At 38.0% G+C, this 72,089-nt stretch overlaps 2 protein-coding genes across 3 annotated transcripts; one reads left to right on the top strand and one right to left on the bottom strand.

Moving 5' to 3' along the window:
* The first annotated feature begins 1,232 nt into the window (after positions 1-1,232).
* ZRSR2 (zinc finger CCCH-type, RNA binding motif and serine/arginine rich 2) lies at positions 1,233-23,487 on the top strand. The gene is made up of 12 exons (XM_080909687.1): positions 1,233-1,505; positions 1,854-1,933; positions 3,367-3,448; positions 5,237-5,345; positions 6,068-6,154; positions 9,486-9,524; positions 10,229-10,347; positions 16,185-16,398; positions 20,042-20,097; positions 20,624-20,683; positions 20,772-20,881; positions 22,846-23,487. The coding sequence occupies exons 1-12, from the start codon at positions 1,465-1,467 to the stop codon at positions 23,355-23,357; spliced, it is 1,509 nt and encodes a 502-aa protein (XP_080765813.1). The 5' UTR covers positions 1,233-1,464; the 3' UTR covers positions 23,358-23,487.
* Positions 23,488-27,381: 3,894 nt separating this feature from the next.
* On the bottom strand, positions 27,382-50,884 carry AP1S2 (adaptor related protein complex 1 subunit sigma 2). Of its 2 annotated transcripts, none has more exons than XM_080909778.1 (6): positions 50,763-50,884; positions 48,547-48,725; positions 43,493-43,601; positions 42,627-42,764; positions 39,433-39,527; positions 27,382-28,639 (listed from the first exon to the last, which is right to left on the bottom strand). In XM_080909778.1, the coding sequence occupies exons 2-5, from the start codon at positions 48,723-48,725 to the stop codon at positions 39,483-39,485; spliced, it is 471 nt and encodes a 156-aa protein (XP_080765904.1). In that variant the 5' UTR covers positions 50,763-50,884; the 3' UTR covers positions 27,382-28,639; positions 39,433-39,482. The 2 variants fall into 2 exon arrangements, with proteins under 2 accessions (XP_080765904.1, XP_080765903.1); XM_080909777.1 differs by lacking the exon at positions 50,763-50,884 and adding an exon at positions 50,590-50,744.
* Positions 50,885-72,089: the final 21,205 nt, after the last annotated feature.

The raw sequence follows: 72,089 nt of genomic DNA on the forward strand, positions 1-72,089 counted from the left end.
TGCTAATCTAATCCTTTACATTACAAAGTACACTTTACCCATAATACAGATACCCCTGGAGGCTGCTATTGTTTGCCATTTTCTTATTGCATATGCATATATTTTCTTTCTTTCTTTTTATTAGATACTCTGCATTTACATTTGAGATCTTATCCCCCCTCCCACCCCATCTCCCTCCACATGTCTTCAAGACTCCCTCCTAATCACCCTTTCACCCCGTTGCCTTGGCATTCCTCTACATTGGGAAAACGTGTACTTTCTGAACCAAAGGCCTCTTTTCACACTGATGCCAGACACTGCTATCTTCAGCTATATACGCAACTGGATCAATAGGTCTCTCAAAGTGCGCACAAAGGTTGGTGTTTTACTCCATGGGATTTTTGGAGGGTTTGGTTGGTTGATAATATTGTTCTTTCCATGAGGTTGCAAGCCCTTTCAGCTCCTTCAGTCCTTTCTTTAGCAACTTCATTGGGATCCCCATGTTCAGTCTGATGGAAGCATGCTCAGCTGTATCTATATGGCTCTGGCAGAGCCTCTGAGGAGGCATCTCTATCTGGTTCCTGCCAGTAAGTACTTGGATTTGGTGGCTCGCATATGTATGTATTTTTAAAGATTTATTTTATGTATGTTCATAGCGAGCTTGCAGCACAGGATCCCCTGGAACTGGAGTTACAGATGGTTGTGAACTGTCTGGTGGGTGCTGGAAACCAAACTCGTATGTTCTACAATAGCAGTAAAGTGCTCTTAACAGCTGAGCCTTCTTCTCCAGCCCACCTCCCCATTGCACAAAGGCATGGGGTAGTAGCAGCCAATCTCTAGATAACCTCGCCTTGAACTTTTAGTCGAGTACAAAAATTCCCGGCTTCCCAGCACATTTGAGTTTCACCTCCAGGCGCCTCAGCTTGTTTCTTCTCTTTCCTTTCCTTCCAAGCACAACTCCAGCACAGGCGGAACTAATCCCCTTCACCCGCACTTTATGTGGATCCCTCTCTGCTTCTCAGGAGTAAGGGAGCACCATGGTAACAAACCTGCCTCCTTTGGAACTAGAGCCAGCCAGCTTTACAAGGAGGAGGCGGAGTCTTAAACTGTGTCTGGGGCGTTGATGGGTGGAGCCGCGGAAAGAGGCGGGACCTGGAGGCATCTCCGAGGGATTTAGATTGGCAGATTGAGGGGGTGGAGCTAGGCCTTTAACGCCTTGAATTCTGGGCAAGGGCTGTTGCTAAGGCGGCCTGGAGGCCCTAAGGAGCCAAGGCCTAAGTTTCCAGTGGTGGGGAGAGCTCTGGAGGTGGCTTTGGTGAGGAGGTATTTTCTCCGGCCACGGCGCCTGGCTGACTAGCGGCGGGAAGAACTCCCCCCCCCACTTCCGTCTAGGGCCTGTCCTGCTGGCTGCGCTGAGTGGGCGACCGAGCACCTGGGCGGCTGCTTCCGCTTAGACCTTGCTGCGGGAGAGAAAGCGACGGCAGAATGGAGGCGGCGGGGCCTACCGCGGTTCCACAGAAACTGAGGTATAGGAGATGATGAGTTGAGGCGATCAGGGCCTCCGCTGCACGCGTGGGGACGAATAGTAATCCGCTGTCCCTGGCTGTCCCGGGCTGCCGGAGTTGTTCGGGGAGGCCGGAGGGGGACAGAAGGAGGATTGGGGGACAAAGCAACCGGAGGCTGGATGGTAGCGCGGGTAGCTCGCCTCCAACCTTCACCTCCGAACGCTGTCCTAGGTAGGCCCGAGCCTGAGGGTGGCGATCGCTCACGTGTGTGTGTGTGTGTGTGTGTGTGTGTGTGTGTGTGTGTGTGTGTTTATCGCTCACTGTGGTTGTGTGTATGTGTGTCTGTTTGCTTGCTTTTCAATCTTCCAGTCGTAAGAAGTACTTGGCTCTCCGGAAGAAGGAGAAACGGAAGAAACGACGGCAGGAGCTCGCACGTCTGAGAGATGCAGGTAGTAAAAGGCCTTCCTTGTTCTGGATTTGAAATTGCCCCCTCTGTACCTCCCCCGCCCCCAATATGGCCTCAAACAGGCTGGGACCCTCGGAACACCATCTTTCCCTTGATGGGTGTCGCCTCAGGAATCCACAAATACTCCAAGGGAGCAGAGACCACAGATTCCAGCTGAAATTACAGAGTGAAAGCTTGGCTTAGTGTCACACCCTCGATGAAAGTTTGGCTTAGTGTCACACCCTCGAGGATACGAGGCTTCTCCAGTAGTAATTCTGTTTTCTCAGAAGTTGGCCAACCACAAGGGTTGGTGAACCCAAGCTCATCCCAGAGGCTTAGACCCTCAGGGTTTTCTTTCTCCCAGGTGGGGCTGAGGATTACTCTTTGGACTTTGTTCCTCCTGCCTCTGCCTTCGAAGTGTTCGGGTGACAGAGATGGGTGACCATGCTGGGTTGTATTTGATCATTTCATGCATGCTAGGCAAACACACCCCCCAGCCCAAGCAACTGCTCCCTCTATTTCCTGCCAGAACTCGAAGTATAAAGCCCATCTGAGCAGCCAACCACCATACTTTTTGACCCTCACATGACAGAACCCGATATTTTATGTGTTAGATTTATAAATTTAGTAGATGTGTAAAATTAGATGTTTATAAAACAATCAGGCACTTATAAATACAGTATGTCATGAGTATTGTTGTTACCATTGTTTAAAAGAAGGGAAAAAAAAAACCTAACGGGAGGGTAGAGGGATGGTTAAGAACACTGGCTTAGCCAGTGCTGTGGTAGTGTATGCCTTTTATACCAGCACTCAGGAAGGAGAGTCAGGGGGATCAGAGTTCAGGGCCAAAGCCCAGCCCCTATGTGGTAGCTTACAATTACTTTTCTTTCTTTCTTTCTCTCTCTCTCTCTTTTGTTAGCTTTTTATACAAGTTTATATATTCAACCCTCAATCCACAAACCCTCTACACAACAAGATTACATCAAAAGACAAAGATACAAACTGCCCTTCTATATGAGATACTAGACCTATAAAATCCTTAATGTTCATAGCTATTTAACGCCAATAAATATCACCTGGGTCTAGTTAGTTCTTGGGAACCTCCATCTTGCCATGACCTCCACCCTCCGTCCTCTCTACTTTTCTTTTTAAGGTTTTTTGTTTTTTTTTTGTTTTTTTTGTTTTTTTTTTTTTTTTTTTTTTTTTGAGAATCAATAGTCCTGGCTGTCCTGGAATTTACTGTATAGACCAAGCTGGCCTCAAATTCAGAGATCTGTTTGCTTCTGCCTCCTGAGTGCTGGGACTAAAGGCTTTACTACCATGCCTTAAATTTAGGTGTTTACCATAATTGTAAAGGTTAACTATTTATATATTTTTAGTGGATAATTGACCAAGGATTTTGAGACTTAATTTAATAAAACATTTGAATTTCTACAGAATTGTCACAGAAAGAGGAGGAAGAAGATCCTCTTGCTGAAGAAAAACAATTAGAAGAAGAAAGGTTGTTGGAGCAAGAGAGGTGAGTACTAACTGAAGCACTTATCTATTATTTTATTGTAAAATTATTTGTCTTTACCAACTAGTAGAGGCTTTTCATATAAAATCTTATAAAAATGGGTTTTAGAAAATAACCTATTATAAACTAAATCCCTACTGACAGGCTAAAGTTAGGTGTCTTTTATTTTTTAGACAAATCCAGACTAGTCTCCAACTCAGGATCTTCCTGCCTTAGCCTACCAAAAGCTGGAATCACTGGCATGTGCCATTGTACCTATTTTGTTGTTTTTTTTTTTTTTTTTAAAGTGGAAGTATTTTTTATTGCTTTTGCTGATTGGTAAATAAACATATTTTAATGTTGACATAAAGACCTAATTCTAATGACACTATAGCATATGTTGTATGGATATAGCATAATTATTTACAATTTTTAGTCTTCTGTAGTTCACCAGAGTGGGGACAATATGTTGATGAGAGCTGCTCCGGCTGTGGCAGCAGGAATGATCTAGAAGTAGCTGCTCCAATTATGTCTGTAGTCGGGGAGCAGGTGCTGAGCTTCATTTTTCCCTTTCTCCTTACTATTCAGTCAAGAACCCCAGTTCAGAGATGGAGGTTCATTTAGAGTAACCTCAGTTAATACTCCTGGAACCTCCCTCAATACATATGACCAGAGCACTGTTTCCTAGGTGTTTAAAAATCTACTCAAATGAAGATTTTAAATGAGAATCTTGTACTTTTGAATGTCTGGGATTAATTGATTTAAGGTAACATTACCTTCGGGGGAGGGAGAGGAGTTGTTGTTTATATGTTTGTTTTAGGCAAAGGTCTTGTTTTATAAGTTCAAATTAGCCTAGAACTTGTAATTCTATCTCAGCTTTTCAACTGCTAGGACTATTGGCATGTACTACCTAACTAGTTTGTGCATTTTAAAAGTCAGTTTTATGATTCTGGCTCTAAAAAATAAATGTGGCATCTTTATAACATTTGAGTTTCTATTCAGTTGAGTCAAGGGATACCTGTGATTTGCCTTCAAATATTTAAACCTCTGGGAAAAAGTTATGTTGTGAGTTGTGAGCATGACTTTAAGACAAAAGTTTTAAGAGAGCACTTATTTTGCTGTTTCAGCTTATCCAAGTGTGGTTCCCAGCACCCACATGGTGACTCAGAATCATCTGCAACTCTATCTATTCCATCTTTTCACCTCTTTTTTGCCACCAGGCATGCACATGATACCCATGCCTACCTGCTGGCAAATGTTCATCCACATACAAATAAAGCAAAGGTTTTAAGACAAGATGAAATGGAGTCATAAAAGTAAATTAGGAAATATACATTCAGCCAATGTACATCCCAGCACTGTGGAGGCAGAGGCAGGTGGATCCCTGTGAGTCCAACATAGTCTACAGAGAGAGCTTCAGGACAGCCAGGGCTACAAGAGAAACCCTGTGTCAAAACAAAAAAAGAGGATGAGGAGGAAGTAATGTTTGTAGGAAAAGAAGGCATATGCTAGGAATAATGCTATGTGAATGTAAAAATTCACATAAATGCTGTTTTGACATGTTTTCCTGAGATGAAAATCACTGATACTTTCTTACAGAAAGAAAAAGTGCAAATGTGTGTGAAAGCTTGAAGTAGTAATTGGAACTTATTTCTGTCCAGGAAGATAGTTGCTTTTCCAAGAGCCACACTCCCATCTTCACTGCTTTATAGAAAATATGTTTATATTTCTATGCCGTATATTGGTTTCATTTTCCCTACATTCTAGATTAATTCCCATTTGTTTTTCCTGACTGTGTCATTATATTAACAGGCAAAGATTACATGAAGAATGGTTGCTGAGGGAAGAGAAGGCACAAGAAGAATTCAGGGCAAAGAAGAAAAAAGAAGAGGCAGCTCGAAAACGGAAGGAAGAATTAGAGGTAGGGCATTAAGTATGTAGTTCACTGAATAAGTGCTTAGCTGAACGAAGTCTCTTTAAGAGCTGTTTGTCAGGAGAAATGATTGATGGCTCAGAGGTCAAGTGCACTGGTTGCTCTTCTAAACAACTTGGATTTGAGTCCCAGCACCCCATGGTGGCTCACAACCATCCATAACTCTAGTTTAAGGGTTTCTAATGCCGTTTTCGGGCCTTTAAGGCACCAGGCATGCATATGGTACACACATATAGATATAGGTAAAACATCAGTATATATCAAATAAAATAAGATTATTTAATAATAAAAATAACAGGTGTTTGTTATGGGGTTGGAAAGATGGCTCAGTAATTAAGAACACATGCTGCTTTTTCAGAGAACCTGGCTTCTGTTCCCAGAACCCACACATGAGCTTCAGTATGTTCTCACACACATATGCACATACATTTCACAGGGATATTCACACAGATAAAATCTCTTTTAAAAAGTTGTCTTTCTTGGATATAGAGCTCAGTTACACAGCTTTGCCAGACATGTGCAAGGTCTTGGATTCCTTCCTCAGCGTGTGTAAACAAAAAGAGCTACATCTGTTAATATAAAAAAATAGAAACTGATATTGTCTCTTTTGTCCATGAACAATGTTTCTAAAGCTTTTCAAATATGTACTCTGTACGCCATGTGTTTTTAAGAATGAGTAAAAAAAAAAACCTTCTCTTTTTCCTTTAAAGAGAAAGTTAAAGGCAGAATGGGAAGAACAACAGAGAAAGGAGCGAGAGGAAGAGGAGCAGAAACAACAAGAGAAGAGAGAAAGAGAGGTGACTTCTGTTGTAGGAGGATAGAGCCCTGAGTATCTTCTTAGTGTGCAAGTGTGCATGTAAAGGGTTTTTGGATTCAGCAGTGGGCGTATCAGGGCTTGCGTTTGCTTTTATTTTTGCTCATGCTCTGTTAATTTGGAAGGAGTCAGTTTTTGTTAGAAGCACTACACTAGTTTCTGAATGGTTCTCTGAGTTGTACAATGAAGATATTTTTACCTTACTGTTTATATTAGAGATGGGTGAACATTTTCCTTAAGGGATGGGACATATTTTGGGCTATGATGTCTGTATGGCTTCTGTGGACATCCAACTCTGCCAGTGTACCCTAAAGCAGACATAGATAGTATGTCTGAATGATGTGTCTGTGTTCTAGTAAAACATTTCTGTAAACCAGGCAGCTGGCCCTGCTTTACACTCTGTACCACCCTATAGCATGTGTTACCTTCCTATGGTTCTGTTGTATATGTGGTATATGTGTTGAGTTTATCACAGAATAGTATCCACACTTACTTAATTCATAAGAGACTTAATAGCTAATGAATATAGCTATTAATAGCAAGAATTAGTTTAACTAACATTAAGGAATTAAATTATTTTGTTATTAAATTCTGGTATCCTATCTCTTTCTGTTGTCAGAGCAAATGGCAGTCATTTAAGAAATTCTTTGAGAAACCTGTGCCCACTTTAGGGCACATGCTACTGTCCTTTCCTTACATGTTTCTCTCTCTATCTCTTAATGCTTATACTTAAATCTTTGTTAAAACCTTTCCTTAATAATCCCCACCATTGCTTAAAAAAAGAAATTCTGTAATGTATATGTATATCTCGTGTACATTTTCTGGGATTCTTTTTAAAAGATTGGTTTGTTTTGCTGCTGGTTCTCAACAGTGTATTTATTTCAAATATAACACACACAGTTCATCTTGCCTTGGCTGATTCATGAGGGTACTTATTCCCTTTACTACACTAAATTTGAATGGCATGACATTTCATAGTCACTCATCTTATAATGACAAGAGATGTATGTGTTGACCTTCTAATAATGGAAAGATGGTAGCAGTCTCCACAATAGTGTTGTGTCTCAGATGGCAGTTCCAATGCACATTTTTTGGCACCATTGTTTGAGCACTGCCTTCCAGATGAGGCACTATCCAGATGAGGGCATTAGGGTCAAAAATTTGTCTGGAATGTTGTACTTTACAGAGATGAATCAATTCCTATTTTAACAGTAGAATATTCAACTTTCAGGGATCAGGTAAAAGCTAAGGCTTCTAAAAGCATTTGGTATAAAGGGAATTTGGACAGAGACAAAAATAGCAGTGAAATGCACACAGTAAGGCAAAGTGGGTAAAATGAAATCCATTCTAGGCATATATAAAGGAATACAAAATTGTGTGTTTTATTTACATGCTTGGACAGAGACAAAACAGCAGTGAAATGTACAGTCTCAGCTCTCCTTGAGTGACTTTTCTGGATGGGAGCAGATCATACAATAGGATGTTAGGCTTATAAAGAAATAAAAGGAGAGTTCTGTGAGGAAGTGATGTTTGAGATATTTAGCACCTGAGTGTAGAGATATTGGGAGGAAGGGCCCTGATGGCACCCGAAACTTGGGGACAAGAGTGTGGGGAGCATTAGGGAAGATCAGAAGGGGCATATTATAGTTGAAAATAGATTTTTCTCTTAGATGATACATCCTGATCACAATTTCCTGTCTGTCTACTCCTCCCAGTTACCACCCACCTCCCTTTTCCCAGATCTACTCTGCCTCTGTTTCCTGTTCAGAAAAGAGCAGGTCTCCAAGAGCCAAAAGCCAAACAGAAAAACCAAAGAGAAACAAACAAGATACGATAAATTGAAAGCCCCCATATTGAGGCTGAACAAGGCAACCAAATAGAAAAAGAGTCTCAAGAACAGACAGAAGATTCAGAGATACACCCATCCCCACTCTTAGGAGTCTGACAAGAACACCAAGCTAACAACTATAACATATATGTAGAGGACATGATGTAGACTCACGGAGGCCCTGTGCTTGCCTCTTCAGTTTCTGTGAGCCCAGGTTGAGGTTGTGCACAATAGTAGGATTTGCTGAAGGAGACAGAGGCAGGAAGATTGCAAGCCTCTTAGATTTAAAGGTTTTTACCATACTCTGATGGGAGTTTTTGAACAAGGAGTGACTTCAACCTGTTAGTAATGTTACTTCCAACAGACTATCCTAATTTTTCTACAATGAACAGGGGCCAGAGAGGAAATTGGATGACTGATTATAATATGGGTGATAATGGTATTTACATGAGGTCAGACCCTCAAACAGGTAAGCAACACCGTTAACTAGACTCTAGCTGGCAAATTCTATGGAAGGAAGAATGGAAGGGGAGCTGAAGCTATGTTTTAAGGTGTTTTGGGGGTTTTTGTTTGTTTGATTGTTTTAAACAAAGAAAATGACAGCACCAGTTACTGAGGATATTTAGGTTGGGTGATGGGGGTGAGTAGATAGAGGAGAGCGAGAGTTCTGTCTTGTGAGTGGGGTATAGCTTAGTGGTAAAAGTAGAACCTTTAGTTTGGTCTCTAACTTCTAACCAAAACTAAACTCAAAAGAACATTAAGCTACAATAACTTTTGGTGTTTTGTTCAATTTTGCTTTGTTTTGTTTTTGAGACAGGGTTTCTCTGTGTAGCCTTGGCTGTCTTGGAACCTATTTTGTAGATCAGGCTGGCATCAAACTCAGAAAGATCCACCTGTTTCTGCCTCCCAAGTACTGGGATTAAAGGTGTGTGCCACCACAGCCAGCTGCTACAATGACATTTATGTTGCCAGAACGAGACAGACTTACCAAGTAAGCAGCTAAACACAGTCATATGTATGGTTTTGAGGTGCTAAGGAACTTAACTTTGTATGTATTTAAAGTCACCTAGTTAGAGATTTATTGTTGCCTTGTTAGACTTCTATATAATTTTTCCTAAATCCTAATTCTGTCCCGTCAGCTGTCATGTTTTTGCTTCTGTCAAATATTTGTGATGTTTAGTCTAACTTAAAAATATAGTTATTACTACGTTGAAAACCAGAATATAGTATTTATGTACAAATATGTTGCTGAAGCTATTATAACTTAGACATTTGCAATGTGCTCTATTCAAATTTCGTATTTGAATAAAAATTCTAAGCTATATATCTTTTTAGGAGATATATGCCTAGAAAGGAAATCAGAATCAGAAGCCTTTTGTATGTGTGTTCATGTGTGTTGTCATATATGAGATTAATAACTAGAGAAACCAGACATGATTTATCTGACATCTGGTTTTCATTAGTCCTATGTTTACACCACTTATAGGAAGCTGTGCAGAAGATGCTGGATCAGGCTGAAAATGAGGTATTTTCAAAACCTTTCATTAAGACTTCGAGATAGCTATGTTCTAATTATCCTAGACTTTGCGGGGGTTGGGGGGTGGTGAAGCAGGAGAATGACCACAAGTTTGTGGCCAGCCTGGGCTACAATAGACTGTTGCTTTAAAAGAAAAGACTTTGAGATCAAGTGATATTTCATTAGAAACAGTAGTTTAAATAATATGATTTTTGTGGTAGGTGGTTTTGATTATTTCTGGATACCCAGAACCACTTTTATAACCCTTCAGTTATATATAACAACAGAAGACAATTGATGTGTTATTGAATCACCTCATGGGCTATACTTGTATCCAGTACTTAAAATGTATGTAAGTGACATCACATACTGCTGGTCCCAATGGTTGGCTTACCTACCTTCTTTCTGTTGGCTCCCTAAATCCATAGACCCTTTTCAGAATAGATGGGTTGAAGAAGACCTTCGTGACTATATCTGGTAACATTAGGTGACCCTCTCCCCAAATGAAGACAACAAATGACTGGGAGCCAAGAGAGAAATACAGCTCATGTTTCTGAACAATTGCCTATAGAGTCTTGATTCCTTATTATGATTTAACTACGCATGTCTATTTAGGAAACCATTTGTATTCTGATTAAAATATTTGACTACTTGGAGAAACTGTCTTTCATGGACTTTTACTTCACCAGTAAAGTCATGGTTGTTTTTAACAGTTGGAAAATGGTGGCACCTGGCAGAACCCAGAACCGCCCATGGATATAAGAGTACTGGAGAAAGATCGAGCCAACTGTCCATTCTACAGTAAAACAGGAGCTTGCAGATTTGGAGATAGGTAATGGATTTTGCTTTGTGTGAAAATGAAATTATGGAAAGTGTTGGGATTTTGGAAGAGGCATAGACTAGTCTGATATGTTCACCATCAGGTATGTGGTACTCCCTTGCCCTGCTTACTAAATGGGCTTCACCGAGTGAACCCTTTGCATTCCACAGCCTTAGGAAGACTTTTTTTTATTCATTGGAAACATTTTTTATATAATATATTCTAGTTATGGTCTCCCTTTTCCAAAATCCTCCTAGATCTTCTTCCAGCTTTCACCCACCAGAATCCACACCCTTTTTTTTCTTTCTCATTAGAAAATGAGCAAGCATCTAAAAAAAAATAAAAATAAAACAGAATAGGATAAAATAAACAGAAAAATACACACACACACACACACACACACACACACACACACACACACATACACAGATAGACACATTCCCACATATAGAAATTCCATGAGAACACAAAATCAGAAATGTGTGTATGCATACATATACATGCATACACACATATGTATATATATACATATGTATTTATATATTATTTATTAACAATAATATATAAAAATATTTATATATATTTATATGCAAAAGACATGTATGGGTCAAAAGACCAAAACCCAAACCAATCAACCAACCAACCAACCATAAAGCAATGTCTGAAGTATTATGAAACAAAAAGCAAAACAAAAATCCTGTCAAAATGCCTTTGAGTTTGTTTGGTGTTGGCCATCTACTGCTGGGCATGGGGCCTGTCCTTAAGTGTGGTTTGTAGGCCCAGTGATACTTTAGGAGGACCATTTGCTTGTTTGTTTCTTTCATGCTCACATGAGTCCCAGAAGGATAACTTGGATAGGGGAGATTACATGTTAGAAATGATTAGGATATCCAGAAGTATTTTTTCAAGAGTAAACCTGTCCCCTAAGTATTCTTTTCCAATTTGGCATGGGTATAGGGATGTTTATGAAAGATGGTGTTGTAGCAAGAAGAGGAATAGGCTCTTAATTCTCTGCTGTCAGTATGTTCAGACTTAGGAATCAGCTCCTTGGGCTTTGCGGCAGTGAGAAAGTTTACTTAAACTCTTTACATCTTAACTTCTTCATCAATGAAACGAAGATGATACGTAATCCCACCTTTTTGAGGTTACTTGGCTGACCTGAGCATAATGAAGACACAGGGCTGGGTGCATGGCTCTTGAGTTTTCATCACTTTTATTGTTCATTATTTTTGTTGTTACTGTGGTCATTTTTTGATATGGTCATGTGTCCTGCCCTCCAACTTCTTTTTTTAAAGGTAAGATACATAGTCATAGTATTGATGTCTTCAGTCATTTAGCAAATCGTTGAAACCTACTATATGTCAGGTAATGATGATGTTTTATACTATGACTTTATGTATAAATCAAAGTAAGCAAATGCTTCCTAACAGTAAGCATCTGTCAGAGGCATAGTCTAATTACTATTTATTCACTCTGTAGAAAAGAAGTTATTATCTGAATCTCTGTTTTTCTTTTTCTTTCCTTTCTTTTTCTTTGTTTTCTTTCTTTTTCTCTTACTGTGTAGTGGGCTTGAAACTTGTAGACATCTATCTCCTCTGCCTCCCAGATGCTGAGATTAAAGTGTGTGCTACCATACCCAGTAATCATTTGGTTTCTTGAGACAGTCTCATGGAGCCCAGGCTGACTTTGAACTCTCTATGTAGCCAATGCAGGGTTTGGACTACTGATCCTCTTGCTGCCACATCACAAGTGCTGAGATTACAGTTGTGTGCCACCATGCACAGCTTATTTTTTATTTCTCAATAGTAATAGCTTTAGGCTGGAGAGATGGCTTGGCAGTTAAGAGCATGTGCTGCTTTTCCCAAGGGCCTAGGTTTAGTTCCCAGCCTCCAGATCAGGCAGCTCAAGGGGATCTGACACTTGTTTGACTTCTACAGGACTGTATACTCCACAATACACACAAATACACATAATTGATAAAATCTTTTTTAAGAATTAAAAGACAATAATAGTTCCCAGCCCTGATTACATAGTGGAATTATGTAAAAAGGAAAAAGGCTAAACAAAATCATGTCTCACCTCAGATTGAGTAAATCAGAATTGTAGAGACATGTGAGAGTTTTGAGATGCTCTCAGGTATTTCTAATGTGCTTTAGGATTGATGTATAATCATTAATATCTTGTGGATTTGATGGCTAGAATTGTGGATTGCCTGCTTATCTGTGACTTGGAATCTGGTAAAGAAGTAGAAAGGCCTGGGGAACTGAGAGAAAGGAGGCTACCTTCCTTTTCATACCTTGAGAAACATTTTCTCAAAAAAAAATTCAATCTGTAGAAGAAATAATAAAACATAGCTTAAGAGCCAGTGAGATGTCTCTGTGGGTAAAGGTGCTTGCTGCAGAGCCCGATTACTTGACTTTGATCCCTGGAGCTCCGTGGTGAAAGGAGAGAACTGACTCCCCCTAGTGATCCTCTGACTTTCACATTTGTGCCATGGCATGGTACATCCACACTCAAAATAAATATTGATCTGTACAAAACACCTTCCTCCAAAGAAAGATGGTGGATAGATGGCCAAATGAGCCCCAATTGTGGTTCACATTTGCATGGGCAGTTGAACCAAATTGCCTTTAAGGTTTTTCAGCTGCTTTTATTTATGTTATATTTCTAACACTTCCTTGAAATTTAAGATCTGTAGAAGCCAGATTTAGGGTTTTCCTGACAGCTATGAGAAGAGTATAGGTATATTAGTTTTATGAAAACTGGACCTTGTGAAAAATTGAGTGGCCTTTCAGGCTCTCAGACACCATTTCTGACAGTCATTCAAAAAAAAGACAGTAATCAAATTACTTATTCTTGTCATAGGCATATGAAATTTTGCCATCACAAACTTCAAAGTGTGAGATAGTAATGAGTTGGGACATAATATTGTATGAACTTAGAAGTTCTGAAAGCCAAAGCAGTCTTTTCAGACAAATACACTGTTTTGCTTCCCTTTTTCAGAGAGGCCAGATCACTTAACTTCAAGTGACACAGCTGGAGAGAAATATTTCCTTAACCTAAGCGGTTTTTTTGGATGCTTGCTTTTGTTAAACTTTTTGGTTGTAGTTTTTTTTTTTTTTTTTTTTTTTTATTCTTTGGTAATTTCATACACGTCTGTAATATATTTTGATCATACTAACCTCTATTACTCTCTTACCCCTCAGGATTCCTTCTTTCCAGTACATCCTCCTTCTCTTTTAATGTCTTTTCTTTTTTTTTAAATAAACCACTGAGTTTAATGAGTGTTGCTTTGTATGTGTACAAGTGTGAGGCTATTTACTAGATTATTGGCAACTTACTCATGACGACATCCCTAAACTCACCTCTACCCAGCAGTTGCTGACTGCCAGTGACAAGGTCTTTAAGTACCTTTCCCCTATCCATGCTAGGATGTTGATGGGCTTGATTGTATTGCTGTGAAGAGACACCATGACCAAGTAACTCTTAAAAAAGAAAGTATTTAATTGGTGCTAGCTTACAGTTTCAAAGTGTTTAGTCCATAATCATCATGGTGGGAAGCAAATAGACATGGTGATGGAACTTTAGCTGAGCACTTAATATCTTGATCCAGAGACCACAGGCTTTTGAAACCTCAAAGCCCATCCCCAGAGACATATCTCCCCCTATGAGGCCACACCTTCCTAATAATTCCCTAAACAATTTACTAACTAGGCACTATGCATTCAAACTGCCCCATATTGCAAAGGTAACATAGTTGCTTTGAGTTCCTGAATGCAACGACCATGTTGTGTCTAGAAAAACAGTGTTTCACAACATTCAATTCCATTCATCAGCTCTTATGTTTTGCTTTCTGTGATGCTCTCTGGGCTTTGGAGCAGTATAGAGATAAGCATTCAACAGGCACTTATTCTTAGCACTTTGGCCAGTTATTAACCACTGTCCATTACAAAAAGAAGTTTCTCTAATGAAGGTTGAGAGCAGCAATAGTTAGGTGCTAGGCCACAGAGGTACTTTAATTACAACTTTGTTGTTGCTTTGTGACAGGGTCACACTCTTCATGAGTCATCTAGACCTCACTATATAGACCAGGATAGTCATTGTCCAGGCTAGGGTTTTTCCCCTTCAGTATTTCCTACTTTTAAACTTCCTATGTTTCTCTTTAAGTTTGTCTTACTGATTAGAACCTCAACCAGAAAGTTTTTATTTAGGACTTTGAACTGTGTCATCTCTACTGCTGCACTTCAGGAGAAGGGAGTAAATAAGAAAGTGAACACATGATTAAAAAAGAATTACTCTGAAATAGCGTAGGTAGCTTAACCTTGTTCCATTTTAAACGTCAAAAAGAAATTGTTCATCACAGTTATTAGGTACCTTCAGTAAATAAAAATTAAGTTATATTTATTATTCTTTCTAATTGACCATATGCCGAATTAACCCAGATTTCTAGGGCCTTGCTCTTCTCAGTCACATGACTTGGGAAGGTGTGCTGCTTTAGGTTTCAGCTGCCTTTGTGTATTGGATTCTTTTCTTGTTGCTGTGGTAAAATATCCAGCAATTTAAGGGAGAAACTTGGCTCATAGTTCCAGGTTTACAGCCATCATTGTGGGGAAGTCAAGGTAGGAGGGACTTGAAGCAGTTATTTAAGAATGTAAAGCAGTGATTTAATGCATGCTTGCCTGTGCTGTTTGACCTCTCCAGTTTATACAGTTCCGGATTTCCAGGATCCCCTACCCAGGGAATAGTCTCACTCATAATTAAGGTTGGCTTTCCCACATCAATTAAAGTGCAAAGGCAGTCAATAGTCAATCCCTTGCAGACATTCTCAAAGGATAACCTGACAATCCCTTATTAAGACTCCTTTCTCTTGATGATTCTATATTCAAGTTGACAGCACTAACCACTTTGCAAAGTGAAAAAGTACAAGTACCATCAGCCCCACTAGGTTGTTAAGGATCAGAGTGGAAAAAATATTTAAAACTGCATGAAACTTTAAAATGTTATATGTAGATAAAATGATAATACTTGAATAACTGGAAAATTTTAAATTACCATATTGTCTCTTTTAAAAATAGAACTTTAAAATTCTATTTATCTGTCTGTCTGTCTATCTGTCTATCTACTTAAGGTACTAACTTATAATACTGGTTGGCCTGGAATTTACTATGTAGGTCAAGCTGGTGTGGCACTCATAGTGATCTACCTGCTTCTGCCTCCTGGTTTCTGGGATTACATGTCCACTACTGTGCCCAGCTTAAAAAATTAATTATTATTGTATGTTATTATTGCATTTGTGTAGGAAAGAGAGTAGTGTGTATGTGCGTAGTTCATGTTTGTTTGCTTAGGAGGGGGATATGGAGATCTAGGTACTAAATCCAAATCATTAAGTTTATGTAGCTAGTGATTTTACCCACTTAGTCATCTCACTGGTCCAGATTTCTATATTCCATAGGCATGAAAATAAGTTGAAGATGGTATAGAAGCAAAAAATACATTGCTAATTCTTACCTTCTTGAGTCTCATGTACTGTATCTTATTCTTGTCACTGCAGTCTGCCACATGACCAGGCCTTTGTTTTCCCAATAGTTCAACATAGAGAAATCTCTTTGAATGTATTCAAAGGCTCTTGAATAGCATATGGCCTTGGAAACCATTTCTAATCTTATATTTCAGTAAGAAACCAGCCAGTTTTAGAACTTCTTTCTTGGGTGCTGTAATTGGGCCTCTAAGCAGTGTTCATTGTCCTGAAGTTAAGTTTAAATAGCCGTGTTACTTGAGTCTTGATCTCAGAGTTAATGGTAAGCTTTTAACGTTTGATTTTGTTATTGGACAAATGCTTTCTTCTGCAGGTGTTCACGTAAACACAACTTCCCAACATCAAGTCCCACTTTGCTGATTAAGAGCATGTTTACAACATTTGGAATGGAGCAGTGCAGGAGGGATGACTATGACCCTGACTCAAGCCTAGAATACAGTGAAGAAGAGACCTACCAACAGTTCCTAGACTTCTATTATGATGTCCTGCCCGAGTTCAAGAGTGTGGGAAAAGTGATTCAATTTAAGGTACGCACAGACTGGGACAGGGCCTGACACATCTCCTGAAATAAGCATACCTGGCTCACGCTGGTCACTCGTCATGTTCTATATGTCTGAGGCTGAGCATGGTTAACTTGGTAAACTTTGCTTGTTAAACATCACTTGCTTCTCTTCCTTTCCACTCCCCTACCCTGGGCAATGCCATGCAGATACATTAAGAAATTGTAAACATGTGTTGGCATGTTTTCTGAATGCTAGGGCCTGTGTCGGAAAGGACTCTTCTTTAGTGCCTTTGTGTTGCAGCTCTTTTCAGAAGTTGAATTCACTGTCAGGCCTGCTGTACCTAACCATTCAAACCTTCACTTAGCTGCTGTTTGTGATGGACATGGGTCCTTTCCTTAACCCCGTTCAGTGCCCCACCCAGAACCATGTTTTTATATATATACCAACATTCAGGGTGAGATGTGGCCCCTGCTGTTTTAGGGACTCAGTCAGTGAATCCCAACTTGTAGGCCTCTTACCTTGTCTGTGATTTGATCGTATCTGAACCTGAATGACTTTGTTTCATGACAATAAGAGAAACTTAGTTTGGAGAAAAGTAGAAATAAATTCTTAGGTCTTTTTTCTTGCTGTCAGAATGAAAGTATACAGTTGGACTAATCAAGTGCCATGGATATTTAAGAAATCTGAGATTACAATCTGCTTTCCAGATTTAAAATATATTCTTTAAAATTTGTTTTCCAAACAAGGGGAAACAGCATTATAAAAAGATGAAGGAGAAACTAGAAAAGGGGGATTAAATGGCGAGGGGAATAGGCATTTTGTTTTAATAACATTTAAATTTTAAAGGTTATGGTGGTGCACACCTTTGATCCCAGCACTTAGGAGGCAGGGCAGGCACATCTCTGACTTTGAGGCCAGCCTGGTCCTCTGAGTTCTAGGATAGCAAGGCTATACAAAGAAAACCCATCTCAAAAAAAAAAAAAAAACCAATAATAAGCAAATAACAGATAAACAGATAGGCTGCACAGAGAAATCCTGCCTCAAAAACCCCAATAAATAAATAAGTAAATAAATAAATAAATTACCTAGTAGATAAAGTTTTAATTTATAAAAAGTAAACATTTGTTCTCCTCTCGGGCTGGCATGATGACTCAGTGAGGAAAGGCACTTGACAAACCTGAATTCAGTCTTCAGGACCCACATGGTAATAGGAAGAGAACTAACTGTTGTAAACTGTCCCCAGACCTGCACATGCACACTGACGTGAGCAGAGCATGCACGTACATGTAAATGCACAACAAATTTAATGTTTTCTTTGAATTCGATTTTTGTGGCATGTGCTTTCCTCCTTCTCACTGCTCACAGAATAAGCACTAAAGATAAGCAGTAAAGTGGAAGCATTCAGTCATTCCTGCACTGTTCCGCATGGAAGCAAGCACCAGCTAATGAGGCAGTGTAGTTTGCTCTTCTGATAGATGTCACTTGACTTGTCTGTGCCTCTTCCTTATCTCAAGTGACACTGGTTTACATCTGTGGTTTCCCACATATAGCCCCTGGATCTTGCTGCTTCTGTGACGTGGCAATGGGAAATTGTTTTCAGAATTTCAGATTGGTAGCTCAGTCGCAGAGTGCATAGCTAGCAGTACAAGGTTCTGGGTTGTGTCCCCAGCACAGGGATGGATGGGGCTCTCAGGGAGGTTAGTGGAAGTTGCATTATTACCTGTAGCACACTGCATCTACTCATGAGAACCCTTTACCCCCTAGAAAGCAAATAGGATGATAAGGCACATGCTAATCACGTTGACAGTTATAAAGTGAAAAGGTCTTTAGTAAATTTATGGTACAGAAATGATCAGAACATTGAATTCATTATATAAAATCAATAGGTCTTGGGAATCATGAGACTAAATTATTGTTATTGTCATTACCTGGTTCCGAGGATTGAATGTAGGGGGCTTTTACACACTGGGTAAAAGTGCTGTAGCACTTTTTATTTTGAGACAGGCTCACTATGCAGCTCAGGCTGGCCTGGAACTTGTAGTAGTCCTCCTGCCTCAGCCTCCTTGTTACTGGGATTTTAGACACATGTCACCAATCCTGACTGGATTAACTGATTTTTAAGGTCCCTTGTCATGGGTGACATGGACTCTTGAAGCCCTTTAGTCTTCCTTCTAAAGATGGCATTACAAATTGAGTAGGATCCTGTCCCCCTTTGGGTGTTCTAATAACAATACCCTGAAGCAAAACAGAATACCTTCATTTTGAAGATAAAAGCTAAACACTAGTGGGGATATGTAAGGACCTTTTTATATGTCATTTTAGACAAATCAAATTAATAATTTTTGAAGGCATTGATCAATTATTTATCCCTGCTTATAGTAGGAGCAACACATATGAACAGGAGGTATTATTCACAGCCACATGATATAAGTTCTATTAATATCAAGATCAAGTAGAAAATATGTACTAGTAAGCAACTACTCCCAAGAACAGCTCATGTATGGCATAGTGAAGTAGAAACCCATAGATCAGCATGCTCCTTCTGTTTATGCAGACTAGAGAAGGCCTTATATCTACAGACATGGATTTGTGAATGGGAAATTGCAAGCACTGTGGATAAGTATGAGCAGATATATAAGTATGATGATTTGATATGTATAATATATAGTAGTTGAGTTATTAAGCTTGTATTACTTGAAAAAGAATAAAGAATACCATCTATATAAAAATTGTAGAGCCAGGCATGGTAGCACTCTCCTTTAATCCCAGGACTTAGAAGGAAGAAGTGGATCTGTGAGTTCAAGACCTACCCATAGCGAGTTTAAGGACAACTACAGTTAACAAAAACAAACAAAATATGGAAAAAAATCTGAACACACTTGCAGGTACTGCTTTTGTTCCTTTAAAATTCTGAAAGTTTTTCCTGAGACAGGCTCCCTCTGTAGAATTTTAAAGGTACAAAGCAATACCACCAGCAAGTGTATCCAGACTTTTGACATTGTGATATAATGTCATCTACAGAGTTCATGCCTGAGAACTACAGTTGAGTTAACAGAAACAAACAAAAACAAAGTGGGAAAAAATTTATAATGTTTTAATTAAGTTTGTGATTTTTGTGTTTGGTCACATTTCTGTCAACTCGTAGTCCATAGGAGGCTACACGTTGGCTATATTCAGACACACCTGAATGTGTATATATTTATATATACACACACACACACATACAATTTTGGTTAGTATATATTTATGTGTATGATATATTTTCTGGCATATAATATATGTATGGCTATATGTGTACTTGTATCTGTGAAAGTCTACACATATACATAAAATATATAGTCCAAACAGAAACACACACACACACATACACACACACACACACCAAGTGCTCATCTCTCCAACCCCTGAATTGTTTTACTGTACATGTTATGTACATTTTATGAAACATTTTATACTTAACAGGGTTTAAAAAACAGACAAGGATCAACAGAGACCATACAGTTGAGGTCTGTAATTTTATTAGGTGCTTAAATCTGTCTTGAATCAATAGGAAAATGTGTTGCCTATCTTTGGACTCTGAAGGACTATTTGAATGGGCAGAGTACATGTGATGGTTTGCTGCTTTTGAATGTGTGTGTGTGTGACAGAACTATTTTTTGATCCTTAGGTTAGCTGCAACTTGGAACCTCATCTGAGGGGCAATGTGTATGTTCAGTACCAGTCGTAAGTATTGTGGACACACATCTTCGTGCTTGATCATTGCTTCTTTGATGTCTGTCACAGCTTTGCTATGCATGATACTTCTCAAAATGTCAATATAAAGAGTTCATTAAACAGGCACGATTTGAAAATAATACACTTTTATTTCACTTTGTATAATTCTGTAGTTTTGATTCTTTTATATAGTATAATCTTCATAACTAAAATACAGACTGAATAAGGGCTAATTGGAATAGAGTAGAAAATGCCAATCCAAGGTACAAGGGGTTAAAGCTCCAAATAGTGTGCACTTGACTAGATAGCAATATAGTTACTAAGTCATTCCTGCATGTGATGCCATTTTTCTGATCAGTGCCATTGTTGTAAGAACAGAAGTTCTATCTGAGAAAGCATGGGTTCTAACAAAGGGAAACACTTTTGTAGATTTAATTGTCAAATCTTGCAGATTAAGAAGCCTTAACTCTTCTAGCCAATTTCCATGTGATAAAACTTTTCAGAAGTCAATGACAAAGGTCTCTGAATAAACTAGGCTGTGGGAATCTGAATGCTCTGAGGACTACCTAGGCTATACAAGAACTGAAGTCCTACAGTAAGTGGACAAGGGGGCTAATTCAGAATAGGTTTGCTATGCTTATGAGAGTTACTATAAAGCACACTCTTTGATTTTTGCTTCCAAGGGAAGAAGACTGTCAAGCAGCTTTTTCTGTATTTAATGGACGATGGTATGCAGGACGACAGCTTCAGTGTGAATTCTGCCCAGTGACCCGGTGGAAAATGGCAATTTGTGGTAAAAGCCAATGTAGTGGTACCCCTTCCCCATGGCTGCACTATGCAAAAGGGATCTTTGTAGGAAGGAAACATTATTTTAAAGGGATGAAGCACAGTTTTTGTCTCACACTACAGATGAGTAGAGTGGTTATATAAAGGATGCCAGTTTAGATCTATTACAGGCCTGTGGGTCACTATATGGATGACGTAAATGCCTGAGGTCACAATATACCAGTGATGGAATTACTACTTGAATCTCAGTCTTCATATCCTCAGTCCTGGGTTTTGAGTATGAGAGTGCAGCATCTAAACTAAAGATAACCACATTATCCATGTTGTAGTTTCAAAGGTGTTTTCTATTCATTGGCTTTCCTCACTTGAGCTGTTTGTTTCCGTCTCGATCCCTAAGGAATCTTCCATCATCACCACCACAAATATTACCCCTAGCTAATATTTCCCATGTTACTTGATGTAAGTGTGGATAACTTTAGTTATACCTTGGGTGCTCTCAGTTAAACTGACTCAGCTGAGAGCGGCTGCCAAGCCAGGAAATGATTTAGCACTGCAAAGTAACCAGCTGCTTTGAAGCGCTCATCATTTTCTGATTTCTAAGAGTGCCTAGCCAGATGAGTCTGGAAGTTCCCTAGGTGAAGAGACACAAAGCTATAATACCTCAGGGATGTGCTTCTGCCCTTTGCCCTGGGTTTTTCTGTTCTTCCCAGGTGCTTAAAACCTGAGTAAAAAATATGTAATTGATCAAGCAAGTCTAAATCTTCAGAAGCCTTCTCTTAATGGATGCTGTCATTTAAAAAACACTTATGATGGACATGGATGTTGCCACCTTTTGTTCCAAAACTTGTCTAGAGAGGCCAAGGAAGAAGGATTGTGAGTTCAAGGCCAGCTTGGACTATATAGTGAGACCTATTCTTGAAATAAATAAACTAATTTATTGATTTATTTTAAATGATTTTTAAAAAAGGAAGGGCTAGACAGATGGAATGTGACATGGTACACATATATAAATGCAGGCAAAACACGTACATAAAATAAACCTTTAAAAGTTTTAAAAATAAACAAAAAAAAAACTGGGTAGCGATAGCACACATCTTTAATCCCAGCACCCTGGAAGCAGAGGCAGGTGGGTCTCAGTGAGTTCTAGGCCAGCCTGGTCTACAGAGAGAGTTCCACGAGAGCCAGGGCTACACAGAGACACCTTGTCTTGAAAAATCAGAATCTCTTTCTATTATATATATATAAAGCAAGGAATTCAAAAACTCCATATATATATTGAATTCCTTGCTTAGGAAAATGAAAACCACCCTCATCCGCTAAGATTAAGAATCAGGCAAATAAACAAGATGGTAGTGTATTCTCTTCATCGGTGTTAGTTTCGCAAGTTTCTAGACTCGGTTTGAGTCCATGATGCTTTTGAGTATAACTGAAATCTCCAAACCAGGAGTTTGATTTCCTTTAAAACAAAGTATAAACAGCTTTCCTATCATCGTTCCCAGTAGTTATTAGTCTCATTATTGACTTCTGCTATATTTTCTTTAGAGAAATCTCTATTTTGATAGTTACCTATTTTTAATAAGTTACATCTTTTTATTATCCTGCTATAGACGTTCTTCATAGATTCTCTATACTAGTACCTGATCACAGAGGGCATCTGCAAATACTTTCAGCCACAAATTTCCTTTATCTCATTTTGTATGTGTGTGTGTGTGTATTTTAGACATAGGACCTCATGTATCCCAGGCTGGCCTTAAACTCACTATGTAGCCCTGGCTGAACACCAGAGTGACTCAATACTTGGGTATTGTGTTATTCTTACTATGTAAAGAACATTGAAGGATTCCCCCCACATGTGTTAGACTTTCCTCAGAGCAGTGTATGCTTTCAGAAAAAAATTCATCTGAGACTTCAGAAAAAGAATGAATTGTGGTAATGTGCAGTGATAATTGCTGCCTCTTCACTTGCCCTCAGGTTTATTTGAAGTACAGCAGTGTCCTAGAGGAAAGCACTGCAACTTTCTTCACGTGTTCAGAAATCCCAACAATGAATATAGGGAGGCTAATAGAGACATCTACCTGTCTCCAGATTGGACTAGCTCCTCCTTCGGTAAGAACTCAGAGAGGAGGGAAAGAGCCAGTCGTTATGATGAATACTATGGCAGGTCAAGAAGAAGAAGGAGCCCAAGTCCGAACCTCTCATACAAGAGAAATGGTGAGTCTGACAGGAAGAGCAGTAGTAATTACAGGGTGAAGAAATCCCACAGACATCGAATGAAGAGTCGTGAGAGGCGCAGTTCACCTAGTAGAAGAAGAAGAAAGGATCACAGTCCAGGCCCTTGGAGCCAGAGCAGGAGGAGCCGCTATGGCCGGAGCCGGAGCCATAGCCATGGCAGGAGCGGGAGTGAGAGCCAGAGCCACAGCCGCAGCAGAAGCCGGAGCCGCAGCCGGAACCGGAACCGGAACCGTAGCCGGAGCAGGAGTTGAAACCAGAGTCATAGTCATAGATAGCCATAGCCGGAGCTCATCAAGGTCCAGAAGTGGTGGCAGGAGGAGGTCAGGTAGTAGAGACAACCACCCAGAGTCCCAAATCTAAATAAACTTGGTTGTTTTTAAATACGTCTGTCATTTTGTGGCAGCTACTTACCTGTATAGATTGATGCTAGCCAAATGCTCTCATGTAAATCATACTTTTGATAAATTATATACACACACATGAAATTACTTGTAATCCTAATCTTGAGAACATTAGTTAATGCTGGAGTAATGCTTTAGTATATTTTTTTTCCGTTTTCTGTCTTTGTGCCACCCCCTTCTGTGTGTGTTTGTGTGTGTACCATAAGTGAACTTTTAGGGGTCAGTTACACAATGGGATCCAGGGATTGAACTGAGGTCATGAGGCTTTTACACCAAGGACCTTTACTCACTGAGCCATCTTGCCAGTCTACCTTTTTTCTTGTTAGTCCATAGCCTTTATTTTTGCTTTATGCATATAGGTGTTTGGCCTGCATGTATCTATGTATACCACTTGTGAGCCTACTGCCCAAGGAGGCCAGTAGAGTTATGTCAGGTCCCCTGGACTGGAATTATAGATGGTTATGAGCTAGCTGTCATGTGGGTCCTAAGAATTAAACCTAGATTCTCCAGAAGTGCTCTTAACCACTGAGCCATCTTTCCAGCCTGACATACTTTTTTTAAAAAAAATATTTTATTGGATATTCTCTGTATTTACATTTAAAATATTATCTCCCTCCGCCCCCGCTCCCATCCCTCTTCCCTCTCCACTTGCTTCCATGAAGGTGCTCCCTTTCCCAACCACCTTCTCCACTTTAGTGCCTTGGCATTCTCCTACACTGGGAAAATGTGCCTTCACTGGACCAAAGGCCTCTCCTCACATTGATGTCAGATACTCCTGTCCTCTGCTACATATGCAGCTATAGCCATTTGTTTCTCCATGTGTGCTCATTGGTTGGTGGTTTACTCCATGGGAGTTTTGGAGTGTTTGGTTGATAATGTTGTTCTTTCCATGGGGTTGCAGACCCTTTCAGCTCCTTCAGTCCTTTCTCTAGCTCCTTCATTGGGGTCCCAGTGTTCAGTCTGATGGTTAGCTGCAAGTATTCTCAACTCTATTAGTATGACTCTGACAGAGCCTCTGAGGAGGCATCCATACTTATCTGGTTCCTGCCAGTAAGCACTTCTTGGCATCAGCCATAGTGCTTGGGTTTGGTGGCTCCATAAGTGGTGAATCAGCCTCTGAATGATCTTTTCTTCAATCCCGTTCCTTTATTTGTCCCTGTATTTCCTCCCATGAGTGTTTTGTTCTCCCATCTAGGAAGGACTGAGGCATCCACATTCTGGCTTTCTTTCTCTTTGAGCTTCATAAGGTCTATGAATTGTTTCTTGGGTATTCTGAGCTTCTGGGGGGCTAGGATCCACTTACCAGTGAGTGCATAGCATGTGTGTTCTTTTGTGACTGGGTTACCTTACTCAGGATGATAGCTTCAAGTTCCATCGATTTGCCTAAGAATTTTATGAAGTCATTTTTTAATAGCTGAGTAGTACTCCATTGTGTAAATGTACTACAATTTCTGTATCCATTCCTGTTGAAGGACATCTGGGTTCTTTCCAGCTTCTGGCTATTATAAATAAGGCTGCTATGAACATGGTGGAGCATCTGTCATTGTCGTGATACACTTTTTAAATTCAAAGGTCACGTATGGTCTTGATATTTTTCACTCAATTGTGTTCATCAATCTGATTCTTAAGTCCCATATACAGTACATCTACCAGTGGATGCTAAAGGTGACCCTCTCACATTTCCTTAATGAATTTTTAGAATAAACTATATCAAGAAAGGTAATCCAAATTTACTTCCAGAAAGACTACCAAAAAAAAAATCACTCTAACCTTAATAGCTCCTACAGTACAGAATTATTACTTTAATCTTCGCTAGTTTGGCAGGCTTTAGGTATTGAAGTGCTTGTTTTTATTATCACTATTTTTTCTACTTACTGGCCATTTTTTTCTTTTAAAATACTCTATTTTTTGATAGGTAAAAATTGGTTCTTCCCTGTAAAACTTATTTCATGTCTTAGAGTGATGCTGTACCCATTTCCGTACTTCTCTCTCCATAGCTCATTCCTCCTTCACTTGGGCTGTCAGGCGCTGTCTACAATAGTGTGTTGTGAAAGGTTTTTATAGAGGTAAAGGATTTTGTCATTTCCCAGAAAATTAGTTGTCACCGATGAATCCATCTACTGCTAAAAATAGCCCTTGTGTAACAGTCGCGAGTGATCAGTGAAGAGAAGTTAATGTGGCTTCGTGCATTATTCTAGCTTTCACAAGATGCTGATTCTCAGACTTTCACTGCCATGCTTTGGGCCTTGAAATTCAGTGTCACATGGCATTTCACAATCTGATGTTTGAGAATTCACTAAAGATGCGTACAAGTTATGTGCAGTAGCTTATGCTAGTAACTCCCTGCAGTTGGGAGGTTGATGACAGCTAGGGCTAGAGTGAGACTCTGCCTCCTTTTTTAAAAGGAAAAAAAAAAAAAACAGGCACAAAATGTTGGAAATTTAACTACGTCTAACTTGTTTCAATTCTTAATGCCTGCTTCATCCTCAAAACGATAGATTTTTTGAAATCTTTATTTTCCTTTACTGGAGCAAGATTCCTGACGTATACAGTGATGTGTTTACTAATCAGAGTCCTGTGCAGAAGTTACACACTACCCATCTAGACAGATCTTGGTTACACTTTGCCTGTGGATGGAGTATTTCCATTTATAAAGTTTTATATATCAGAAAGCTTTGAACTTGGCCAGGCTGCCTATTAATCATCTCGGAAAAATTGGCATTTGACTTTGGCTCTACTTTACAGCATTAAAAAGCTTATGCATAGGGCAGCTCCTGAAACATGGTTCTCTGCAGTGGCACTGAGCAGAGCTTCATCCACCCAGCTCAGAGTCTCAAAATGATAGATTTCTAAATTCACTGGGGTTATTAATGCTGTATGTTTTAAATACATTTGGTGTTTTTTAAAACACTGTTCAAACTGCAGCCAAGATTATGTAAAGATAATTTTCTATGTGTGATGCTGGAGCTTCAAACATGATGGGCAAGGGTGCTACCACTGAGGTATATACCCAGTCCTAAAACTGAATTCTTAGATCATGATGGAAAAGGATATAAAATCCATCTCCTTGAGCTCAAGACAATTAAGCAAGTGAGGGCCTTCCCCTCAGATGTTAATGGGCCTGTATAGAGTGCAAGGGAAGTTTAGAAAATCTGATTGGGTCATTATCCTGATAGTAACTTTGAGCTTTATGCCTCTCATAATGAATGTGTGTCCGCATGTGTCTGTGATGAACCGGATTACTACTCATGACTCAAATCTGCATCTGACAGAAGCCCACAGGCTTGATAGTGAACAGCTGCATTCACAAAGGCCCTTTACAAATGTCCTTTCCTTGTTCTTAAATATCTCAGGTTTTGAATGCAATAATTCCTATTTACAGCAGCAAAAAGCCCCATAACTATATTCTTACTGTAACTAGAAGTTTTGTTGCTTAAATTGGGCAACACAGTCAATAAATAGTAATTTGTTTCTGTTGCATGTACTAGCAACTTTCTCATATGGAGGAGGTGAGGATTTGTCATTTGGATATCATTTGACTATCTGGAATAATTGAGTTGCTAAGTCAAAAAGTGGATAAAAGTCAACTGCATCATGGTTTTAAAAGCGGCATTTATTAATTGAAAATGTGTTGTAAGTCTTGATAACATAAGAGTCCATGTGATTTTTTTTTTTACTGAGTTGAAGTACACAAACATTCCTTGACCCTTCTGCCATTTCTGTGTGTGGTTGCAACCGCCACCACATTTCAGTGCAGGCGTGGGGTGTCAGAAGGGGAGGGATTGTCAACATTGTATTGGAAAAAAAAAATCTTTCTTTAGCTGCTCTCCTTAGTTCAACAAAACTTTTGGAAAGAGATAAAAGCACACCACAGTGTTTGCAGAACATTTATTACCATTAATTAGTGATGTGATAAGACAGTGTTTGGGTGGCTTGAAAGTTGTTCACAATCACAGCAAAGCTTACTCCAGCCTAGCATATTACAAGGGAACATAGAAAGCAGGGAGATGTGTTCAGGTACTTGTCAGGATGTATAAAAGTGATGCCACGCATTTATACAGCTTCAAAAAATATAGGGCCAACCAATGCCACTTTGCTTGAGTCAACTCTCACTTTGCTGTACAAAAGGTATCTTTTAAGCTGTCATAGACTTGCGACAACTAGGCAGTGACATGAAAGGTTGGGAGCTGCTGTCAAGTCTGTAGCACTTCTAACTGGAAGCAAGCAATAGGGAAGGAAAATAAATTTGGCTTTAACAAGCACCCCAGAAGGAACATTCATGCTTTAGATAATGACTTTATGCAATACTTTGTGAAGAGAGCAACATACTATTATGAAGAATACCTGGTAATTAACCGTCCTATTTTCTTTGGGGGCATCGAAAACGACATGATTATGACCACCAAAACTTCACCTCAGGGAGTCAAATGTTACTTGGCCTTAAACATTATGTGCTCAAGATTAGGAAAGTCTTTGTTCCTTGTCCCATTCATTCAGAATACTTAATGAATTTTAGTGTAAAACTGCATCATTCTAAGTTAGTCCTCTAAAAGCATCTATATTATATTCCTTTTGTTTTAATGCATGTTGTATCCAATATGGGTCTTTAGTAAAAATTTGGTTGCTTAAATTTTCAATAAACTTTCATTCATTTGATCTGTGATGTGTCAATTCCTTTTATTCTTATGTATACTGAAATGATTCTAGTCTTTGGTTTCATTAAACCAGGTTTCACATAATTTAAGCTTCCTTTTTGAAGTACAGTAGTAAATGTATTTTGCCAAATTGTTAGATATACATGTATATAGACATTTTTATATAAGCACATAATTATGAGACCTTTAAACTTGAAATAGTATGTTACTTTTTCTATATCTTCCTAATTCATATTTATGTCCCTTAATTTATCATTTGATTAACCAAAGTTCCCTTTTAAAAGAATTGGGTAGGCCTAAATGAAGCAGCTTAGCAAAACAGTAATACTGACAAGACATCATCTTACACCGTTAGCTAACATGGACATGAGAGGCAGTGACCATCTACAGTGTGAAATGCCACAAGAAGTCATCAGCAAGGGAGGACAGTTATGTCAGTCCAATTTCTTCAAGAACACTACGTGGGGTTTCAGCTTCCTGTGGAGGGAAAATGTGAGACTCTGGTAAGTAGATTCAGAGAGTCTTGAGAATATAAAAAGCTCACATGAAGGGCATGCTCATTTTAGAGATTAAAGAAAGCAATTCAGGGTCACAGGAGTAATCTACTAGTGACAGCCAGTAGTTTTCAGATTTGTGCCTAAAATGTCAGAAGAATATTTTCAGCATTTACTAAATAGCTATTATTGACCAGTGTGTTGGGCACTCTTGCTATAACACAAAAAGCAATCAAGCCCATTGTAAGCTAGCTAGCAGTGATGTATGAAATTATATACAGAAAATTATTATCTAAAATACTAAAATTCAAAATGTCTTCCAAATAAAAAGTTCTCTTCCCTCAAGTTTCTAGTAAGGTTTCTAATCCTTTCAATGTTCAGTTTTGTCACATGTTATCAAGAGAAATGCCTGCCTTAACTGTCCATTGCAATGCTTTAGAAACAGTTACCTTCCCAGACTCCCCTGGGCAACCACTGGCACTGGTGGAGGTGACATACAGAAAAAACATTATGGAATAAAAAGTTTTTTTGTCTTGATGTAAGAATGAATATTTATTTTTAATGAATCAGCCAAATCTAGAAGAGGTATTTAAAATTTTTCCTAACTGACCAATTTTGTACACTACAAAAATAAAAAAGGACCATATAGGTCAGATGTTAGCTATTACTTGTAATTTTGTAATTAAAAAGTAATATTACTTTAATAGATGAAAACAATGTAAGATTTTGTTAACCAGTAATAAACTTACTTTTGCATCCTAATCATGAGCCAGCACAAAACAAGGAAAAGAAAAATTAAATTACATCAGGAATCTTTAGAATGTTAGGTTGAATGGTAGTAATCTGTACAGTGTAATCTTAAATGACTTAAAATTTGTTGCTTCCATACTTGGAAAACAAAAATAGTATACTTACCTCCATGTGTTGAGAGTGAGTTTAAGGCTCAATGCCTGATTTAAAGAAAGTGCTTCAAAAATTAGCTGATAGTTATACAACTAAAATCTAAATGCAAGTGTTTAGCATTTAGTATCAAAACCATAGCCAAAAAAAGTTCATAGAATGCCTGTTAGTATGCTTGTCTAGTAATGAAAAACCAGCTGTAGTGAAAAGGGAAGTTTCCCAAAGGTAGTATAATCTATGAAGTACACTTACCCGCCCCTCACCCCCCACCAATTTAACTTCAATCTAATTAGGTTATAGATCTAAGAAAGATGGAGGATAAAAGAGAAAGGTAAACACTGCCACATGAATACAATCTCTTAAATAGGAATGTAGCAGACTGGTATTAAAAGGCTTGTTTCTGCTTTTTAATGGCAAAGAATGCGGAGCAAAAAACAGCCTTGCTAAAAATTGAGGGACTGAAGGCCTATGAACAATCTGATATAAAATGTCTTTGGAACCTAATTTAACTCTATGAAGTTATTCCCCTATGACAATTAGAAAAGCTGAGCCAATCACAAGACAAAATTAGTTCCCATCCATTTTGTTTGGTGCGGTTCTTAGCTATTAGGAATAAATACTGGAGCATTAAAGATGAAATATGTTTGTCTAGTGTTTTTGCTTGAGAAAGTGGATGTGAAGTTGATTACTGTTGATGCTGAATGATGTATAATTTTTATGGAATTTTATACATAATTTGTATGGGATTCTCTGTTTTTGTCTAGATGCTTTCATGATAGTTTTTTTAAAGACAGCTATCAACAATAGTGATAGATGCCCATCTCCCCTGCTTAAAGTGTTTGGCTTTCTTTAACCATTAAATGAGCGACATCCAAATCACTTATTTCATACTGTGGGCTCAGTAATAGTTAAAATGGTGAATTCTATGTTTGTTTGATTTTTTTATTCATAATTTAAAACATTACCTGGAAAAATGAAAATATAAAATTTATCAAAAGGGATAGAGAAGAAAAAAGTCATTCACATGAGTCAAATTACATGTGAATTTAAAAGTTATTTCCATTTAATATCAAGTCATTTTAAGCTTCATGTAACCTTTAATTTGTTAAAGGATCCTTATACTGAATTTTATACAGTTTATATGCTCAGCATATCTAGATAAAAATGGCCCATAACTATTCCCTGGAGCTGATCAGATTTCTCCAAGGTGCTCATTGCCCATGGTCTGAAGAGAGTCATGTTGCTTTCTGAATATGCATTATTTATTTAATAATATATATCGTTTCTAAAGGTCTAGTTTAATTTATACATTATATTCCTTTAAGACTGGGCAAGTTCAATTTTTTTCAAAGTGTTTATAATACAAGATGTAATTTTTGGAAGTTTACAGTGAAAATGTAGCTCAAAATTATTTAGGGAAATGATTAAAATAGAATGGTTGTTACCAGGGCCTGCCTTCAGTGAGAGAGAAATGGGAAGTTGGCTGATGAATTATGTAATTTCAGTTCTGTAAGATGAAAAAGTTCTGTAGATCTGTTGTACAACAATGTGAATATACTTAGTACTATTGTAGGCTTAGAAATTGTTGTTTTTTAAAAATCACAACTTAAAAATTTACCTGGAAAAATGAAAATATAAAATGTTATTTTATCAAAAAGGATGGAGAAGAAAGAAGTCATTCACATGAGACAAAGTACATGCAATACTTTATTTTAGACATGCAAGGAAAGCTATTTCAGAATCTGCTAATTTAAAGCAAGCAGCTGTATACAGATAACCCCTCCCCACAAAAACACAACATTTTCTTATAGCTCAGCACACAGCATCCAAAACAAACAAGCATGAGACAATGCATATTTATGCAACATTAAAATCAGATGAACAACACGTAGTGTGGGAGGATGGGAAAAATGGAAATGAAAGACCAATGTTTGTGATGTTTCAGATGGTAATGAAGAGAGCTGAGCTGTACAGCTGCCTAACACTACATTTCCTAAAACATTTCATAGATCTTCTTTCAGTGGGAAACTGGTTTGGATACCTTTTGAAGTTACTAGAGTTTTTTGGCATATTTAGTTTTTGTCTTTTGAGACAGGGATGCCCTAGGTCTCCCATGTACTAGGATGACAGGCATGCACTAACATGCCTCTTAAGTTATTGTTTAGTAACAATTTACTTTGGCTTTAAACTCTAGATATAGACAAATGAGTTATCTGGCATTTTTTATAGTAAAATTTGCTTATTATTAAAACCATATTTATATAAAATTAATATTAAAAGTTTTTAGTATTCCAAAATATACAAGCATAGTTAACATAGCACTGAATGTTTAGAAGAAAGTTTAATATATTAATTAGGAAGCCATTAACTAATAAAATATAAATGTTTGGATGTTGAAAATGAATACCAGAATTTTTGTATCACATAAGTAGGCTCAGTATTACTAACTTAAAGGCTGCTACTGAGCAACAATTCAGGAGACTTTGTGACATAGCTTTCTGATAGTTTTTAAAGGGACTTTTGACACTGCACAATGTGGCTTAATAAATATTAGCAATACAAAATTTCTTAAAAATTGAAATGTTTTAACCTTAGGTCTTAGAGAATTATACAATTGATTTTTTTCTTATATTGCTTCAACATACACTTTTATGTGAGACAGTCCAACATATTAGCTCACACAGACTGTAAGATAGTCTTAGCACTAAATAAAGCTTGGTTTTCTTCAACAGTGGAAGGACAAACTACACTAATTATTGTGGTGCTCCTAATTTTGCCTGAGATCCTAACTGCATTTTCTTTGGTAAACATTTGTGATTGTCCCCAGCCTTTCTCTTATACTCCCATAAGATTTTTCATAGATGATTTACTAATGATAACTTGTATGTGTTCAGAATATTAATCAAAACATTCACAAGTCACATTTTGTCAAGAAGAAATCAGTAGTAGACAGAAAAAATATGTCAATATCATATACAAAATAAATAGAATTAGGAATACGCACAGAAAGAATACAATCATAAAAGTACTAGCTCTAAAATGCTATATTATTTTACAGGAGAATTAGTCACCAAGCTGAGGACATTTTCTTTCATAAGTATATCAGTTCTCTATTTCCTCTGTGAAATTCTGCATAGCCGATGAGCAGTCATTAGTACACAGGGACATTAAAATATTCATGGCGTGGCTACAAAAGAAATGCACATATTCTTACACACAGTATACAAGCGGATGGAGACACAATCAGAATGTTTAGTTCACAGTAAAATTATCTAAAACATCAGATTTGCTTTTGTTCTTTGGTTTGTGGCTGGACATTTGTGTTCTGAATGCCCAGTTCAGATTTATCTTTTTCAAGTTCATGGTATGTAACAGTAAACAAGATGACCTACATTCTACAGAATCCCAAAGCACTGTGCTAACTCCTAATCTGAAAAGATTGCCAGTTTAATTAAATGCTAATTAGTGGCAAGTTCAGTTAGAATACTCCCTTTTCACTAGTGTGTTACATTCATTAGAGTCCTATTACACTAAGGAGAGATCCCAGAGAAATAGCTTCCCAGTAAGTTAAAAGTAGTTCCCATATGGTATTGTTAAATACCTATGAAAGCTTTTATTAATTGTTGGCTTAGCTAAAAGAACCTGACTTTGAGGCTAAGGATTATTTTTTGAAAGTCCTCAAAATGATTCTAAGGAACTTCCTAAAACTTTAAAATATCTCCCTACAAATATATCCAATAAGATATTAGATGTTCTCACATCAGAAAGTGACAAAAATAACCCAAGGTGGGGGTCTTAAACGGACCTTACAGCATCCCAGATGACTTTTGAAGTTAGAACTCTAAAATATTAAGCTACAAAAAGCTGCCCTTTTCCCATTTAGAATAGTATAATGATAAAACAAGCAAGTAAAGTAATATTAGTAACAAATACCCAATGCTTCATTTTACAGAAGCTTTCATTCTCACAGGGAAAGTCCTCATCTGTATTAACATTACTGATTTACTATATTTAAGAATACTTTGTCAATGACTCTCACTCAACTTCAATATTCTGTATAAAAGGTATATTATAATCCCAATTATGAATTATAGGAAAAATTTCCTAAAAGCCATCAATTTAATAAAGTAATAGGGCTATCCATTGGTATTGCAATTAATTTTCCAAATAATGCCAAAAAACAAATAATAAACTTGACAAAATTATAATTAAAACTGAATTTATATATCCTACTACATTTTGATGCGTGTCTGTACTCCAGCACGTATTCTAGTACGCTTTCTTATACCCAGTGAAACTCTTGCTGGGATACATATTTTCTGTTTTCTGGAGAGAGAACAAGAAAAGTTTAAGTCTCAAATAACCTTATACTTCAATACCAGTCCTTTCCTTTATGTTACAGTCTTTAAACTTTTTGAGTTCTCAACGTTTATATCATGTCATATGAAAACTAACCATGATAATTTTTATGCCCAATGAAGAAAAAAGGTGGTTTCCAAACAGGGCTGAATAAAGTAAATTATAATAAAGTTAAAAATAAAATAGAATGCAGTCATTCTTTCCTGGAGAAGAATTACAAGGACAAAAGTTCTATATGAACAAGCCACCCCTGGCACTTCCATTGTTTTTTAACTAACAGGTTTTGGTTTGTTTGTTTTTGTTTTTAATGAGCCTTTGGAAAGCAAAAGGGTTGATGATAAGGCAAACTACTTGTTTTTAATGCCAAGAGTCCATACTACTGTACTAAAACAAGAAATTAGCACCTATCAATGGCCAAGAATATTTTTTATAGGAAGAGACCCCTCTTTACTGGAAAACCATCCTTCAAGAAAGACGCCACTAAAATGCACGAAATTAAATGGTGGTAAATATAGTAAATGGTATCCTTTAATCATTTTTAGGGTACTAGAAAATGTCCAGTTCAGACTGTTAACATCTAAAGAAATTCTGCTATAAATAAGTGCTTTAATGACTACTTAACATTTAATGCTAGACTTTTAGGTAAAAGATTTAACTATGTCTGTAATTGACCAAGATTTTTCCCCTTTCATATAGAAAGGATATACAGTAAGTTCAACATAAATGTCAGTATTCTGGAGCCTTATAGTCCTCATACATTTTATGAATAAAAGACAAGTATGTAAGAATTAGAGGTGATAGTACAGCCTATCACAGCATACAAAAGGCGCTGTGCAACTAGGTCTACTATCTTCATCTTCCCATGGGCACCTTTGAAAGCAGTCATATATATAACACAGAAAACTGAATTTATGAATATTACAAATGCATCATTTTCAACCTGAAATGAGACTTCATTTTTAGACAATCACTTTGCTCCGCTGTTGCCAAACCCCACACTTTGCTTGTTATGTCCTCTTTTCCCCAGTCCCCAGTGGTTCTCCTCTAGATGTCATTTTTCAAGTCCAAGAATGAGAACTTTCTCAAGTTTGCTCATCTAACTCATGAAAAGATCTCCAGCTTTACTCCATTAGTGCCATACAACAAAGGAGTCATTTCTTGCTTACAACTAGTGCTTTTGATTCTGTCCCATCCCCCCTCCCAATACAGTATACTTTCCCTTTTATTCCTAATGCTTATTAATCTTTGCATGAGCTCCTTCTTGTCAGTATGCATGCTTTCTCATCCTCTGTACTAAGAATAATTTCACTCTCAAGCTACAAAAGGACTAGATGGAATATGGCAAATTTGAGATGTCAAACACACCAGACAAAACTCAACTTAGCTCTCTTTATGGAACCACCTGTCTTCCTAAAAAAAAAAAAAAACTAGCCCTAGTACCATAAAATTCCCTAGATATTCATTCATCATTATAAATTTATGATATGACTCAAGTAAAACTAACCAGAAAGCTTAAATATTCCTAAAAGCAATTGCATTGGTTTAAGGACTATTAAACTGAGAGATACTTAAGTAAGCTTATGGCCTTAGATATCCAAGACTGACTGGCTACTCTCCTGGTTCTAGTTCAATGTGATAAAAGAAAAAACAATGTTTAATGAAGAGCAAATATAAGGAAGTGTGATTTCAAGTTTATTACCTACTTCAGTTGTTTTTAGAGGAGTTTCTTTCCATTCTCCTTATATTATAAAAAAGTGTATTTTGTCCCTTGTTTTACAACACAGTGGTTCTTTTTATTGACCCTAACTGAATTCTGTGGCATAGCATTCAAACTTCTTCTACTCAACTCTGAAATAATATTCTTTGGGCTTAAGCACAAATGGCCACACAATAAACAAAACCATTAAGTTCTATTTTGAGCAATGAATTTTAAGAATAGAAGGATTGAAAACAGTTTATAAGGCAGTGTAGATGACATGGCTCACGGTGTAATTCATGTATAACAACACAATGTGAACTCTCATTCACACTGCAGCATTCTTCCACCAAAAAATTTATAATAGAAAATAAATATTTTAAAACTTGCTTGTTTTTCTCATCTGAAAATGGAGGGAGGAGCTATATGACAGTCAATATTCTGCTTCTTGATCATTTGTAATTTCAGATATCTTTAGTATCTTTCCATATCATTACATGGAAATTTAGTCTTATTTATTTTACATTATATTAGCAAAGGCAGGTATGACTACTCTAATTCTAATTCTCTTTACTTGTTTCCCACTGATAGACATTTGGGTAAATTCTAATGGCTTAATATTATGCTGAGCCTATGTCTTGGTGCATTTACATATATATCCATGGATATATACATTTCTTAGTCGGATAAAATACTTGAATGTGAACCTAATGGCACAAAGAGTATAGTACATGTTTCATCATGAACACCACAAAAACCAATCCTTAATGAAATACAACGCTAAGTGATTACAAGCAGTAACAAGAATGTCTCTTACTGTTGCAAGAAGAAAATATTTAAAAGGGTTAGTTGGTATTTTAATTTGTATTGCTATGGCAAAGACTTGTTTTTTTCAACCCTGACTTTGTCATGTCCTTTGCTCTTTCACACTGAGCTACTCATCTATTTCTATTATTATTTTCTGAAAAATAACAAGTTGAGTAATTTGTTAATTATGTCTTACAATTGCTACTTTAAACCTGTTAATTATAAGATACTAAGGACCAATTACTTTCTCTGGCATATAATTATACTTTTAAAATAAAAATAAAACAACAGAAAAATTAGCTTAGAGTAAAGAACTATTTTAAGCTTATTCTAGTGTAGGTGAACTTGCCTTAAACACTCTAAATTTAATCAGTCTTCTAAACAAACAATTTCTTAGAATCAGAATTTCAAACAAACTCTTCAAGTCTAATAGATGAGGAGGAACAAAAAGTCTGTGACAAAAGAAAGTCTGACTATGAAAAGTCTGGTCACTTTAGTCTTCTTTAAAGACATGATCACATCCTAAAGTGGATGAGGAAATCACCAACAAATTCAATAGAGTTCTGCCTGCCTGCAGGGTAGATTCAATCTTGTTTCCACATAAAAACTCAATTACCTTAATAGAAGTGAACAGATCTAGTTGTTGTTGAGGAAATTAGATCAATCCTTGACATCCCATAAGCTTTGCTGTGGGTTAGGTTCTAAAGGCAACCATACATTATCTCCTCAGTTGCTAGTTATCTGGCAAAGGTAATTTGTATGAATCACCGGGGTGATTTTTATAGCCATTTATGTGTTAACATGTTGTTCTTCTCACAATTTTAAAGTTTTTTATACTCCTTAGTATTTCTAATTTCAGCCATTATTTATACTGAATAGTACATATACTACTATATCATAATTCTACACATTAAAAAGGGGTAACAGTTCACAAATGAAAAATGAAATTTTTAGGTCAAAGTGTTAAGTCAAGGTTTCTCAACTTGGATACAACTGACTTTTGGGGCTGGATAACTCCTTGGTAGGTGTGTCCTGTGAAGAACAGGATATTTTGCAGTGTCCTTGGTCTCTAACTAGTAGATGTCATGTACCGCTTTGAAAACCAGGAATTTGTCCAAGCATGTATAGCCCAACGTACCCTTGAAGTGCATGACTGTCCCAGGACGTTTCCACAAGAATAAATGAGTTCATCAAGAATAAATGGCTCTGCTTGGTGGGTAAGATTATATGCAAGTGTGCTGGGCTGTATTTACTAAGTTTTCTGCTATGGAAATTAAATTATTTTAAAAGTAACAGGAAATGAAACAAATTATAATGTCAGTATGGGAATAACTCAATCTAAAACTTTTCATTAAGTACTGTTTAATAAAAAAAAAGTCACCATTGACTACTCAGAATATGCTCTTAGTAGGTCCTAACTCTAGGATCATGAAATCAATTATGAAGGTGAAGATTGACATTAAAAAAAAAAAAATAGAAGAGAAAATTTGATAGAGTAAAGCAAGTAATGAGAATATTATTCAATAATTTTTGTACTTTGTATACAATGCAATATAAAACTGCATTACTATGGGTTCTAGTAAAAATGTCTTAGATCAAATTTATAATAATTGACTATTTAAATTATTCAAATTTTTAATCATGACAAAAAGCAAGGTAAAGTTAGGGATATAGGACTGCAATGGAGGGCTTGCCCAGGATGAGCACTATCCTGAGTTCTATCCGCAGGTGCTGTAAAAACAAGAAACAAAGAGCTCACAGTAGCTACCAGGAGTTAGAAATGAATAAGGGGGGTGGTTTCAAAATTCTGAAGAACAAAAAGGAAGAGTAGTAGTAGACGGAGGTGGAAGAACAGGAAGAGGAGGAAGCTGACTAAAACTACATAGAACAAAATAATTACAACTTAAAAACCAGACACTAATGGCACTAGTCATATGGTATGGTACTAGAAATAAAACTAAAGGATAGAAATCTATTCTCCCTTGTATATCTGCCTGCTTCTGGATTGTCTATTTCAAGTATCAAAAAAATCTCATTTTTCCATATCAGTTCTAGTAGATCCCAAGCTACATTTAAAGCACTCTTGTATTAATAACCATACCCCTAACTTTTAACCCAGCTAAAGAAAGAAGTTTAGGCTTAAAAGTTATAACATGAAAGAGCGGTACTTAGAATTTTAGGGGTTTTATCTTATTAAAGAAAATAAAGCAAAAGATTTATAGTAAAAATGTTTTGTTTTGCTGTTAAATGACAATTTTATATATTTGAAAAGATATGTGCTTTTTAAACAATTTGAGATATTCTTGAGTCTCATTAGCATGCCTAAATATTCTTAAAGTAGCAAAGCTTAATTTTTTGAAAAACGTAAATCTTCATGTTGTAAGATATTTTAAGAAGTACTTATTCGCTTAATGTTATTATAAAAAGCTCATTTCTTTATAGAAATCCTTTCTCTCAAGATTCTTACCTTTCCATTTTTATGCAGTCCCACAGATACTTTCACACAGACATAGCAAAAACTATTTAAGATATTTCATGCAGGCCTCAGCACTAAAAAAAATCAATTTTAGTAGCAGTACTTCTCCAAAGACTATCATGTTCTAGATGAGACAGACAAACATCTGCAAGTCCAGTGACCCTATTCATAAAATGGTCATCTTCAAGTAGAAGCAAATTCATGAGTACAGTGCTTGCTTTTGGTACCTCACATTTTTCCATTCCATGGATTACTTTTGTGAGAAGCAATACCAACAGCAAACAAAGCTCAAAAGAAAAACAATCCCCATGAATTTCAAACTGATGCTGTTAGTATAAGAAAGAAAGGTCTACACATCTCAAAGCGCTGATCAATATCATCATGCATGTACCGCTAGGGTTATATCAAGCCTGATGTCTACTATTTTAACTATTTGATCTTCACAGATCAAGCAAGGACTTGAAATCATCTCACGTGCAACAGTCTCTGCATAGTGCCATTTTATTCATGCCACAAAAATGGTAAATTTAGTAGTTACCAATAATTAAGTTGGGGGTCAAAGGAACTAAAGTCTTAGACTGTTCTTTATCATAAGATATCCTCAGACAAACCTCCCCATTCTTCATTCTGGCTCTATAAAATTAAGGAGCAGAGAAAAGCTGGTAAGTGCCTGACTTCACAAGGAAAAAAAGCCATACTATTATTTCCTTTGGCATCATCAATATATGTGCTTAGAAAATGAGTTCAATTGCATTATTAACCCTCACAGTATGCTCCCCAAACTAGGTATATGGGGAGATAAATATGCTATGCATTATAAAGAATATAACTTTATTAATCTCAGCATGTTATATCTTCATATAAAAATCAACTTTAGTACCAGTGGCATGTTGAGATGACATGTTTTAAATTCTAACAGTCAACCAGTAACAAATTGAGTAATAGGCCAATTTCTGTGATTTCCCTCCCCAAGGTAATTATGAATTCATGCAACCAAAAGATATAAACATAGATTGGTTGCAAATGTCAAATATAAAAATATACTATTAAATCACAATGTTTGTTAATATTTTGGCAGTTATTACTCAGATATACATTTGTTTTGTTCTGTAGCATGATAGCCAAAGAAAATCTACTTTAGCTACTGGCTATCCTGTCTGCCCACAAAATGAAAGACTACTTAAATTACATATTGATATAAATTGTGGAAAAGCAGAATTTTAATAGATTTTCTCAATAAATATTATAAAAATATCTAATATCAAAACTATTTCAATTTATATATACTCTTAAGCCAACAGATAAAGTTCATTGTTAATTCAAAATCATCTTTAGTGCTTAAAATAGTCCAAATAAAGATTTTGACACTAAATAGGAAAGTCAAAATACATTAAAATTTAGATTAAAATTGGGTTTTTAGTACTTTCACTTCAAAGTTTAGGATGAATTTAGCTACAATAACTATGCTTAAACAGTTTCAGAAACAAAATCACTTCAGGATATTGACAAAGTGACTAATAGATCTCAAACTCGAAGGCCTACAAAGCTATTATATACTAGGCATTGTAGTAAATCTAACAAGAAGAGACTTTTGAAAATACTGTCTATAAATCCATTCAATGAAAAGTTCTAACTACTGGTAATGACAACAGTGAACCTCCTCAGGCCCAAGAAGTAATAAATAGCACATACTCCTATAAAGATGTTTTGTTTCCCCTCATAGGGTAAATACATACTATCAAGTAAACGAGGTTGCTTTCCAATGTTCCAGCAGCATTTACAAAGTAACGCAGGATCAAGGAAATATCAGTGTCCTAAGCATTGCTCTTTGGGAACACATTAAAAGCAAAAACTATAAAAATGTCTAAAAACATTAAAAGCAAAAACTATAACAATGTCTTAAAAACAACAAAAATTAATCACAAAATGATGAAAAACTTAGAAGAAATGAGTTCTGTGAGAGATATATAGTTTTATAATAATTAAACATTAATACAAGACACAATTATGAAGAATTTTTAATTCCCAATCCTGGGGCCTAACTTTTGGTTAGTTTTATTTTTGGCAGGGCCTCAGGTTACCCTGAAGCTTCCCTCAAAACTTCCTTTGTAGCCCAGATCTGTAACTCCTGATCCTTCGGTCTGTACTTCCCAAGTGCTAATGTTCAGGCATGTACCACCGTGTCTGGTGTATGCTGAGCTGAGGACTGAACTCAGGGCTTCACGAAAGGTAGCAAACATTCTTCTAACTGAGCTACACCCCCAACTTGACCTGATCATTTTTGTTTTTCTCTTTAAGCATATTTAGTAAAGAACAGGAGATGCTAACTTTAAAACCAATTTTATAACAGTAGAATCTAGACTTGGAGTCAGCATACCTGATGTTAAAATTACAAACCTCAAAAATGACATGTTTGCAATCAATAAATAATCCACTACTGCGAACTGTGTACACAAGGAAAAAGGTCTGTGTTCATTTGACTACAAAACAGCAGATGGTATGAAGGCTGCCACTGAAATCCTTCAGTTCTGCACTCACCAACCTATTTATTCTGACAACCACAACATTAAACACACAGTGTGCAGCCTCACATTTGGTAGTTGTAGAGTCTGGATGGTATCAAGGAAACCTTAAGCAGGCCCTACAGCTGATACAGAGAATTTACTAGAAGTTTTCCCCCACTACAAAGGAAAAAAGTAAAGAAATTATAACAGAAAATTAGAGTTATTCTTCTCCTCTAAGTTATTCCTTTAGAGTTAGCATTTTCAGAAATACTAAAAAAATGAATTTAAATTCTGTTTTATTAATTAAAAATTAATATGTAATAGATAAGAAATGGTTAAAATAATGATGAATACAAATCTACTTTCAATGCTTTTAGTATTGAATCCACAGGATACAGATATTTATGTTTCATACACACACACATATATGTACACATATATATTTTAATGAAAACACCCTATTTTTCTTTACTAACACATTTTCATGCTAAACTCTATATTGTAATAACCACCATAAGCTCTAAACCATAATTTAACTTGGTACCTCAGAGCTAATCATCAAACACATGATTAGCTCAGGATGGTGAAGGCAATTAGAAGGAAAAAGGGGTTGCTATGGTTCTGGGATATGGAAGTTAAGACGAGAATATAATAGTTTTGACAGAATATGGTTAGTTATTTCAAAAGAACAAAGAATTACAAATTCATTTTAAGTTAATTTTGTTAATACAAAGCCAGAGGGTTCTCTAAAAAGTTTAATTAGAAAAACACTAACAATTGCCTGGCTACATTTGCTCTTAATGGACATGAGGTGAAAACATGAACCAATTTGGAAAGGAAATGCCATAATCTCACAGTCAACTCCTAATTATCCACACTAAAGTAAAAGATGGAGGGGTTTTAAGTAATTCAAAACAAAGAATGACAAGTTCTTAAATGATTGGGTTTTTTCTGCCAATTGTTTCCCCCCTTTAATATATATATTTATTTCTCTATTGGTTCATTTATTTATTTGAATTAAAGCTTTCTGTTCTCTAAGCCTGATTAGCAGGCCATCCCCCCAGAGAGCCACCCATTCATAGATAACTGAGTTGATGTGACTGACACATGAGCACTCCATACCAGGCATGCTTGGAGATCATTTCTAAAACTTATGGGAATGATGACTGAGATTTCCCTAGCGAAAGCGAAACATGCTAGTTCCTTTTCAGTAGCCTAAGTAGCTTACCTCCTGCAGAAGATCAGCCTGCTCAATTGCTTTAAGGACATTTTTTTTGGATGTTTCCTGAACTTCTCCTCCCAAAAGAAATTCATCCAAAATAAAATAGGCCTTCTCAAAATTAAAGATGATATCAAGTTCACAAACCTGAAAAGGAACAACAAAAATAAGCAAACAAAAACAAGGCCTGGTAAAACTTAAGCCAAAGATGCTCATTCACTACTGGGCAGTGAATAAAATCTCAGACTGAATTGATCTTAATTCTTTTGAAAATGGAAATCTTGCTGATTAAGCACCATTGATTTAAGGAAGCTATATTGTCAAATCTCAAGCACTGACAGCATAATGCCTACAAGTAAGATCTGGCTCTGCACAATCCCTATGTAGTCACCTTAATTTTTCACTCATAAAAACTGATCTTTAAATACACATTTTTTGAGTAATGTGATTAAGCTGCAACCATCTGTACCTTTACTTGCAGGGGATTTGACATCTTCTTTTGGCTTTTGTAGACACCAAGTGGACAGGTGATGCATAGATGTCCATGTAGGCAAAACATCCATACATAAATTAAAAAGCAGCAACTGCCAGCACTGGCTTTTTATGTACATCCTGGAGATTGAATTCAGGTTCTCATACTTAGATGGTAAGCACGTCACCAACTGAGCTATCTTTCCAGCATTTTTTAAAAAGCTATTTTAGAACTTATTCTCACCATTATAATTAAATGAGTACCTCTGTGGAGCCAGAGATTCTGAAAGCTAACTAGAAACAATGACAAGAAATAAGAAGTCAGTTCTGTCCTCTCCTTAAAGTTAGAATCCTCAAATAATAAGCTTGTTAGAGACAGGATAAAAACTAAAACTACTACTCACACTGCCAAAATACTTGTCAAGTAATTCCACATAACGATGGATTATTTCCAGGGTAATCAGTTCATTGTCCTGATCCTCAATAGCACAGCAAAAATATAGACTGGCATATCTGTAATGAAACAGAATTACAGAAAAATGTTACCCCTATAATCATGTTATCTAAATCTATTTTCATGTCCTGTTGTACAAGTCCTCATGCTTATTATAATCATGTTTATTCTTCTTTTAAAAACAAATTCTTTTTCTCCTAGATTACAAAAGTAATAAATGTGCAAGAGAAATTTTGGAAAACACAGGCAAAAATAAAAAAGAAAAATAATTCAATCATGTCTCTTAGAAGCAGTAATTGATCTTGCTCTTCTTCCTTTCAGACTGCTTTCTGAGCATTTGAAAAATATAATTGAGCCAGTTTTTCTTAAGCTTACTTAATTAGAAAAAAATATACAGTGTGATTGATTCACACTACAAGCAAATGGGAGAAAACAAACTGTCAATTTATCCCAACTGAAGGGTTTATTGAAGATATTGTCAATGTGTTAGGAGGACATATTATTGAAGGACAATATATATACAGACATCTCTAATCTGCAAGCCTGTTTTAATCTGCATAACCCTGTTATGTTTATTTAAAAAGCAAGGGCTCTTCCAACTCTCCATCCTCCCTAATCCATACTCTTCAACTACATCTGGCAACCCTGGCACAAAAGACAGAGGTTATCACCCTTCCTAACACTGCGGCCTTTTAATACCGGCCCTCGTCTTGTGGGGAATCCCCAACCATAAAATTATTTCCATTGCTACTTCAAAACTGTACTTTAGTTACTGTGTTGAGTCATAATGTAAATATTTTTAGAGATAGGGGTTTGCCAAAGGTTGGGAATCACTGATATAGGATACACTTGTTTCTATAAAAAGACCATCAAATAACTCCACTGCAGAGATCATTAACAGTCAGTTTGGAATAAGATTATTTTCAAACTTGTCCCATGCTACTGTTGGGGATTCAGTATGGGGACTCTCTCCTTGCTTCTTGATCTACATTATTGCCTTTTTCTTCACAAAGGAACAAAATATTTAAACAATAAACATCTGAAGGTCCTAAGTTATACCAGTCATGAATTTAAAAATCAGCAGAACTCGTGTCTAGGCACCAACCAAAAATACTTAAAAAAAATTAACAGTATTTAACTTTAGTTTTTTTTTTTTCCAGTCATAGTAGAGATCTAAAGAGGGTTTCCCAAGACATTCAGTGGCAACTTCAGTCCTCCAAATGCTTCCTTCTCTTAGAATTGGGGAGAAAACACCAACTGAAAGAACAGTTCCTTTCAGGTGAAAAGACACCTATTAGCATAAGAGCGCCTCTTCAGGAGGCCTGGAAGAGAAAACAAGCACGAAGCAGCGCCAGGAAGAGCCCCTATCAGTGGGACAGAAGTGTTAGCCAAGGCTTTTGCATATTTTATCATCTTAATCTTAACAACATCCTAACTAAGATATCATTATTATTTGCATTTATAGGAGACCCAGGCTTGAGTAACAGACTCAGAACGGAAATTTGACCCTGGAGCCCAAATTTTCTATTAAAAGCCACAGCTGCAAACTATACTAAAATAATTATGCACCTGGCTAAAATTAAAATATGCTCAATGCAATATATTAAGAGCATTGAAGAAGAGAAAGAGATTTAAAAAGATTTATTTAGTAAAAGATTACCAAAAAACCTGAAGAATACTCCTTATTTTTAGGACCAAATGATGCTTTAAAATTCAATAATAGGCTCATTTTGTTCTCTAAGTACATATTTGTAAGTCTAAATGTGAAGTACAATTAATAACAGACTAGTAAGAAGAGAGGTATGTTTGGTTATTTTTAGCACCCTGGATTAGGGCTTACTCTAATTACTGGCTCTCAGAACATCTGAAAGCGCCTATTCTTATATTCAAAACACATGACTTCTCCGCAGTCAGCTAAATATCAGCTGACTGGGCATGAATGTAGGGAAACAACTCTCAACACCCACTGGTATGTCAGTAACATTGCTTTTGTTAGTAGAGAAAATCAATAAGTATCCTTCAACAAATTCTCAAGCTAGTAACATGGGGCTGCATTTTAAAATTAATTTTAAAAGACCGAAATTCAACTGCCTCTACTATGAAATGCTGTACAAACTAGGCATATAAAGTTCTGTCTCTAAGGGATCTTCAGGAGCATCTATTTTAAAGATAATGAAACAAAGGCAAAACACATCCAAAGTCACAAAGCTAGGTAATGGCATATGGGAACACAACGTAAATTCTCAGATTTTCAGCCTGTCCTTTCAAGTATATTACCCAAATACCCCCAGTGCTTCCTCCCATTAGGGAAAACATATATGCCAAATCTCAGGGATGAAGAATGTGGACAGGTCCAAGGAACAAAGACGACATAAAAAACACGCTAAGAGGAACAGTGCAGGTGCTAGGGCAGAATTTCTTAGGCGTTCAGTAGAAAGCCTCTGTCTTAAAAGGTCTTCCAGCTGGAACAGGGAAAACACATCACCTGATAATAACAAAATACACGGTTAAGTGGGCAGCAGATGAGGTTTTCAGGATGAAATGAAAGGGAGTGTAAAGAAAAGCATTATACATTTTGTCTTCTGTATACAAAACATCTCAATAAGGCTATTTTTCTTTTCGTTAAGTCCAAGTTTTATTTGAAAAAAAAAAACTGATCTAAGTATCAGATCAGGTTGGAGTTCTTTTTGAAATTCTGAAAAAGGTATGGAGATGAACAGGACAGGGCTGCATGGCAGGTGTGTGCGCTCTAAGCTCCAACCTGCTCTTTCATTTCCCGTCCGAATGGTCCACTCATGGGCTTGTTCTCTTGCTAGGATTTTCCTTCTCCACTTGGGGGACTCCTTTCACTATCTAGAAATAAGCTTAAACTTCTCACACCTTTTATAAACCCTGTCCAGGAATCCAGAATTCATGTCTATGGGTAGTTACGGCCTCTTGTGTCCTCAGTGAAGCTCTCCTAAATACTCTACACAAGCTGTGTCGTTTCTCTACCTCTCCACCTTTGCCTCATTATATATCACAAGTCTGTCTCAACTCCACTAAAAATGTTCTGGCAACAGTCAATGCATAAAACACTCACCATAAGACTCTAAGAGCTCTCCACTTTTAGTGAATTTCATGGAAACCTGGCACTGGTGTTCTGACTCTCAAATCTCTCTGCTTCCGTGACTTTACTGACCTGACACCACTCTTGCTTCTTTATCACTTCAATCTGTCTTTATCTCTTCCATCTGCGGCCGAACACTGGTTGATAACCGTGTCTAACTTTCACCCTCTATGTCTATGCCCACCACATCCCATCAGAGGGCCAAGGGAACACAACAAAGGCCACAACAACTTGCCCTCAAATTAACTAAATTTCCTAGCTTACCTTTCCTAAGCCAAATTCTAAATGACTTTACTCTCTCTTTCCTAGGTAACAGGTCTCCTTCCTGGCCTCTTAGCTCAGGAACCAATGCAGTCCCCTACTGATCCTGCAGGTGCCAGTCTCAGCCCACCCCCAGCCACTGTTTTACCTCAATCTGCAGAAAACGCAGAGCTGATCTTTATGTCTTCCCACACTTATTTAAAACCATGGCCTTCACATTTAAGACTCAGACTGTACCCTAAGCCCATCACTAGTATATAACCTTGGGCCAAGTCATCATTTACAAATTCTTGTCTTTTATAAATTGAAATTTGAACAATAAACAGTTCAATAAATTTAATTAAACAAACAAACAAACAAAGACCCTGTTTTTTGTGCAGAGAACAGAGATCAACTGAGCCAGGGTAGGTACAGGATTCTTATTTCTGATTCTAGAAAAGCAATTCTTTTCTATTTGTTTTATTCAAGATTCTATTCCTGGACAAAAAGATTGTGTGTGTCTTCTTAAGGGATCTCCCAATTCACAAATGCTATGAACTTTCTCAACAAATACTAAGCCAAACATTGGATACAAAAAGCACTCAAACTGATGAAATTCACTATGAAAGAAAGAGAAGTATAACGTACTTAAGAAGGTCTCCATGTCCCATTAATCTCCATGACTTCCCCTGCCACCTCTTCCACAAAACCCACCAGATTTTGAATGAGTGATAGAAAACTAGATTTCTCTCCACCTTCACTGAATTCCATACTGTTAGTTTTCTGAGCACTCTCCATACAAAAGAATATTTTATATGAAGAAATGCTTTTATCTTAAATTCAGTATATTATTCAAAGGGAATCAGAAATGGGGAAGAAATAAGAAAATGTTCCCTTAAAATATTCTATGAAAGAATTTATAAAAGAAATTATATTTCTTGTAAAACTGCTTAGAAAACTTTTGGTTACCAAGAAAATAAAGAAATGTAACATTAAAAGAAAAAAAAACTGTGTAAGAAGCTATTTTTTAAAAGTTATTTTGCAACATAACTTACGAAGTTCATCCTTGGTAAAATTATCACATCTAAGCATAACTCCTTCACAGCAACAAGTCTATTTCAAATTAATAAATGCTATTAGGAAAGAGAACCTGTATATACACAAAGTATTTAAATATCTATATATTGAGATAGTCTATATGCCCAGGATCTTTATGAATAAGATTAATTCTAAAAGTCAGAAAAGAAATATGAAAATCAGTTAATATTTTATAGATTTTTTGTAAGAAAGAATTATTACACAGTTATCTATGCTTGTCTGAATTTATCAAAGCACTTAAAATTTAAAATACTGACCCTATTTACCCCAATAATGAATTTATTAAATTGTTCTAAAATGGTGATTAAGCATGAATAGTTGTCTGTCTTATTTATATAATTAGTTTAAAAATGATTGCCTGCTGCTATCACTTCAGCCTAAGGCAAGCAATCAAAATAACGCTTACTTATTTTTAAATGAAAAGTTTTCCTTTAAATTTATTTCATTTAAATATTTACTAATCTTTGTTTATTGACATAAACGTCTGCAATTTACTCATTAGAAATAACCTTATTGTTTGACAGCATTTCACCTTTCTGATAAATAAAAAAAGATACCTTTTATAAACAATCTTCAGATCTCTCCACTCAAGGAAGCTGCACATCTTGGGTTTCCGTGCTAAAACGGTTTGAACGAGTTCTCTTGTGATCTTTTTCTTTTCTTTGTCTGACAGTGGGACATACCATTTCTGCAGTCGCAGCTTTCCCTGACGACTAAAAAGCAACATAAACTGCATCTGTTAAAATAAATAAAATCAATATTACATACATCTAGGATCAACAGTTCAGATCACATGATTTTCACAGCTGTAAACGCCCTGACAAATGATCAATAAGCTATCAACATTTCTATGCAGGTTATAATAGCAGAACATTCTTCTGGAAAGAGCTTACTATGTGTAGGTAAGTGTGGAAGAGACTGTGTAGAAATCAGAACGGGTGGTAAACTGGAGTGAAATTTTTGAAGAACAAAAACCCTGATAATTTCAAGAAACAATTTTCTACCTGTTCCACACTCCACCACTCTACATAACATTAAAAGCAAATGCAGACATCAGGTAGTTGATTTAGGTACATTTCTAGAAAAGAGGAGACCTACTATTTTCACCCTGAGGCTATGCTAGTTCCAAGTTGAATTTCTTGCAGGCAAACTGCTTACCACTTAAAGCACTCCCTTCAATTTATGCTAGCATATTCTAAGCAAAACAGAATATTAATAATAAAGATCTCACAAACAACACATTTTAAAGAGAAAAGCCCAATTTTTATGTCTGCATTTCTTTTTTATAAAATCCAAGAAAAATAAGCACTCAAGAACTGAGTTAGTGTCTGTAAAAGGGAATGCGAGCCTACGAAGCTTTACTCAAACTTGCTCATATTGAGACACAGGACATTTAATTTAAAACAAAAATTTGAGACATTGCACAGAATACTTCTTTTAAAACAAAACAAAAAAAAAACACATTTGAATGTATGCTGGATTCGAGTATACTTTATTCTGAAGCTAATTTGTATGAATTTACTTAGCATTTGCATGTCTGTTGGTCAGTCTGTTTTCTAAAGGTACGTATTTTATAATTCAACTGGTAAAAACGGGCTAAATTGTAAAGCTAATTTGAAGGTAAAATTCAGATAGGTGTTCTGTTTTAACCTTTTTAAGTTCCTTTAATAGTGACAGTGCAAGTAAGATCCACCCAAGGGCGATTCTTAATATTCACCACACTACCTTAAATTTGAACACCCGGAGGAGGAATTTACGTAACTAATATACAATCAAATTGGCTCTACATTTCGACAGGAAATTCACCTCGCAATATCCCAAAAAGGCACCAAGAAAACATCCGGATATTTATGACGTAGCCATTTAACTTTAATAAAGTTAAAATTGGCTATTACCCCACACAACACTCTATATAATTCATTGAGAGCCAAGTGCCACCCCTTTAAGTCCTGAAGACAGCGGCATCGAAGAGAACAGCAAGTACAGCATCAAGTGGACATTGAACGCAGACCGTTACCAGAACTTGGGGAAGGAACCGATCAGCTTTCTTAAATCTTGACCAGGAAAGACGGTTTGCTAATGACTGGGGTGTGCTGTAGGCTATCTGTAGAGGGGCCCATTATCTGCCCCACCACTTTGTAGGACGAAGAAACCAAGCATTTTCCTCAAAACAAATGATGGGCTAACATGGGACGAAACCCGTGGCACAAGTATTCCTTTTCCCTCGCTTTGATTTTGCCGCAAATCCTGTGACAACAATTTCTTCAGATTGGTATTAAACAAAAACAAAACAAAAAAACCACAATGAGCTCAGCCTTGGAGTGGGCTCCGGACCAGCATCCCCGCGGTCCCACAATCTCGGACACCTCCCCTCCTCCCGGGACCACACTCCATCAGTTCCCAAAGCTGGGCGAGGTGACCGGCAAAGAGCGGAGCAGAGACAATGGCATCTGCTGGCCCGCCAGGGGCGCCAAGTCCTCCGTCGCAGCTACCCTGGCCCCTCCCCAAAACGCCCCGTCAAACTTGAGGCGATCAGCGAACCACAGGTGCCACGGGGTCCCCGCGGAACCCAGGACCGGCCCCCAAAATCACCAGCGCACCGCAGAGTGGAGAGCAGGGCGCCACCGCCTCCAGAAGTGAGTTTTGGGGTGCGGCGCCCCTGGAGGACTCGGGGTGGGGTCGTCGGGGCGCTCACGGGGCGGCGGGGGGCGCGCCCAAGCCATCTCTCCCTCTTTCCATCCCTGCCACCTCAGCGGACTCCTTCAACACTTACGGCGGCTGCGGGCCGCGGCCGCGGCGGAGCTTGGCTGGCTGCTGAGACTGAGGCGCCAGCAGCTGCTGAGGGGAAGCCCCCGTCGCCGTGCTGCTGAAGGGAAGCCGTGGTGCCGCGGGGAGGGGACCCGTCTGGTGGAGGGCAGGCTTAGGCTGCGAGGGTAGGGCAAGCCAACAGATCCCGCCCTGGAGGCTGGACGAAGGAGGAGCCCAGGCTGCGGTGAGCAGAGAGGCGGACCGGAGGACGCGCGCCAAGCTGCCGAGGGGGCGCCAACCGCCTCTAGAGTCGGCACAGTTGCCGGCAAGAACGAGAATCTGATTGGTCAAATGGCCAATGGGAAGGCGTGGCGAGGGCCGGAAGTCTGGCCACGTGACCCGGAAACGGCTTCGGCTGTGGCTAGCGCGCCTGCGTACTTATGGTCGTGCAGCCGGGACGCAGCGCGCGCAGTTGTCCTGGCTTCTTCGGTGGCAGGGTGATGGGGTTCCGCGGCGCCCTTAGCTGACCCCGTGGTGCAGGCTAAGGATGGTCCGTACTGCAAAGAGCTGACTTTGAGCTCCAATGACTCTGGGTCCCTAGAGGGTTAGACAGGGTGGTGTGACAGTCGGTGATGATGGTGGGAGCAAGGACAGGAGTGCTGCAACTCTGGGGAAAACAAGTCAGCGCTTTCGTGGTGCTCGTGCCCGCGTTTGCAGGGAGGCCCCTCCTTTCCAGCGCAGTGCTACAGCCCTAGCTAACCTAGACACTTCTCGCCCCATGCGTTGCAAGAGCCCTCTGCAGGGCTTGCTTCGCCCAGCAGTGCGGCGGGCTGGATGAGTTGTGGTCCGCTCGATGCTGCAAAAATCCAGACAGCGCTTAGTCCTTTAGATCCCGCTTCCTTCTCACGGTCTCGCCCCCACCTTCTCCAGCCCGGGTTCCACTTTAGCCTTGCTGACGACTCGTTCTGCTTGGCTTGCCCTTCTAATGTCACATCTATGAAGCCTCACCCTAAAGCCCGGAACAAGGAATTTCTCTTTTACCCACATACTTCTGTTTAGTGCACCTTGGATTTTATTCGTTTAACAACCTAGTTGCCTGCCTGGTTTTAACATCACAGATAAATGTGAGTTGCCTAATAAAATTATAAGATGATGATAGACTTGTTAAAAGCTGAAATGTTGGCTCTGGGCATATGATTGATGTCTATGCTTTATTTGAGTGATGAAATGGATCATCTAATCCAATTTATCATTTATAGATAAGGGAAGTGAAGATCCACAGGATTAGGTGACCTTGCTTGGACAAAGATTTCCCATGTCAAATGCTACTTATTACTACAATCACCTCTGTCCCTCCCACCCCCCCCCCAAAAGCCAGAACCGACTTGAGTATGCCTTTCTTTGCAGAGATTACTAAACAGGAATTGTAAATTAACCAATATAAGAAAAAACGATGCTACATTTTTAGCGAAGTGGAAGTGCAAGCTGAATAAACCCTTTCCTCCCCAACTTGCTTCTTGGTCATGATGTTTTGTGCAGGAATAGAATCCCTGACTAAGACACTGTGTTTACTCGATTTAAAGAAACTCCTTATTAGGAATCAATGTTGATATTTTTTTTTATGTCTTACAGTGCCATTGTAATAGGATCATGTGTGATAGGAATTTGAGGTCATTTTGTAAATGCTTTTGTTTAGCAGAAATAAAACTAGGATATTTTCCCCTTTTCAGCAATACTATGCTGTTTCGAAAGTTTCTTACTAACGTGTGTGATGAAATATACTGGAATATCAAAATGGTCAACAAAAAGTAGAATTTGCTTTTGGTAAGTCTTTAGGTCCCCCGGCCCAAATTTCTCAGCTTCCTGTTCAAACATGCCTCTGAAATGCCAATGTCCTTTCTCTCCCTTAATACAAGAAACAGGTGTCATTAGCCAGTTCAAAGATAAAAGTAATGCTACACAATGAAAAACTGCTTTCTAATTCTAAACACTGCCTTTTCTTTTTGTGTACAAAACACCTATGTCTTTAAGGTTCCTAAGTAGCCACCTCCCAAGTTTAAACTCATTGGCTATGTTACTAATGTTGGTTAGTAGCTCTGGAAATTATGGGAGACTTGCTAATTGACAGTCTCATTTCTGTATTCCTAGCCAGAGAGAGAGAGAGACAGAGAGAGGGGAGGACTGGGGGTAGAGAAGGAATTATGGGAAAATAATTAGCAGCTGAAAGCAGCTATTACATAATCTTGGCTGCTTATTAATTTAGCAGAAGGAATGGCTTATTAAATTCTAATAGCAACAGCAAAACTGCAAACAACCTACAATTAACAGAGCAGGACCCATTATTTTGTTAATACATTCTCTTCCTTTGGCAAGTATATGAGAACAAAATTTATAGAAGCAGATGGTCTTTTTCAGTAGATTATAGATGGTTTATTCCCCAGTCTTAGTATGAAGTGCTAATGGTGCATTCACTGTGAAAGACAAAAGGAAGCACGGCTGCCATCTTTGTTAGTAATTAACTAGTTTGACTTTGATTTCCATCTCAAATTGCAGGCTTTGTTATATACATGTTTCCTCTGACCTACTACCTTTTTCATCTGTCATGTCAAATATAATCTTATTATTCCATTGTCTTTGTTTTCAGGGTAATATTGCCTTCTTTATGTTAATGTGGAAAATTATACAAAATAATGTGTGAAAAATTAATAACCAGGATTTGTAATTGTTAAATTTCAAAAAGTGTGTTGCTATCATGTATGCTAAATACAAGCTGTGAGAGTAAAATAAAGATGCTATGTTTTGCTAATGTGGATACTATATCTAAAGTTTTAATAAATTTAGTTTCCTGGTATATTTGTGATACCCATACCTTTTATTTTTGTTCCATCTCAAGTTATGACTAAATAAAAAGGAAAAACTGTGCAGTGTTTAGAACATGCCCACATGGGGTTGGAGAGGTGGCTCATTGGTTAAGAACACTGGCTGCTATTGCAGAAGAATCAAGTTTAGTTCCAAGCTCAGTTCCCAGCACCCACATGATAAGTCCTAACTGTAATGTCAGTTCCTGGGGGTCTGACACCCTCTTCTGGCCTCTCTGGAATCCAGGCACATAAGAGATGTGCAGGTATCCATGTAGGTAAAACACCAATGTACTCAAAATTATTAATAAAAATAACTAAAACATGACCACCTGCATGATGTGATGGGGCAATTATATGATGAGGTCAATAAGGACATCAGGGTGCGTATTGGAATACTTATGACTTAAATAAAAAGTTAACATTGAAAATATGGGGTATTCAAGTAGAAGTAAGGAGAGGTAATGCTACAGTAAATAACATCTGAAATAACCCTAGGAGTTGGATTATTATATTGTTTCTTAGATTCTAGGAAGATAAGTCCAGAAACAATAGTAAATTTCCATGGATAGAATCCTGAAGTAGGACATAACAAGAGATTAATATATTTTATTTCAATTTTTAAATGACAACAAGTATTACCATGAAGTAGCTAAAAAACAGTGATGCATTCTATAGTACTGACTTATATGGAATTCCTTTAGTCAGCCTTTATATTACTTAAAAATTACCCAATAATAGAATTCAGTATTAAATCAGTATATAAATTATGTGCAAAAATGATGCTTAGCATCTATAAATTTGTATATCCCATGGTAAAATTGTCCTAAGGAGGAAAACAGACCTAAAATGATGAGGATTTGTGAACTGGATCCTTTCAAAATAGTTGTCAGTACCAGCAACCTCAACAGTGAGTTAGAGAAAAATGTAGAACATATGGTCTTCCTATAAATATTATTATTAGGTTATTCTTCTCCTGGATAAGGGTATCCTTAGCAGTACCTGTAATATCTGGGCTTGTCACAACTGGGAGTCCATGATGCTATAGGCATCTAGTCAATAGACAGAGGTAACAGGTGCTGCTTAACTTCCTATGTCATACATGCTAGCCCCACAACAAAGAATGACCCAGCTTCAAATGTCAATGCTACCAGGGGGACAAAGCCTGGATTAGTCACTGCAAATGTTAATATGAAGTAGCAGATCTTTTATAGACATTTCCAGAAATGGAACAGCACAGCCTTCATAGGAAGTTTTTTCTGTGTCTATTAGAGGAATTGGAGGTATTAGTCTTAATACTTGATAGATAAAAGCTTAAGCTGCAGAAAAGGCTAACCATATATCTAAGGCAGTCAGTATTCTTTAATAATACTTAAATAGAATAAAGTATTCAAATGTGATTACAATAACTGACCTCACTCCAGAACAGTAGTCAAAGGTACATGAATCCACGAGATGACTACCTATCTATTCATATAAATGCCTATTATGTATCTCTGCTAGAAAGTAATAGGGGTATAAAAATAAATTCAGTATTCACTATGTCCTTAAGCAAACAGAATTCTGACAATTTCCTCCTTTCCTTTACTTCTGTCTCCCTCCTTACTTATTTTAGTCACAATCTCACATTTGACTCTAAACTCACTGACCCAGCCTGGCCTCTAACCTACAACCATCCTGCCTCATTATTGCTACTGCTGGGATCATAGTTGTGAGCCTCCATGCACATCACTTGGAGACAAACCCTGGCTGGCCAAAAGAACAGTCATAGCTCATGCATATGACTACATTTTTAAAAAAGAAGCCACTAGACATGCTTCATTAGAACTTTAGATATTTATGACTGACATTTTTGAAAGGTGCTTTTGTGATATCTCAGCACTCTTAAGAACAGCAATATTTTCATTTTGTGAATTTACTACATCACTCTTAATTCACAGCAGCATGAGGAAAGAAGGAGAGGTTTTATGTTTGATGTTTGTTTTCTGGGATGATGGCTCAGCGGGTACAGAACTTGCGGTACAAAGATGAAGACCTGAACTTAAATTCCCAAAACCCACATAAAGCCTGAAGAGATCATGTGTATCTGTAACCTCAGCACTCCTTGGAGGAGAGGGAAGCTAGGCTGGTACCCAGACGCAAGCAGGAGACCATATCTTTACACACTTTGTTGCTTTAAGCAAGGTAAAAGATGAGGACTGCTGGGATTATAGCAAAGTTATTTTCTGAGTTCTACATGCATGCTAATACACACACACACACACACACACACACACACACACACACACACACACACACACGTAAGGCGGGGGTAGATCATATAGAAAAGTTGAAAAAATAATATAGTATTTAAACTTGGTTCTTGAAATACCCCATCCCCTGAATTCAACTCTACTAAATAACTGGATTAGTGGCTCTAGAATATTCTTTTACAGGACTTGGGAAGATTACCTAAACTTTGACAAAGGCTAGCCACATGCATAAGACAGAATCTGAACTGAGACCTGAAAGATTGTATTACCAACTTACCACATAGTACTGATAATACTCTAGGGGCCATATTTTGAGAAATACTACTCTACATCAAATGAAAGCTATGGATCTTCCAGGAAGGTTCTTAAAGTCAGCAGCTATGGTTAATTTCCTAGATAAATGGCCTAAAGGAAAGTGGAGGTCTGATTTCTTTTTAATCATTGACCTCTTAAACCTGATATTACACAAGTACTATTCCTAGTTTTATGAACCTGAAGCTAAATCTATGTGTCATCCAGAGTGACATATGGTCACTCTCTATGCTGTAAGAAGTGACATACTGAGATTCTAAGGCACAAATGAGAGTGCCTAGAGAAACCTAAAGCTTGTACCACGAAAACCATGCTTACTCGGTGAGTATCAACACTCTGAATCTGCTTCCCAGTTGTTTGTGGCATGTTGGTATCAACTCTGAAATATCAGCAAATATAGTCATAGTAGAAAAGAGGCAGCTGAGTGGGAACAGCTAGGAAAAACAATCATTATCCATGGGAAGGTCAGAGCCCAAAGACTAGCATGTGGTAATCAACGTTTGACAGTTTTCTTCATGAGCACACAGCTAGATCCTCTTCCTCAGCCTCTGCTGCAATTACATGTGCCCATCCTGCTGGGGTCAGTCCAAGAGAATGTGGACAGACACAGAACCAAGACCAGTCACAAAAATCATTCAGCAAGTATGGTGGTATGTGGCTTTCATCCCCAGCACTTCGGAGGTAGAGGCCGGCAGATCTCTAAGTTTGGGGCCAGCCTGGTCTACATAGTGAGTTTCAAACTAGCCAGAGTTACTTTGGTAGGACCCTGCATAAAAAAAAAACAAAACAACAACAAAAAAAACGAAACTAAAAGGGAAACAAAAACCCACGATCACTGCCACACTGCTGCTGCCGCCACTACTCCACAAAATATTCAACAAGTAAGACCCCTCCCTCCCATTCTCCTAAATGTTGCTTTTGATATCTGAACATTAACACCTTGGATATCCTTGGAGGTTATAGATTGTGTCTGAGAATAACTGAGTCCCTGTCCTGAACGACGAACTGCATGGAACAGGCAGACATCAGTGCCAACGTCACTCTTGCTGTCAACTGTACGGTAAACAAAAGAGAAATGACTTTATGTTAAGTCACTGCTCTGAGCTCACCTGTTACAGCCGCTAGCATTTCTGACCGCTCTCGTAAGCTGTTGCATGCCTAGTTACAAAGAGAAGATCAGGTGACGAAATAGCTCTTTTCATGGTTCTAATCCTATTTTTTGTGTGCCTTCATATGTCTCCCTTCCATTGATATTTGAAGACAATTGGCACACAGTCTGAGTCCAGAATTTAAAATGACTCATTTATCAAAGCAGGTTTTTTTTTATTTTTTTAATCCCACTTATTTGAAGTACTCTTTTGCATTCCTCTAACAAAGACTAGCATTCCTATCAGGAAATGCATAAAAGCAAAAGAAAAAGAAAATCAATCATAAGGCTGGAAGGGCTGAGAAAGTGGAGTGGGAAGCATATTTGAGCCAGTTGCCCCAAACTGGCAAAGGTGACTATTTTATTATTATCCATCTCTTAGAATCAAGAAATCAAAGCTTGCATCTGTGGTCATGTTACACCCTTATCTTCTATACGCTATAGGAAATGTTAGCACTCTTAAAGTGATATTAGCATTTTTTCATATGTACTGACATTCTAATAAGATGATTGCAAAAATTTTAGAGTTACTTCATATTTTAAATATGACCAATATATAAAGAAATAGAATTTTAAAGGTCATTTCATTTTAAAAAGTTCATCTTACAAATGAGAAAATTAAAAGTCGAGCAACTTGTTCCAGATCATACTTCCAGACAGTGGGAGGTGAAGAATTAAAGAATCCTGTGTTCTTTTTCCAGACAGGCAATGCTCTTCCCACCAAGGTACACTATGTTTAATGTCACTGCTTACTAGCCCATGAACTTTAGACAAAGGAAATAAGAACTTTAAAAGCCCACAAAGTCTCAAAACATAAACTCTTCAGATCTACCACCGCTGACTGCTCTTATTTTAACGTATTTAGATTCCCAGCCTGCTAACCAAAACCCTTGCAACCACCAGGTTTAAGATGTCTTAGTAATCGTAATGCCTTAGCAGCTATTCAAAATACATAAATTAAATGGATTTGAAATGTCAAGACATGATAATGCCATTTTATGACTGTTTTAATTTTTATTTATGTTTAGTGTGTGTATGGGGGGGTGCACATACTTGTACGTGAGGGTGAAATGACAACTTATGGGAGTCTGTTCTCCCCTACCTCTCTCCATTCACTGAGCCACCTCTCTGACTCTTGTTCTTGTATATTACTTTTTTTAAAAAGTCTTCCTTTCATTTCCATGAATACCGTACTATACCAGACCAGGAAACTTGACTTTCTATTTCAGCTTCTTCCTTCTAGCTGATCCATCACAACTCCTTTCAGCATATATAAGGTCCTAAGACACTAATACAATAAAGATTAGACATTCTGTTTCTGGCTAGAGGAGTGACTTGTCCATCATGCGTAAGGCCCTAGGTTGGATCCCTAAGACTGTCAAAATAATAAATAAAGAAAATAAAGGCAGGAGGGCTCTCACTCCTGAACTCAGAGGCGGAGTCCGAACTTCCTCCCCACTGTCTATCCTGGAGAGGCAGCTCAGAACTCTCAGGCTCCAGGTCTCAGTGCTGCCTGGGAACAGACACTTCCTGCTCAAGGCCAGACCTGGCCCAGTTTCATCAGGACCTGCAGGCTCTCCAAAGGGTGCTGGGCACCTGGAAAAGCTTCAGGAGGGCTCTCACTCCTGAGCCCAGAGGTGAGTTCATACTCCCTCCCCACTGACTATCCCAGAGAACTCTCACAGAACTCTCAGGGCCCAGGTAGCTGTGCTGCCTGGGGACAGACATATCCTGTCCAAGGCCAGACCCGGCCCAGTTGCATCAGGATGGAGCACCACCATCAGAGCTCACAGCCTGTCCAGAGAGGCAAACACACAGGAGCAATCTCCCTCTAGAGACCATGGGCCTATAGACTCACAGAAGAGACAAGCTACAGTCAGAGTCAACAAGATCACCTAACAACAGAGAAAACAAAATGACAAGAAGCAAGCATAAGACACTAAGAAACAGAAACCAAGACAACCTGGCAACATCAGAACCCAGTTCTCCCACCACAGCAAATAGAGGATATCCCAACTCACCAGAGTAACAAGATTTAGACTTAAAATCATACTTCATGATGATGGTGGAGGTCTTTGAAAAGCACATAAATAACACACTTAAAGAAGTACAGGAAAACCAGGAGAACAATGCAAACAAGTTGAAGCCCTTAAAGAGAGAACACAACAAACACAAAAATCATTTAAAAAGCTACAGGAAAGAACAACCAAACAGGTGAAGGAATTGAAAACAGAAATAGAAACAATGAAGAAATCACAAAAGGAGACAATTCTGAAGTTGGAAAACCCAGGAAAGACATCGGGAGTCATAGACGTAAGCATCACCAACAGAATAAAAGAGATAATCTCAGGAGCAGAAGATACCATAGAAATCATTGACACAGAAGTCAGAGAAAATGCAAAAATCAAAAAGCTTCTAACACAGAACATCCAGGAACTTTAGGACATAATGAAAAGACAATACCTAAAGATAATAGGTATAGAAGAGAGCAAAGAATGCCAACTAAAAGGCCCAGTAAATATCTTAAACAAAATTATAGAAAACTTCCCTAAGGTAAAGAAAGAGATGACCACGAACATAAAAGAAGCCTACAGAACCCCCAAATAGCTTGGACCAGAAAAGAAATTTTTCCTGACACATAATAGTCAAAATTAGAAGTGTTCAAACCAAAGAAAGAATAGTAAAAACAGTAAGAGAAAAAGGACAGGTAACATATAAAGGCAGACTGATCAGAGTTACTTACACCAGACTTTTCAACAGAGACCGTGAAAGCTAGAAGATCCTGGACAGACATGATACAGACTCTAAGAGAGCACAAATGTCAGCCCAGGTTACTATATCCAGCAAAACCCCCAATTACATAAATGGAGAAACCAAGATATTCCAGGACAAAAGCAAATTTACACAATATCTGTCCACAAATCCAGCATTACAAAGGATAATAGATGAAAAATTTTACAACAAAGAGGAAAACATTACCCTAAGAAAAACAAGAAATTAAACTTCTCGCAACAAACCCCAAAGAAGAAAAGCACACAAACATAATTCTACCTCTAACCAATATATATATAGCAGGAAACAACAATCACTATTCCTTAATATCAATGGACTCAATTCCCCAATAAAAAGACATAGACTATCAGACTGGATACCTAAACAGGATCCTGCATTTTGTTGCATACAGGAAACTCAGCAACAAAGACAGGCACTACCTCAGAGTAAAAGGTTTGGGAAAAACTTTCCAAGCAAATGGTACCAAGAAATAAGCTGGAGTAATCATTTTATATTGAATAAAATAGATTTTCAACCAAAAGTCATCAAAAAGATAAGGAAGGTCACTTCTTACTCATCAAAGGAAAAATTTATCAAGATGAACTCTCAATCCTGAACTTATGTGCTTCAAATACAAGGGCACCAACATTCAAAAAAGAAATACTACTAAAGCTCAAAGCATATATTACACCACACACAATGTGAGTGAGAGACTTCCAAACCCCACTCTCATCAATGGACAGATCATGGAAGCAGAAACTGAACAGAGACACAGTGAAACTAACAGAAGTTATGAACCAAATGGATTTACCAGATATCTATAGAACATTTCATCCTAAAACAAAAGAATACACCTTTGTCTCAGCACCTCATGGCACCTTTTTAAAAATTGACCATATAGTCGTCCAGAAGACAGGCCTCAACAGATATAAAAAGATTGAAATACTCCCAGGCATCCTATCAGATCAACATGGACTAAGGCTGGTCTTCAATAACAACAAAGACAACAAAAAGTTCACATATACACATGGAAGGTAAACAATGCTCTACTCAATGACAGCTTGGTCAAGGAAGAAATAAAGAAATCAAAGACTTTTTAGAATTTAATGAAAATAAAGACACAACATACCCAAAGTTATGTGATACAATGAAAACTGTGCCAAGAGGAAAACTTGTAGTTCTGAGCGCCTCCAAAAAGAAACTGGAGAGAGCATTCACTAACAACCTGACAGCACACCTGAAAGCTCTAGAACAAAAAGAAGCAGATACACCCAAGAGGAGTAGACAACAGGAAATAATCAAACTCAGAGCAGAAATCAACCAAACAGAAACAAAAAGTACTATAGAAAGAATCAACAAAACCAAGAGCTGGTTCTTTGAGAAAATCAAAACCCTAGCCAGACTAACTAGAGGAAGCAAAAAAAGTACCCAAATTAACAAAATCAGAAATGAAAGGGGAGACATACCAACAGAAACTGAGGAAATTCAATAAATCATCAGATCCTACTACAAAGGCCTACACTCAACAAAACTGGAAAATCTAGAGGAAATGGACAATTCTCTATAAAGATACCAGGTACCAAAGTTAAATCAGGATCAGATACACCATCTAAACATCCCCATAACCCCTAAATAAATAGAAGCAGTCAACAAAAGCAAACCAAAACAAAACAAAAAAGCCCAGGACCCGATGGGTTTAGTGCAGAATTCTATCAGACCTTCATAGAAGACCTAATACCAATATTCTCCAAACTATTCCATAAAATAGAAACAGAGGGAATATTACAAAAGAACAAGCATAGTATCTATTGACTTATAAGTGGATACTAACCCCAAAATTTGGAATACACAAGGAACCATCCACACAACTTATGAAGCTCAAAGGGAGGGAAGGCCAGAAAGTGGATGCCTCAGTTTTTCTTAGAAGGGAGAACAAAACGTTCATGGGCAGAAATAAAGGGACAAATAGAGGAGCCGGGATTGGAGAAAAATTCACTCAGAGACTCCTTCACCTGGGAACCCACCCCATATGCAGCCACTAAACCTAAGCACTATTGCTGATAGTAGTGCTTACTGGCAGGAACCAGATATGGATGCCTCCTCAGAGGCTCTGCCTAAACCATACTCATACAGAAGAGGATGCTTGCAGATAACCATCAGACTGAACATGAGGACCCCAATGAAGGAGCTAAAGAAAGGATTGAAGGAGCTGAAAAGGTCTGCAACCCCATGGGAAAAACAAAATTATCAAATACCCAAACCCACCACAGCTCCCAGGGACTAAAACACCAACCAATGAGCACACATGGAGAGACCCATAGCTCAAGGTGCATATGCAGCAGAGGATAACAGTGTCTGACATCAATGGGAAGAGAGGCCTTTGGTCCAGTGAAGGCTCATTTTCCTAGTGTAGGGAAATGCCAATATGCTGAGGTGGGAGAGGGAGCACTTTCATGGAGACAGTGGGAGGGAAAGGAGGGATGGGATTGGGGGAAGAAGATTCATAACATCTGAAATGTAAATGCAGAGAATATCCAATTAAAAATTTTTAAAAGATTTATTTATTTATTACATATAACTACACTGTAGCTATCTTCAGACACACCAGAAGAGCCATCAGATTCCATTATAGATGGATGTGAGCCACCATGTGGTTGATGGGATTTGAACTCAAGACCTCTGGAAGAGCAGTCAGTGCTCTCAACCACTGAGCCATCTCTCCAGTCCCCAATTAAAATTTTAAATAAAAAAGAAAAGAAATACTTCCATTTCTTTATTAGTTTATCTAATTGAAGCGTTCAACTCTGGGCTAGACACTCATTGAGTAGTGAGAATTAGAAAGGGAATTAGACATTGACCTCCAATGTGTACTAGTTGGGGGGGTTCACAGTTTACAACTGGCAATCACAGTTCAATGGAGTGCTTCAAGGTAGGGGTCAGGATGTTGTGTGAGGACATGGGAGGGCATTAGCCCAGGATTTGGGTTATAAGGATGGGTGGTGTGGTCATAGAAGCTTCTCTCGGGAACACTGTCCTTAAGACAAATTGGAAAAAAAAAACAGAGTTTTAGCCAAGAGAACCGGAGATACTGAGACAAAGATAGGGCACATGACAGTTTTAAGGACCTGAATGAAGACAAATGTGGCCAGAAAGTAAATGGACAAATATAAGTCTGGAAAGGCTTATAAGAGGCTTAAGTTATAAGACCCTTTATACAAGATTAGAATGGTCAGACATAGGCCTGGAGACATGGCTGAGTCATTAAGAGTCCTTCCTGATCTTCCAGAGGACCTGAGTTTGATTTTTCAGGTTTCATGTCAAGTAGATAATAAGTGCATGCTTTCTTCTGATCTCCAAAGCCACTCTCATCGAAAAAAACTTATTTACATTTTATTTCTTTTATTTCACCTATTTTATTTATATTTTATGTCATTATATATATATATATTTTTTTTTCTTCTCTACCAGAGACCCCAATTTCAGTTCTCAGCACCCACATCAGGCTAACACTGCCTGTAAATCTACCTCCAGATGATCCAGTGCCTTCTTCTGGCCATCCATGGTACCTGCACACAAGTAACATACACCCACACAGATACACACATATACAAATACATAAAAATGCATCTCATAAAAATGCTCAAACTTGATAAAATGACACTGGAGCTATTGGAAGATCTTAAGGAAAGGTCGTCCTATCATTGATTTTGAGTTTTAGAGTTTGAGGAAATCACATTGGGTGAGATGTGGCTGTTTGTATCGAGGCAGTAATCAGAGTTCAGGTGCAGATAAAATATACCTCCTGGGGATAAATAGAAGCAGCATAAAAATGATTGGAACAGTTAGGGGAGGAAAATCTATACTGAGTTTCCAAGAAACCTTTCAGAATAAATAACCTGACTGCCAGAGATCTGTTGCTTCTGTTGTGATCAGTGAGCTGCAATATTAAGACCGTCTCCACATAATGCCTGGCTCCAAGACTTCTGTTTTTCCCTGGTCTGGAAGTTATCTAGCAATATGCGTGCCTTTTTCACTCATGTAGCTAGAGCTCAGACATTGGACTCCCTCCATAGCAGCCAGCCACTGAGGCCCAAATGGCTCCATAACTCTTCTTGCCAATGGAAATAGCAGAAGCAAGGCCCTCATGTCATGACACATCACTTCCACGTTCTACATCTTGTCTGGGTGTACTTGGTGGTTAACCTGTATATCACAATGCAGTTTGCTAAAAGGAACTGAAAGGAGGTTACAGTGTAAACCTGTAATGTGCTCTCTAGAGGTTAAGACTAAGAGACCAATTAGGGGATTGCTGAACAATTTGTGTGAGAGGTGAAGATAGCCTGAGAGCAAAGATACAAAGGTAGGTTGGAGAATTTGGAGACAAAATTAATTGGTATATATTTCTGTGTTGGTTAATTTGTATTTCCACTAGATAGGTTTAAGAAACACCATACGTGGGCTGGGTGTAGTAACACACACTTTTGATCTGAGCACCAGGCTGCAGAGGCAGAAGAATCTCTAAGTTCAGGCCATTCTGGACTACAGTGTGAGTTCCAAGACAGCTAGGGCTACACAGAGAAACCCTGTCTCAAAACATGCCTGTGTGTTAACATACACACACACACACACACACACACAGAGAGAGAGAGGGGGGGGGGAGGGAGGGAGGGAGGGACAGAGGGAGGGAGGGAGTAGGAAAGAAAGAAAGACAGACAGAAAGGAAAAGAAAGAAAAGAAAAAAGACAAGACAAGATCAAAACTCAGGACATACTTGAAACACATCTTTAGTGAAGTCTGTGAAGAAGTTTTTAGCAAAGATGAATTTATGGGGCATGCCTTGCTCTGAACAAAAAGCAGGACAATCTCAAGAGCTAGGTAAAAGAGGAGAAAGAAGAAAGCTAGCTGAGTGCAAGTGCCCCCACGCCACCCCTTCTGTTTCTTGATCCATTAAGATATGACGAGTCTCTGGCACACCCTCCCACTTCTATGAACCCTGTATACTTCCCCTATCATGAGAAACTTGAAACATGAGTCAAGTAAATCCTTCTTCCGTTAAGTGACAGCAATGTGGAAAGTAAGACAGCTACAGCAGCAGAACATAGGGGTATAAAATCAAGGGTGACCCTGAGAAATGATGCTTTGAGGGAAAGGAACCTGGAAAGAAGTCCTGTTGACGATGAGATGATGGCTTGGTTTTCAACATCCAGAATCACACAGGGTCTCTAAATAGAACAATAGGAATTGTTGATAGAAGTCTAAAGACTCCAGCATGAGGTCAGGAGCTAGAGGTAATGATTTGAGAGCCATTGGCACCTTTGAGCTGGTTGGACGATGAGCTCATTCCAGAAGTACATACACAATAATATATCTGAAAGTACCTTGACAAACAGATGTGTCAGCTCTGCTTCCTACACATTTCCTATCTGATTGCTGCTATGATTATAGTTTACTATTCACAAAAAATTTAATTTGAAGGTGTAATTAAGGTACAAGCCAGTTGACCATAAAGTGGAGAGCTTATCTAAATAGTCTTAACCTGACCATATGAAGTTCTTTAAAAATAGTTTTTCTTGACCAATCAGAAATAAAATATTTGGGGTTAGCAAGATGGCTCAGTGGGTAAAGGTGCTTGATGCTAAGCTTGACCACCTAAGTTCAGTCCTTGAGCCTCACATTGAAAAGGAGAGAACAGATTTCTACAGGTTGTCCTCTGACCTAACAATTATATCATCCTGCTTGTGTACATACACACACACACACACACACACACACACACACACACACACACACACATCATGCTTGTGTAGACACACACACATCATTAAGCTTATGTATACACACACATACCATCATACTTGTTCATTCATACACAGATATACACATCATGCTTGTGTTTGCATATACAGATGCACATATATATTCAAAGAAATAAATATTTTAAATGTGAGATATTTGAAGCATAAAGAAATATAATATGGGAGGGAGATTTTCTTTTAATTTCTTTTAGATTTTATTTTATGTATATGATTTTTGTCTGTAGGATGATGTCATTTTACAACAAAGCAAGTTGAGCCTATCATTGGATGAGAAGGAAAGGTAGGTCGAGAAAAGTCTAGGAAATTGGAAAAGGAGGAAAAAATGGAAGATTCAAGAGGAGGTAACATGGAAGCAGATGTGGATGTTTCTCTAGGCACATCTCTAGATGGATAAGGTTGCTATAAATATTTTTAAGGGTTTCTTTGGGTCTGTTTATCTTATCTAGGTAGGCAGTTAATATCTTTTACTTCTAGTTGTGAGCTTATTATGTAGAGGGTTTGTGGATTGAGAATTTAACATAGAAACCGGTTTGATAAATTAATGATTGTGGAGCCATGTTTTCTTACTGGGCGGTGGAGGAAAGTGAGTGAAACAACATGCTGGGGTGGTCATAGGCCACCTGGAACAGAAGCGGCAGGGGTGGGTGGAGTGAACCATGCCTTCGTTCTTAGAGGCAACATGGAACCACTAAGATAGAAATACCCTAAAGTGCCATGTGACCCGAATGGAGCCGGCAATAGTGTGGGATAAAAGGTTATCTTTTTTTTTTTATTATTTACCACTACGTTTGTACATATGTAAGTATGTGTCCTATATGCATGCCTGGTTCTTCAAGAGTTCAGAAGAGGGCATTGGATCCTCTAGAACTAGAATTACATATGGCTGTGAGCTACCATGTGGATGCTGAGAACCAAACTTACGTTCTCTGCAAGAACAGCAAGTGATTCTAATTGATGAGCCATTTCTCCAGACAAAGAGGTTGCTGTGGTTGTTTTGTTTGTTTTGTTTTGTTTTTCACTGCTGAAATGGAGGAGGCCACTTGGAAGTATCACCTCTAGGAAATGAAGAGAAGCCAACCGATAGCCAACAGTAACAACAACAAAAACTAACAAAAGCACCCTCCTCCTCTATCTGTTACTCAGCCAACAGCCTTGCACAAACAAAGGTGACCAGACAATTTAAGTTAGATGTTAGACAGATATGACCAGTAAGCGGCGACTGTTAACCAGGGACCTAACAGAAAAGCCTATAGCCTTTTTACAGAGCTTTGAGAAGGCTATGTAAAAGTCCAGTCTGATCCCTCTTCCCATGAAGGTCATATCCTTCTCCAAGACAGAGCTGTTCCTCAATCTGCCCCTGACATCTGAAGGAAATGACAAAATTGTCTTTGAGCTCTAACACCTCCATTGATGGCCCACTAAATACAGCAAATCCTGTTTTCTATAACCATCATCTAGAAGAGGAAAAGAGCAGATAGGAGGCTAAAGCTAACAGGGGAGAAAACAAGCAGAACTTCTCACAGCATAAGGTCTTAAGATTTCCTATTGGTTCTGCTCCTGTGGAAAGTCAACTGACAAATGCTGACTCATTGTAGGTAGGTCACTGCAGAAAACTGTCCAGATATTGGATGCTTTCCTAAGGCTATTTGGCCTCAAAATGGTAAAGAAAACACTGGTAGGCTTACTACCTATCAGAGCCTACCTATCAGAGCTGGAACAAGAAAGTTCCCAGCTCCAGTTGACCTTTGACTATTAACATCAATGGAATGAAGCTTTGGGTAAGTCTCCTGTGTATTCTCTTGGATACTGAGAGACAAATACTTCTATTTGGTTCTTACCTTATATTGCACATATATATGGTACACACACACACACACACACACACATATATATATATGTTCTCATATTACATATTTATATTATAATTATTACCTCATAATATATATAATAGATAACATATGAATAATTGTTATAATATATAACATAGCTAATCAGCTGCTAGCTCTTGTCAAACAGTAGGCATTCATGGGACTCCTGTCACGAAATGTTTTCCTCTGTCTATGGAATAGTGTGGGGTGTGTATGTATGTGTGTGTGTGTGTGTGTGTGTGTGTGTGTGTGTGTGTGTATGTATGTTGGTCTTGGGTGTCTTCCTCAATAACTATTTTTTCTACCTTATTTTTGGAGACAGGGTCTCTCATTAAGCCTGGAGCTCAGTGATTTTCTTAAGCTCTCTAGCTAGTGAGTGCCAAGGATCTGCCTGCTTCCACCTCCCCTCCCTAGCACCAGGATTTTAGGTGTAGATTGCCACTTGGCTTTTAAGTAGCTGCTTGGAATTTGAACTCATGTCTTCAATTATTTTTTTCAGCAAGCACTTTACCAGTGCTAGTTATTTACTCTTTCTCCACATTCTTCTAGCAATCCCTGAATATCCTCTAGCTTTACTGGGCAGAGACCTATCAACAAACAGAAGAGCTCAAATTATCTTCAGTCCTCTGCAAAATTTCACAGAAATAGCCATGATCACCTCTACTGAAAATGCAAACAATGATTTGGTTCTTACAGGTATCCTCATTAACCCCCAAGTATGGGCTGCTGACAGGCCAGGCAGAGCAGTCGTAACTACGTCTACAATCAGATTAAAGGGCTTTCATGCTTTCCCTAATTATAAGGAATGTTTTTTTATGGGCTAAAGTGTGAGTACAACGTATAACTCTAATCAGTAAATTACCTTCATTAGGAGTTTTTAACCTCCTGCCAGTCAATCAAAATACCTTAACCCTGGCCATTAAAATTACTTCTCAATTTGGTTTTCTAAGATCTCTTTAAAGCTATTATTTACTTTTTAGTTTGCTAAGTATGCAGATAATTGAGAACTACATACCATTTTCATTCCCCTTGAAGACCCCAGTTCTCTGGGAAGGTGGAACATGCCAATCAGACCCCAAAGTTTGCTTTTAAAGCCTTTGCCAGGAGACTCAGCTTACTGGGAGGGCAATAGTTCCATCAGCTCCACAGAGAGTCCACACAGGCTCTCATTCAGCTCCCAGACTGGCCCTTTGAAGGGGCTTCATGAACAGCCTATTCTATATTCAGATCTGCCCCTAGATGATAAAGCCTTTAAACCAGTTTGCCTCTAGATTCAATGAATTCCAACCAGATATCAAAGAATCTGAGATACAGAGACTGCCTAACTCATAGAGAGAAAACATTAACCTCTTCTTCAACTGGGAGAACAGGTGCTAATTAAACCTAACAGGGAGGGCCCTTGGGGCCAACAGTCTCTCTTTGGAGAGGTCCTCTCCTGGTGCTTTTACCTTCTCTTATAGACATCAAGGTCTCAGAAATTCTAACTTTGTTCATCACTCCCCCAGTACAACCTTGCAAAGGAGACCTTCCTGAGGAAATACATCCCATAGACTCTTGGAAAAGTCAACATATACATGATCTTAAATACTGTTTCTTCCTTCCTCATAGCTATAGATCACCTTAGTAATGTACCTGTGTATTACTTCATCACTGAACTCATATTATCTGGCTTCTATTTTTATACCATTTCTTGGACTAGAGGATGTCATTTGAACAAGATAAAGTGCTGTATGTATAGTCCTGATAATTTCACTAATATTTCATTTGCCTTATGTGGTCTACAAAACCAGATTCAAACCATTTCTCTTTCAGTGCAGAGTTTTGGAATTGGATCTCTGGGTTTTCATGGTGAAAATGGGTGATATGTGTTATAATGCTCATAATGATTCTATTAGTCTTTGGACCCCAAGTACCTAAAATCTGTTGATCCACCATTAGATAGTCCTGTGCCAACATAACTCCATCTGTCTGGATCCCCTTGATCATCCTCCAAAGCTGATAGTCAGAAAACGCAGAGACCCTAAACCCTATATTCTATTTTAGTTAAAAAATAGCCAGATAAATACTCATCACCTAAAAGGGCCTCAACTCTTGACAGGGATATTTGGCAGCTTTAAACAATGCTGGGGATAGACCCATCCTTTATAATTAGTGGCTTATAAAACACTAAGTGAATGAGACTGCGGGACATTGATTACTGGGCAGAAGAATGGCATCTGAGTTTTAGCTCTGGCCCTGGGCAGAGCCACAACATTCTAAACTGCCATCAAAATCCTAAGCTTTCTGTGAACTTCAAGGCTTTCTGACAAAACACAAAAGCAGTTTGTATGCTAACATAAAACATTATCATTATCGGCAACAATAATAAAAGATGTACCATCCCCATCTCTCTTAAAGGTTAATCTAAATGGGCTTGTTGATCACTTGGGGAGGAGAACATCCCCTAGGAAGGCAGTCTGTTCCAGAAATTTGGAGAAATCATATGGAGTACATTTTAAAATGTAGGCTGGGACAATAGTCTCTCTGGCCATTGCACCTTTTAGCACAATCAAAGACAGAACGTTGCCATCACTCTGTAAAGGAATCCCACACCTCTCTGCCATCCTTCTGCAATCCCACCATCCAGCCTTGCAGTCCACTGGGAGCCAGGAATCTGCTTCCTGTTTGTGGATTTTCTTAGTCTGGCAATTCCATATAAAACAACATCTCATCCTTTGTAACTGGCTTCTTTCATTTTTTAAAATAAGTTTTGTTTGTTTTTGTTTTTTTGTTTTTGCAATTCATCCATGTTGTAGCATTTATCTGTATTTCATGTCCTGATTGTATTTTTTAAAAATTATTCACTTTATGTTACTCCTTTTATGTGTATGAGTGTTTTGCCTGCATGTCTATATATGTACCACATGACTATCTAATGCCCATGGCACCTGTGGTCAGAAGAGGGTGTCAGATTCCCTTGGGTTACAGTCATGAATGGCTGTGAGCTGTCATGTAGGTACAGAGAACTAAACAAACCCTGTCCTATGTAAGAATTCGAGTGCTCTTAATGGTTGCATGAAGTGAATGTTAAGGAAATTAGCAGAGTTGCAAGGCCAATACTTCCAAGTTGGCTCTGATCATTTATCCTCTATGCTTAACTATTACAACCCCCTTTCTCTTGAGATGAAAAGAAGGCAATATTAAGTGTTCCTGTTTATGTCTTTTCTTTCCACTCCCAGCTGTAACTACAACTGAAAACCTTGCTTGATTATAAAGCTGGAATCACTCATTGGCTCTTCATGTGAACTGCTTGCCAAAGAAACACATTCATCTTGTCGAAGACATAATGTGCAAAACTGGCAATGCCCTAATAAGCTCCAAATTAAGCATACATAATGTTGAACAAAATATAAGAATCAGCATTTTTTTTTTTTACTTATTGATCATTAGTGTTAATGAGAACAGCAGCAAGTAGCTTTGTTCCTGTTCACTTAGAAAGTATAAAAACAAGGTAAGCAAGCAATTAGGAAGGTTAATATGAGGATTCGGTTCTCATCCTGATAAATGGAACAATTTATTTCCCAGCCTATTGACCTCAGAAGCCCTCAATGACTCCATCTACTCTGCTTTCAAACTAATTTTCAAGCACATTGGTAACAGGAATTGTGGAAATAGCACTAGAGCTTACCAAAAGCAATAAAACTGAATAAATACATCTAGTTCCAGGAAATCTATGTTACAAACAAGCTAAAGTACTTGTTTGTGCGAAGGTACCAGAAGGCACTAGAGGCCCTAATGATAATAGCAGAGTGCCTTCTTTGTGCAGCTACAACAAAATACCATAGATTAGGTGGCTTAAAAATGGTAGGCTGGGGTGCAGCTCAGTGGTAGAATGCATGTTTTCGCATGTATTATATCTTTGCTTCAATGCCTAGCACTCTCAAACCTACAAATCGAAAACCACAGCAACAAAACCAAATATTTATTTCTCACAGTTCTGGAAGCTGAGATGGTCAGGAAGATTACAGGACAGCCTATCCAGATGGCCTTCTTCGTTGGGGGGGTGGGGGCCAGTCTTCTCGTGTATCCTAAAAACGGAAAGAGAGAGGGATGGGAAGGGAGAGGGAGAATACAATCTCTCTTGAGCCTCTTTATTATAAGAGCATTAATCTCATCTTGTAGACTTGACTATCAGAGTCTAATTATATCCCTCAGGCCCCATCTCCAAATACAATCATACCAGAGATTGATATTTCAACATAGAAATTTGAAGGGGACATGGACATTAAGTCTACAGCATAGAGAAAGCAACTCAGACACTCAAAGTTGCTGGGAAGCTAAGGCTGAG

Source organism: Micromys minutus (assembly GCF_963924665.1).
Source record: "Micromys minutus genome assembly, chromosome: X".
NCBI lineage: Eukaryota > Metazoa > Chordata > Mammalia > Rodentia > Muridae > Micromys > Micromys minutus.

Excerpts from the sequence above, each read along its gene's own strand:
- ZRSR2 (XM_080909687.1), top strand. The coding sequence starts at position 1,465 with ATGGAGGCGGCGGGGCCTACCGCGGTTCCACAGAAACTGAG. Across the intron at positions 10,348-16,184 it reads GCTTGCAGATTTGGAGATAG|GTGTTCACGTAAACACAACT; the intron begins GTAATGGATTTT and ends TTTCTTCTGCAG. Across the intron at positions 20,098-20,623 it reads GTGTATGTTCAGTACCAGTC|GCTGTGGGAATCTGAATGCT; the intron begins GTAAGTATTGTG and ends TGAATAAACTAG.
- AP1S2 (XM_080909777.1), bottom strand. The coding sequence starts at position 50,712 with ATGGCTTGGGCGCGCCCCCCGCCGCCCCGTGAGCGCCCCGACGACCCC. Across the intron at positions 48,726-50,589 it reads GCCCTGCTCTCCACTCTGCG|ATGCAGTTTATGTTGCTTTT; the intron begins GTGCGCTGGTGA and ends TTATTTTAACAG. Across the intron at positions 43,602-48,546 it reads CTGAAGATTGTTTATAAAAG|ATATGCCAGTCTATATTTTT; the intron begins GTATCTTTTTTT and ends GTTTCATTACAG.